This window comes from Sus scrofa, chromosome X, assembly GCF_054392235.1.
Source record: "Sus scrofa isolate SSC_HxYL_T2T_F1_AM1 chromosome X, Sscrofa_HxYL_maternal_Yorkshire_Landrace_v2.0, whole genome shotgun sequence".
Classification (NCBI taxonomy): Eukaryota; Metazoa; Chordata; class Mammalia; order Artiodactyla; family Suidae; genus Sus; species Sus scrofa.
The window spans coordinates 67,057,160-67,129,248 of NC_139401.1; the positions used below are offsets into that span (position 1 = coordinate 67,057,160).

General features: G+C 40.5%; 1 protein-coding gene, 1 long non-coding RNA gene and 1 pseudogene across 2 annotated transcripts; all 3 read right to left on the bottom strand.

The window, feature by feature from the left end:
• Positions 1-12,072: 12,072 nt before the first annotated feature.
• On the bottom strand, positions 12,073-35,841 carry LOC100156665 (mpv17-like protein pseudogene; annotated as a pseudogene).
• Positions 35,842-38,078: 2,237 nt separating this feature from the next.
• LOC146394640 (uncharacterized) lies at positions 38,079-42,818 on the bottom strand. Its single transcript, XR_014835163.1, has 2 exons — positions 40,077-42,818; positions 38,079-39,767 (listed from the first exon to the last, which is right to left on the bottom strand). It is a non-coding gene; the product is annotated as an uncharacterized LOC146394640 (long non-coding RNA).
• An 8,560-nt stretch (positions 42,819-51,378) lies between these two features.
• Positions 51,379-60,397, bottom strand: SNX12 (sorting nexin 12). Its single transcript, XM_001928070.6, has 4 exons — positions 60,203-60,397; positions 54,622-54,717; positions 53,928-54,052; positions 51,379-53,254 (listed from the first exon to the last, which is right to left on the bottom strand). The coding sequence occupies exons 1-4, from the start codon at positions 60,365-60,367 to the stop codon at positions 53,152-53,154; spliced, it is 489 nt and encodes a 162-aa protein (XP_001928105.1). The 5' UTR covers positions 60,368-60,397; the 3' UTR covers positions 51,379-53,151.
• Between the last annotated feature and the right edge of the window lie 11,692 nt (positions 60,398-72,089).

A 72,089-nucleotide genomic window follows, 5' to 3' on the forward strand; every position in this document is an offset into this window, starting at 1 on the left:
CAATATCCCAGGTCACAAATGATGAAGACTGTACAGGCAATCACTTTTCTGTGGTATTTTTTCTGATGGCTGCTAGAATGACAAAAAAAAAGAAATATAGGGAGTTCCCGTCGTGGCGCAGTGGTTAACGAATCCGACTAGGAACCATGAGGTTGCGGGTTCGGTCCCTGCACTTGCTCAGTGGGTTAACGATCCGGTGTTGCCATGAGCTGTGGTGTAGGTTGCAGATGCGGCTCGGATCTTGCATTGCTGTGACTCTGGCGTAGGCCGGAGACTACAGCTCCGATTGGACCCCTAGCCTGGGAACCTCCATATGTCGCGGGAGAGGCCCAAGAATTAGCAAAAAGACAAAAAAAAAAAAAAAGAAATATAGCATCTATAAGAGTTACCATTAAACTCTTTCACCTTATTACAGAGTAGAAATCAGTATAATAAGTCTGCAGCATAATCATAAATAATTTTTCTGATGTTATAAACCAATACCAAATAGCCAGTATTAATATAAAAAGAGCTATAAGGCTTTTTTGCCAGCTAAACAACTCCCCTCCTCCACCCCATTGCCAGCAATTATGTATCTCGGTATCCAATTATTTCAATGTTCTCTCAGTTCATAACAAATGATAGCTAGAATTGAAAATGTGCCAGATTACCATCACAGCAGTTAATCTTCTTAAGGTTTTCATAACTGGAGCTCTACATCTGCAATTCAGTCTCATTTTTGCTTTACATCTTCTCTTCTCCTAGACACCTATGTTTTTTACTTAGACATAGTCATATCAAATAGAGTTGGTCAGAGCAATTGAGGTCAAAACCTTCACACTAAATCATATCCTTCACAGTCCTCTATAAATAGTGGGTTGCCGATGGTTCTGGAAAAGAATAGGAGGTTATTTCAAAAAGTCAATATATGTTTAAAACTCCAAATTTCTAATTATAGAAAGACCAAAACTCATCAGTCTACTGGATACAGTCATATAAAAATTATGATTTATAGTCACTTTCAATTCCCGTGGTGGTATTAATAACTTATCAAACATACACCAATTTCACATGTGTCACAAAGTATTCCAAAGCTGTCAATTTGCTTCCCAGCTACCAGTATCAGTTCCAAAATGCTCCAAAGTTCTAAAGAAAATAATTTCAAAATGTTTCCTTAGTGTACTATCTTACTACTAATAATAGCAATAATAACTCTAGTTATATTCTATATTAAAACCAATCACATAGATTCCAATATTATCTTCTAATATATTCCTAATTACACCTTATGCTTAAGCAAAAAAAGAACTATCCACCGTTTCCTAAAAACTCCTTGCTTTTGGTCTTGCTCATCCATTCAGGCTCTTTCTCCTCTCCTTAACTCTGGGTGACCCAAATTCTGTTTCCCTTGCAAAGCTCTTAATTGGAGGCTACTCATTTTCCTTCACTCATCTCTCCTCATAAGTCAAGATCAAGTTAGCATCTTCTCATGTCTTATTCACTGGATCCCCAAAGTATTATTTTACTCTCTTCCCTCAAAAGCCCTTCTTTTTTTCAAAGTTTATACTACTCAGAGTTCCCGTTGTGGCTCAGTGGTTAACGAATCCGACTAGGAACCATGAGGTTGCAGGTTCGATCCCTGGCCTCACTCAGTGGGTTAAGGATCTGGCGTTGCCGTGAACTGTGGTGTAGGTCGCAGACGCGGCTCAGATCCTGTGTTGCTGTGGCTCTGGCATAGGCTGGTGGCTTCGGCTCTGATTCGACCCCTAGCCTGGGAAGCTCCATATGCTGCGGGAGCGGCCCTAGAAAAAGCAAAAAGACGAAAAAAAAAAAGTTTATACTACTCAATTTTATCACCCTGTTAATGTTAAATATCAACTTCTAGGTCTCTCCCTGATGTTCACTGAGAACTGTGGTACCAACTGTTTTCCTTTCCTCTTTTCATCCTGGAAGCCTTCAGTATCCCCCTTGATGATCCAAACTTCACAGCCCCTTGACATATCCTATTCTAATTCCTTATGCTCAACTTCATGTCAGTCATACATTTCTGTGGTGACACCTGGAATGGCTCTACCTCCAAAACCAAAGAGTCCACTTCCAGAACCACTTGTTTTTCTACCTCTCCTACACCTTACACTCCTTGAATTTACCCTTCAACTTCCTTAAGGCCCTTGATTCATCAACCCTCTTACCTAGTCTACAAGGCCTCAATGTCCCTCTGGACTTCACTTCCTTCTCTACCTAGGAAAGATTTCATGGACAGTGAGACTTCAATTGAGGTGGCACTCTCAATTCTTCGATGCCCTTGATTTTCCACCATACCTATCCTGCCAATCCTCACCCACAAATCAACCCAACAATTTATATTTTCCAATCCTGTTTATGGATTACAAAGTACTGCTGAATAAAATCTTAAACTCCTGACCACTAGTTTCCCATCCCACCTAATTGATCTTCCACTGCTATCAGAATGATCTTTTTTTCAGCCATGTCTACAACATGCAAAAGTTCTGGGGCCAGGGATCAAACCCACGCCACAGCAGTGACAAAGCTGGATCCCACTGCACCACCAGGGAATTCCAGAATGATCTTTTTTTTCTTTTAAAACATGAATTAAGCAAGACTTCAGGAATGGCAGAGTGAGGGGCTTGGTTAATTGCCACCCTCAAAAAAAATGATATATGTATACACATTTGCCAAAAACAACCATTTCAGGATTCTGGACATAGACCTAAATTAAATAATAAATTAAAAAGTATTTGAGAAAACTTATTGAACCTTGGGTAAGAACAGTGGAAATCTATGGTGTTTTAGCCTGAGGCTGTTCACATTCCCACCTCTCTCCCCAGCTCTGTTGGAGCTGATTTTACAAGGGCAGGGCAAGTCAAGCCATAAAAAACAACTTGGCTGCTGGAGGGGAATTACTTGTTTAGGAATGAACACAGAAAAAGTTCTATGCCCAGGGGTGTTGAAAATAATAGATCAGGAAAATGAACATCATTTACCTGAGATTACATTATTGGTTGGGGTAAGCAACAGAACAGCAGGCCTGCCAAAAGCTTAGCAGAGATATCCAGAAAACACGATAGCTCTAGTAGGACTGAATAAACTCGCTCATATCCCTGGTGGTCTAGAAGGCTATATACAAGGCTGCACTCAAGCTCAAGGTACTGGAGAAGGTCCTAGTTATCTACATTTCCCTAACTGAATGTGAAGTCTTACACAGGCACAGAGGAGATATGAGAAGTTATAACAGAAAGTAAAAATCAGGAAAGACTTGTAAACTCCTTGAATTTTGACTATACTTCCCAATCTACACCCAATTCCATCAACAAACGGTGGAAGACAATACTGGCCCAAGGTGTTTAGGGACAATCTCTATCATATCATTGGCTGAATATTAAGCTCTCCTGACCCAGGTATGACACCTAGGAAGCCAGGCTTATAAATAAAATGAGTAGAAACATCAATAGGCTACACACTGAGGAGGATACAGAATCTACAGAATTAGTCCAGGCAAGTCACCACAACAACTTCTGGGTAGAGATCAGAAACTGAAATTAACCTTTCGAGGAACTGCCAACTGTTTTCCAAAATAGTTACACCCACTAGGATGGCTATGATCAAAAAGATGGACAACAAACAAGTGTTGGCAAAGATGTGGAAAAAACTAGAACTCTCATATACTGTTGCTGGAAATGTAAAATGGTGCAACTGCTTTGGAAAATAGTGTGACAGTTCCTCAAAAGGTTAGCAACCAACCCAAAATATCCATCGATTGGGAGTTCCCGTTGTGGCACAGAGGAAAAAGATCTGACTAGAATCCATGAGGATGCAGGTTTGATCCCTGCCCTTGCTCAGTGGGTCAGGGATCTGGCATTGCCATGAGCTGTGGTGTAGGTTGCAGATGCGGCTTGGATCCCCTGTTGCTGTGGCTGTGGTGTAGGCCAGCAGCTGTAGCTCAAATTCCACCCCTATCCTGGGAACCTCCATATGTCACAGGTGCAGCCCTGAAAAAAGAAAAAAAAGAAAAAAAATCCAAAATATCCATTGATTGATGAATGGATAAAAATAATATGATATATTCATACAGTGGAATATTAATCAGACATAAAAAGAATGAAGTAAGTACTGATATATGCTATAACATGGGTGAACATTGAAAACTCCATGCTAGGCAAAAGAAGCCAGACCAAAAGGCCACATATTGTACAATACCATTTATATGAAATATTCAGAATGGGCAAATCCAAAGAGACAGAAAGTAGATTATTGGTGGCCCGGGGCTAGTGGGAGGGGGAAAATGGGAAGTGACTGCTAAATGGTAGAGTTTCTTTTTGGCATGATGAAAATATTCTGGAACTAGATGGTAGTGATGGTTGCACAACCTTGTAAATATACTAAAAACCACTGAGTTATATACTTTAAAATGGTGTATTTTACAGTATGTGAATCATATCTCAATTTAAAAAGACTAATGCTAGGTGAAAGCAGCCAGATGCAAAAGGTTATACAGTGATGATTCCATATATATAAAATCTCTAGAAAGGGCAAATCTATAGAGACAGAAAGTAGATTAGTGGTTACCTAGGGCTAGGAATGGGGAAGGGGATTGACAGAAAAAGGGTACAAAAGATGCTGTAGTCTAATGGAAATGCTCCAAAGCTGGATTGTGGTCATAGTTACACAACTATATAACTTACTAAAAATCCCTGAATTGTATACTTCAAATAGGTGAATTTTATTGCATGTAAATCATACCTCCATAAAGCCATTATTTTAAAAAATATAGGAGTTCCCATTGTGGCTCAGCAAATAAAGAACGCAACTAGTATCCATGAGGATTCGGGTTTGATCCCTGGCCTCGTTCAGTGGGTTAAGGATCTGGCATTGCTGTGAACAACGAGGTTGAAGACGAGACTTGGATCCTGTGTTGCTGTGGCTGTGGGGTAGGCCAGCAGCTATAGCTCCAATTGGACCCCTAGCCTGGGAGCTTCCATATGCCATGGGTGTGGCTGTAAAAACAAAAGGCAAAAATAGATAGATGGATAGATAGATAGATAGATAGATAGATAGATAGATAGATAGATAGATAGACAGACAGACAGATAGACAGATAGATAGACTAAGGTTCTTTAGAGAAAAGGCAGGTCTGGGGCAGGAAATATACAAGACAAGCTTTGTGCCAAAAATCAAGCAAGTTATGAAAACTTAATGAGTAGTGTTGGAAGAATATAGGAGGTAACACTTAGGCAAAATATGAGACAATTTGAGCATTAACAACAATAATGAATGTAATCAATTGAAACCTGTTGAATACATTTTTTAAAATACATGTTCATAAGGATAGAGAACAGACACATACAATTCATTGGATATTATTGAAAGTAAGCAACCAGGGCACCAACTAGTACCCATGAGGACACAGGTTCGATCCCTGGCCCCGCTCAGTGGGTTAAGGATCTGGTGTTGCTGTGAGCCGTGGTGTGGGTTGCAGACGTGGCTTGGATCCCTTGTTGCTGTGGCTGTGGCATAGGCCAGCAGCTACAGCTCCTATTCTACCCCTAGCCCTGGAACCTCCACATGCCATGGGTGCCACCCTAAAAAAAAAAAGGAAAAAAAAGGGAATTAAGCATCTCTCCTGTCCTCTATACAGGTAACCCAATAGCTATAGTTGATGAGGGAAAGTTTACTTTCAGAAGAATTCCAGCTAATTAACATAGAAGATAAAATTAGGAAATCACAATTTTGAAATGTGTAGTGAAATAATTACTTCTGCCAATAATTATCAAAGGATTAAAACATTATATGAAAGGTTAATGGGAAATATCATAAAGAAGGAATCAAGTATAAGCTATACCTGTTCATAAAAAGTGGAATAGACATGTACTTCCAGATGTGATTCAAACTGCATTACACAGCAACCTCTGTGAAGTATTCTTAACAAGAAAAAAAAAATAGTCAAAACTGAATATCATCAAGCCTCTGAAGCTAACTTCCATTATAGAAAAGTATGAGGTGCATAGAAAAATACATGACAGCCTAAGAAAGAAAACAGACAAATCCAAAGTGTGGGATTTTCTATAGGACAGCTGACCCACTTTCTGTAACAAGTCAATGGCTTGAAGAAGAAAAAATGAGGTGCAGACTGCTCTAGATTAAGAGAGATTGAAGAAATAATAACCATCTTGCATAAGTGAAACTTTGTACCCCTTGACCATCATTTCTCCCTTTTTAACCCCTACTGCCCTTGGTCATGGTAAATATTTCACAGTGTATACCTATATCCTATAAATCATCAAGTTGAACACCTTAAATATATGCAATTTTTTAGTTGTCAATTACACCTTATCTTCATCTGTTCATCCAGGCTGCTATAACAAAATACCATATAGATGGTAGCTTATAAGCAACAGAAATTTAATTTTCACAGTTCTAGAGGTAGGGAAATCCAAGATCAAAGCACTGGCAGATTGAGTGTCTGGTAAGAGCCCACCCCCTGGTTCATAGACAACCCTTTTTACTGTGTCCTCACATGGTGGAAGGGGCTAGAGAGCTCTCTGGAATGTTTTTTATAAGGGCACTATTCCCTTAAATGAGGGCTCAGTCCTCATGACCTAATTACCTCCCGAAGGCCCTACTTCCTAACATCATCACACTTGGGGTTGGTTTTCAACATATGAATTTGAAGGTGGGGGACACAAACATTTAATCTATAGCAAACTCAATAAGCTGGTTTAAAAAAAAAAGTGAAAGAGAGAGAGCAATAATAATCAAATGTAAGAACACTGGATCCTTAAATGAACAAACCAAAATATCAGACAACCTTTTGAGACAATCCGAGAAATTTTATAATGGACTGGATATTAGATGTTATTAAGGAATTACTAATTTTTAAGACAGCATAATGAAAGCATGATTTCATAAGAAAACATCTGTACTTTTTAGACATGCCTATTGAATAAACAGGGGTGAAATAACGTCTGGGATTCAGCAAATTTTAAAAAAAGAAAGCGAAGGGGAAAAAAAGATGAAACGAGATCAGCGAAATCTTAATTGAATGTGGTTAATGGGTATAAGAAGGTTCATTACATGATTCTCTTTACTTATGAGTACATTTGAAAATATTTAATTATTTTTTTTAAAGGAGTTCCCGTCGTGGCACAGTGGTTAACGAATCCGACTAGGAACCATGGGGTTGCAGGTTCGATCCCTGGCCTCGCTCAGTGGGTTCAGGATCTGGCATTGCCTTGAACTGTGGTGCAGGTCACAGACGCAGCTCAGATCTGGCATTGCTGTGGCTGTGGCATAGGCTGGTGGCTACAGCTCCGATTAGACCCCTAGCCTGGGAACTTCCATATACCACAAGTGCGGCTCTAAAAAGCAAAATAATAATAATAAAATTTTAAAAATTAAAAAATAAACTCCTGTACCTAGTCCTTCCATGGCTCTTACTGCTCTGTTTCCCACTGACAGAGCTCAGAGTCATTATCCTATAGCAACAACATTTAAGGAGGCACTCACTCCCAGGGTCAAGTGAGTGTAGGACTGGCAGGACAGGCCCTTCATTTGCCTCACCCAAGTCCTGGCCCTGGTCCCTCCTCAGAGCTAATTCCTAGCATTAAAGTCCTTCCCTTTATCTTTCACCACTCTGGCCTCAGTTGCCCTCACTCATATTCGCCTAACTCCCTTTCTAATACTTGGCATATGGAAAATGTGCCTCTCTCCATTTGTAAGCTGAAAATTTGCCCTGATTGTGGGCCCTGGTTGCTCAGTAGAAGAGAAGTGTTGGTATTACACCAGTCAGACATGGAAATAGCTTAAATCCTAAGCAAAATTAATCATAAGAACTGGTGCCATCAAATTCTAAAAGCTCTTGAAAGTACTCAGCAGATCCCTTCAAATCACCATAAGCATCCATCCATGTCTTCTTCCTCTAAGTAAAACTGCCTTTCTCTCAAGAACTAGCACTCAAGCTAAACTTTTAAAACTCGTTCAATTTTCGTTTGTTTAACACCTAATACTACAAAAATATTTTCTACTTTTCATTGCTTATTGGTAATTTTTCATTTACCCTGTGCATTAAACAGGCTTTTACCTGCTATTCTGGAAACATAACCACTACTCATAAATGGTTTCCTCTGATAAAATTGTCCAAAACTTCAAATAACTAATTTAAATAGACATTTAGTGGGGGCTCTTCCCCCCACTCCCAGCTGCCCTGGGAGCTATTTGCTTTCCTGTAATAAAGACATTGCTTGCTAAAAAAATAAAATAGACATTTAAAAATCGCTGGAGTTCCCGTTGTGGCGCAGTGGTTAACGAATCCGACTAGGAGCAAAAAGACAAATATATATATATATATATATAATCGCAAAAGAATTAAACATTTACCTTGCCAATCATGTACAAAGTATATTTTAGTATACCAAGTAGACCTAATTGGAAAGGGAAAAATTTTTTTTGTCTTTTTGCCATTTCTTGGGCCGCTCCTATGGCACGTGGAGGTTCCCAGGCTAGGGGTCTAATCGGAGCTGTAGCCGCCGGCCTACGCCACAGCCACAGCTACTCAGGATCCGAGCCGCATCTGTAACCTACACCACAGCTCACGGCAACACCGGATCCTTAACCCACTGAGCAAGGCCAGAGATCAAACCCACAACCTTATGGTTCCTAGTCGGATTCATTAACCACTGAGCCATGATGGGAACTCCGGAAAGGAAAATTCTTTACAAAAGAATTCTGGCAACTAGATTGTAGGAAGAAGACAGACTAGAAGAATCACCAGTCTGAAATTCCTTATGAAATAACTGATTCAGATAATGGATCACTGAATGCTAAAACCAATAGAAGACAAATAGGGAAGTTTACAATGGAAGGATCAAGCTGTTACCAATCTGCATTCATTGTTTAATCATTGCATCACTAAAAGTGAAACAGCCAGACATTGGCATAGCATGTGTGAAGGTTTGGATTCAAGAGGAAGAGAACACAGCATTCTCTAAGAATGGAAAATAGAGTTTAGAATGATTGAGATACAGCATTAGATGGGGCATTTTGATAAATGAAGCTGATGCAGGAGCAAGATGTAAAGCCTTGGAAGCTACTCAAAAAATTGTGGACTTTCTCTTAACAAGACTAGGAAGCCACTGAAAGGCTGTATTTTAGAAAGTGTTCTCTGGCAAGAGTGTGAAGAATGATTTGGGGGTAGGAAAAGGTGGAGGCAGGTAGATGAATTAGGAGACAGTTACAATAGTTCCGGTGAGAGGTGATGGTGGCCTGGACCAGAATGCTGGCAGTATGAATAGAGAGAAGTATATGGATTTAACAGATGTTTAGCAAATAGACCTGAAAGATTTGGTGGTAGAATAACTCGAGGAAGGATGGTATGAAGGATTCGGGCTTGGGTAACTGAGGTGATAGTGGTGCCATTCCCTGAGGTAAGGAATGCAAGAGGAGGAACAGGTTTAGACAGAGGGGAAAAACAAGCTTGGTATGGGAAATGGTGAATTTGACATGCCTATCCATATACGCACGAATACACAGGGTCTGAAGCTGGAGAAAAAGGTTTGGGTTGGACGTACATTTTTTTGAAGTGAGTGTAAAGTAAGCAGTTGAAACCATGGAAATGGATAAGATAAGCCTAAATAAAAAAAAGAAAAACATGAGTTCTCTGGTGGCTCAGAGGGTTAAGGATCCAATACTGTCACTGCTGTGGCTCTGGTTACGGCTGTGGCACAGGTTCAATCCCTGGCCCAGGAACTTCTGAATGCTGTGGGCCTGACCAAAAAAACAAAACAAAAAACCAGCAAAACATAACACATTCCCTGTAGCTCCACATCTTTTTTTTTTTTTTCTTTTTAGGGCTGCACATGTGTCGTATGGAAATTCCCAGGCTAGGGGTTGAATCCAAGCTGCAGCTGCCGGCCTGCAGCACAGCCACACCCTGATCATTAACCCACTAAGCATGGCCAAGGATCAAACCCGCATCCTCCTGGATACTAGTCAGGTTGGTAACCCACTGAGCCGCAATAGGAACTCCCTCCATATCTTTAATCTCTAGCAATTCCAGGCCAATGGTAGAAGAGACGCCAGATCTGTGAACTGAAGATCAGGAGGTGAGGAAATAAAAGGTGAATGAAGGTAAAGAAGAAGAGATGACAGGAACTGAAAGAGAATATGAATTTGTATAGCACTCATCCATGATGCCCAATTAACCCTTTATTATATATTGTCCTATGTTATAAATACCTAGTATTATTTTCTTCAAGAAATGCCTTACAAGCATGTCTAGTCTTTCCAGTCAAACTATAAGCTCTTCACGGAGATTTTTTATTTTTTAAATTTATTTGCATCCTCTACTATACGTACAGAAGTCAAAGAACTGTTTAAAAGTTCCCGTCGTGGAGATTGCGGGTTCGATCCCTGGCCTTGCTCAGTGGGTTAAGGACCGGCGTTGCCGTGAGCTGTGGTGTGGGTTGCAGATGTGGCTCAGATCCTGCCTTGCTGTGGCTGTGGCTGTGGCTGGCAGCTACAGCTCCCATTAGACCTCTAGCCTGGGAACCTCCATATGCTGCAGGTGCAGTCCTAGAAAAGGCAAAAAGACAAAAAAAAAAAAAAAAAAAAAAAAAAAAAAGTTCTCGTTGTGGTGCAGCAGAAATGAATCCGACTAGGAACCATGAGGTTGTGGGTTCGATCCCTGGCCTCGCTCAGTGGGTTAGGACACAGCATCGTCATCAGCTGTGGTATAGGTTGCAGACACGGCTCGGATCTGGCGTTGCTGTGGCTATGGTGTAGGCTGGCAGCTACAGCTCCGATTAGACCCCTAGCCTGGCAACCTCCATATGCCGCGGGTTCGGCCCTATAAAGACAAAAAAGACAAAAAAAAAAAAAAAAAAAAGAGCTGTTTAAGTAATCAGGAGGCTTTGTTGCTGACTACAGAAGAATGAACTCTTAGGTAGGAAATATCTTTGTGACATTTCAGTGGTCCAAGGTATGGTGCTTAGCAAGCCAAACTAGTCAATCCCACAACTAGCTGAATTATATGCCAAAGTATTAATTTACAAAGGGAGGTAGATTTACCTCAAGAACCAGCACCAGGTCATCTGTAGAGGGCAGTCCCTCCAGGGGAGCAGGCATATTCAGCAGTCCAGAACTATAGTAAAAGGTGGATTTGGGAAATTCCCATTGTGGCTCGTGGTAACAAGCCCAACTAGAATCCATGAGGATGTGGGTTCGATCCCTGGCCTCCCTCAGTGGGTTAAGGATCTGGCACTGCCCTGAGCTGTGGTGTAGGTCGAAGACGTGGCTTGGATCCCACATTGCTGTGCTTATGGTGTAGGCCAGCAGCTGTAGCTCTGATTCAACCTCTAGCCTGGGAACTTCCATATGCCTCAGATGCAGCCCTAAATAAAAGCAATAAATAAATAAATAAATAAATAAATAAATAAATAAATAAAAGGTAGATTTGTGAGCATAATTTTAAAACGAAAGGTATCTATATCCAGAAAGAATATATACCCATAAAAACTATAAGAGGCTGATAAACTATCTTTCTCTCCTCAAGATATTTCTCTAAAAAGCCTACCTAACCAGAACTGGAGGCAAGACAACTGGTGAAAGGAAATTTATTCTTACCTATAATGTTTTAATATTATTTACAAGGAGAAGAATTCACATATTATCTATGTATTTAAAAACAGAGAGAACCCTCAGAAAAGGCTAAAGAAACAAAATATCATTCTTCCCCTTTCCAAGCTCCTAGCTGACAACCACCCTTCTGGATCACCATCTCAGCTGGCCAAGTTATAAGGCAGTTGAAGTAAGTTAGAATTTCTTTGCATTATTATGTTTCATTCTCTTCTTCCTAAGACTACCCTACACACATATATTTAGATTCAGTTATACATAACATATTGTATACAATTATATAAACTTTAAAACAAACAAAAAAAGGGAAAAAACCCAATTGAGTCTATGGAATAGTTATTCTTCAAAATGGAGCACATAACTGGTAAGTATATTTCATTTGCAGGCAATCCACTGCATTAAGGGAAAAGAAAATTAGTCTTTTTCAGGGGAGTTCTTGACTTGTTATTTCTCTGGGGGCCTTTAAACTTCATTTGTCCCCTTTAGATGAAGGAAAGTGAAAGCTGATTTCAATATGCCATCATGACTCTGTTGCCAAAAGCAGAGAAAGGTGGCCCACAAAAAAACAGAGTCCAGGGTAAGTCATTCTCCAGTGAACAGGAAAGAGGCTGAAATTGGTCAGCTGTACAAAAGTCCAATACATCAGACCTCCCTTACATGTATTCCAGAATTTCTGTCTCAGGTCCTGAAACATGTCATCCTTTCCCTGGAGAATACTCATACTAGCATAAAAGGCAGAGATGGCCAACCAGCCCTCTGAGTGCCATGTCGCACAGCACCTTGGCCTGGACGGCGCACAGTGCACAGCTAGGAAGCGGACACTCCAGCAGTCACAACTGTATGTAGTTGAAGTTCTCCTGGAAGGCCACGGCCACACCGGCCACGTGCTGCCTATGCCACCAGTCTGAGGGGTTGCCCTGCAGCTGCCACTGCAGTGCATCGCCAGCCAAGAAGAGCTGGGTGTAGAGCAGCACGTTCATGGGCCAAGGGTAGCGCCAGGTGCCGTTGAGTGAGGGCCCTGGGTGCCCATCAGCGGCTGCCAGCTCCAGGGCCACATCCTCTGCACCCTGCCTGTACCCACGGGTCTTTGATGGAAACTTGAAAGATGGGTTAGTCTCATTTAAAAAAAAAAAAAAAAAACCTGGAGTTCCCATCGTGACTCAGCGGAAATGAATCCGACTAGGAACCATGAGGTAGCGGGTTCGATCCCTGGCCTCACCAGCGTTGCAGTGAGCTGTGGTGTAGGTCATAGATGCAGCTTGGATCTAGTGTTGCTGTGGCTCTGGTGTAGACTGGCAGCAACAGCTCCAATTCGACCCCTAGCCTGGGAACCTCCATATGCCACAAGTGCGGCCCTAAAAGACCAAAAAATTAAAATAAAAAATAAAACCTAGAAACTCTCACTTAAGGTAAATTAATTCTGTATATGTACATTCTCAGCTACTTTTATCCATTATATTTACTTTTAAGACAATGACCTTTCCCCATCCTTATTTGCAATTCTGAGAGCACCTTTTTATAAGTCATCTTTCCTCCTTTTTAATAAGGTGTTGACTGATTTACTAGATTGGAAGAGAAGCATACATTAACAGGAGGTTCTGTCAATAAAATTTTTGAAGCTTGAACCAGGTGAACCCCTAAAGTTCCTGAGATTCATGAAGATTCTATGATTAATACAGAATGGGCTTGGCTCCCTGAAACATTTCTCTTTGCCCCTGTCACCAAGGAGGACACAGATTGAACCAGGCCAGGTCGATTTCCACTTAAGAATAATTTGAACTGGAGTTCCCATTGTGGCTCAGTGTAAATGAACCTGACTAGTATCCACGAGGATGAGTTTCCATCCCTGGCCACTCTTAGTGGGTTAAGGATCCTGCATTGCTGTGGCTGTGGCTGGCAGCTGCAGCTCTGATTGGACCCCTAGCCTAGAACTTCTACATGCCACAGGTGTGGCCTTAAAAAGAAAAGAAAAAGAAAGAATAAACTTGAACTATGTGAAAAGCTCCTCATTTTATAAGACAAGCCTTCCTATGACCTTGAAACACTGACACTATGAAAAAACTTTAAAATTGGATCTATTTTGTTCACTGTGACAGGTCTGTTAGCTCAGATTCTATATACATCAGTAGCTGAAGGTAGGTAAACAGAAGTAACCCTTATTTGGTGGATTGATTTCAACATGGGAGAAAGTCTCTAGTCAGACCAAAAAGATTTGAGCTCCACCCTGCCCCCACCCCCACCCCTTTTCCTTCTTTCTTTCCTTCTCTTTCTTTCTTTCTTTCTTTCTTTCTTTCTTTCTTTCTTTCTTTCTTTCTTTCTTTCTTTCTTTCTTTCTTTCTTTCTTTCTTTCCTTCCTTCCTTCCTTCCTTCCTTCCTTCTTCCTTCCTTCCTTCCTTCCTTTCTGGCCAGCAGCATGCAGCTGCTTGATGTGGGATCTCAGTTCCCAGACCAGGGGTTGAACCTTAGCTGCAGCAGTAAAAGCAGAGTCCTAACCTCTAGGCCACCAAGGAACCCCCTCCACCCTGCCCTTTGATACTTTTAAATAGTTACTTGTATGAACACACTAATGGCACACCCATCCAGTTTGCAGATGATAAGCTGGAAAGAAAGGTAGTACAATTGGATGACATTTAGGATTCAAAATAAGCTGGACAGGAATTCCCTGTGGCTCAGAGGGTTAAGAATCTAAATAATATCCATGAGGATGCTGGTTCTATCCCTGGCCTTGCTCAGTGGGTTAAAGGATCTGTCATTGCCAAAACTGCAGTGTAGGTCACAGACGCAGCTCGGATCTGGCATTGCTGTGGCGTAGGCTGGCAGCTGCAGCTCTGATTTGACCCCTAGCCTGGAAACTTCCATACGCTGCAGGTGCAGCCCTAAAAAAGACAAAAAAAGGAGGGGCTGGGCACGCAGGAATAATAGGCTAAATTTAACAAGTTGAAAAGAAGGAGATCAACTTAAAAACTTGTACTGGCTCCTAAAACACAACTGTACAAGTAACAAAGGGATGAACACAGCAGCAGAGTTAGGGATTTCAACTAGGCTCAACATAAGTGAATAGGGATATTGATGTGATTGTCAAAAAAGAAAAAAAAAAGAAAAGAAAAAAGCTAAATTAATCTTGGTCTGTGTGAGTTGTAGAATAGGATCTAGAACAAAAAATCTGACATATTCCCCTGAAGCGATCAGAAAACTACTTGAAATAGTACATTTCATTCTAGGTGCCAATCTTTAAAGAGAGATTTTTTTTTTTTTTTGTCTTTTACTTTTGTGTTTTTCCAGGGCCGCACCCACGGCATATGGAGGTTCCCAGGCTAGCAGTCCAATCGGAGCTACAGCTGCCGGCCTATGCCACAGCCACAGCAACACCAGATCCGAGCCACATCTGTGACCTACACCACAGCTCACGGCAATGCTGGATCCTTAATCCACTGAGCAAGGCCAGGGATCAAACCCGCAACCTCATGGTTCCTAGTCGGATTCGTTAACCACTGAGCCACGATGGGAACTCCTAAAGAGAGATATTAATGAACTGAAGTATGAACAGAACAGAATAAACAGAAAGATGAACAGATGTTAAAACCCTGCCATGAGAATAATGGCAGTAAAGGAACTGCAGGGGGTTAGCACTAAGAAGACAAGACATAGTAGAGGAAATCAGTGACTACTGTTTTCAAATATAAAGGGTTGTCAATTATCAGAGCTGCCCAACAATGGAAGAGACTATCTCTAGACGAATAAATATCCTCAAATAATGGCAGGTTTAAGCACAAACTTGGACAATCATTTGGTGTGGATAGAGAAATTCAAAAGCTGGGAAAATCCCTAGATCTCTCTGCTAAAAAAACCCAAAAGCCATGACACTCCAGTAGCAACAGGGATACCTAGCACCCCGATCTTGATTTCTGAATATCATTCCTCATTTAAGAGAGCCAAAGCTCCTTGGAGAAGTAGCTGATTCCAGGGCTACATCAGGGAGAAATATAAGCCTGGAATATTCTTGTTGTCCAAGAAAGTAAGGAAGTGCTAAAGAAATGGTGAGGAAATGTAAATGGACACAGAAATCAGCTTGAAAGGGCTCCCACTGGCCAAATCTGGACCAATTTAGGCATTGAACTGAAAGAGAGTAAAACATTATAACCTGTGCAAGAAATAAGTATCCGGAGCTCCCGTCTTGGCTCAGCAGAAATGAAACTGACTAGCATCCATGAGGACACAGGTTCAGTCCCTGGCCTTGCTCAGTGGGTTAAGGATCTGATATTGCCATCAGTTGTGGTGCAGGTCGCAGACATGGCTCAGATCTGGGGTTGCTGTGGCTGTGGCTGGCAGCTGTAGCCCCAATTAGACCCCAATTAGCTTGGGAACTTCTATGTGCCACAGGTGCAGACCTACAAAGCAAAAAAAAAAAAATCATAGTAATAACAGATTCAGGCACATATAATCAATGAATGTTAAAAACTACTGGATGAAAGTTTGATGAGAAACAAAACATTTTTACACTCTCAAATTATATCCCCACAAATTGTATATTAATTACAAAGGGTAAAATAGCAAATTTACAATGGAAAAACCTGACAGATTTCACTTTAACCAAATAGCCAAACTTAACATCAGCGATCGTGGGACAAACTGACATCATGTACCTCCTGTTGTAATGCACTAAGAATATACCACTTCTGCAATATTCCTTAAAAATGCATGACCTGAAGTTAATCATTAAGAAGCATCAGACTGAAGTTCCTGTTGTGGCTCAGTGGTTAACGAATCTGACTTGGAACCATGAGGTTGCAGGTTCGATCTCTGGCCTCGCTCAGTGGGTTAAGGCTCCAGCGTTGCCATGAGTTGTGGTGTAGGTCACAGATGCAGCTCATATCCCGCACTGCTGTGGCCCTAGTGTAGGCCGGTGGCTACAGCTCTGATTGGACCCCTAGCCTGGGAACCTCCATATGCCACAGGATGTGGCCCTAGAAAAGGCAAAAAGACAAAAAAAAAAAAAAAAGTATCAGACTAAGGAGAAAACAGGAGCATTATACAAAGTAACTGTCCTAAACTTTCCAAAAATGACAACATAATGAAAGAAAAGAAGACTGAGGAAACATTTCAGATTAAAGGAGAATGAAGTGACATGACAAATGAATTCAATAAATAATACTGGATTATAATCTGGACTGGGGGAATATTGCTATAAAGGACATTACTGAGACAAGTAAAATCTGAATATGGACAGTAATAATATTGTATCAATGTTAATTTTTCAGATTTTGATCATTATTAACCCGTGGTTTTGTAAGAGAATGTCTCTGTTCTTAGGAAAGAAATCCTTAGGATGTAGGAGCACAGGAAATTTGACTGCAAATTACTCAAAGTGATTCAAAAAATAGAGATGGAGCTAAAATATGAAAGCAAATGTGTTTGTGATGATTGTTGTACACCTATAAATGTAGTAAAATTCATTAAGTAATAAAAAAAGCCAATGTGGCAACATGTTAAAAATTTATGAATCTGGGAGTTCCCGTCATGGCTCAGTGGTTAACAGATCTGACTAGCATCCATAGGGTACAGGTTCAATCCCTGGCCTCGCTCAGTGGGTTAAGGATCTGACGTTGCCATGAGCTGTGGTGTAGGTTGCAGACATGGCTTGGATCCTATGTCGTTGTGGCTATGGCACAGGCCATAGGCTGCAGCTCCGATTCTACCCCTAGCCTGGAAATCTCCTAGCCTCGGGTATGGCTCTAAAAGGGAAAACAAATAAACAAATAAATAATTTAAAAAGTTTACGAATCTGGGTAAAGAGTATATGGAAGTTCTTGGTACTATTCTTCCAACTTTAAGTTTGAAATTATTTTAAACGATACTATTTAAAAGCTTTGAATGATTTTTTAAAAGAGAAAACCATTCTACATGTTCTCTAAAGTTCTATAAAGACTAACAGCAGGAGCCAAATTCTAAAACCAAATATTTTAGCAAAAGATACAATAACTTTTTTTTAAGAAAAATTGTAGTTGATTTACAACATTATATTTGCTTCAGGTATACAACATAGTGACTCAAAAATTATATAGATTATACTCCATTTATAGTTATTATAAAATTGGCTATATTCCCTGTGCTGTACAATACAACATTGTAGCTTTCCCTCTTCCTACAGGTAACCACTAATTTGTTCTCTATATCTGTGAGTCTATTTGTTTCATTATATTCATTTGTTTAAGAGCAAACATAAAAGTGATAACATACAGTATTTGTCTTTCTATCTCTGACTTATTTTCACTAAACATAATACCATCCAGGTCCATCCACGTTGTTGCAAATAGCAAAATTTCATTCTTTTTTATGGCTAAGTAGTATTCCATTATATATGTATATAATGTGGCTGCACCAATTGACATTTCCATCAAGAGTGTAGTAAGATATCTTTTCTCCACATCCTTGCCAACATTTATTATTTGTGGCCTTTTTGATGATAGCCATTCTAAAAGGTATGAGATGATATCTCATTGTGGTTTTGATTTGCATTTCTCTGATAATTAGCAATGTTGAGCCTCATGTGCTTGTTGGCCATCTGAAGGTCTTTGGAAAAATGTCTATCTAAGCCTTCTGCCTATTTTTTAAATCATTTTTTATATCGAGTTACATGAGCTGTTTAGATATTTTGGATTTTTAACTCTTTATTGGTCATATTATATGCAAATACTTTATCCCACTTGGTTGTCTTCATTTTGTCAATGGTTTCCCTTGCTGTGCAAAAGCTTTTAAGCTTAATTAGGTCCCATTTGTTTATTTTTGCTTGTTTCCTTTGCCTTAGGAGACATATCCATAAGAATATTGCTACTATTTCTCTCAAAGAGTGTTCTGCCTATGTTTTCTTTCTTTCTTTCTTTCTTTCTTTCTTTCTTTCTTTCTTTCTTTATTTATTTATTTATTTATTTATTGTCTGTTTAGGGCCACATGTGCAGCATATGGAAATTCCCAGGCTAGGGGTAGAATCGGAGCTGTAGCTGCCAATCTATGCCACAGCCACAGCAACATGGAATCCAAGCTGCATCTGCAACCTACCGCAGCTCACCACAATGTGGGATCCTCAACCTACTGAGCGAGGCCAGGGATTGAACCTGTGTCCTCATGGATACTAGTTGGGTTGTTTCCACTGAACCATGATGGGAACTTCCTGCTTGTGTTTTCTTCTAGAAATGTTATGGTTCTGGCCTTACATTTAGGTCATTAATCCATTTTGAGTTTATTTTTGTGTGTGGTATGAGAAAATGTTCTAATTTCATTCTTTTACATGTAGAAAATCTCCAGTTTTCCCAGCATCACTTACTGAAGAAATTGCCTTTTCCATCATTATATATTCTTGCCTACCTTGTCATAGATTAATTAACTGTAAGTGCATAAGTTTATTTCCGGGCTCTCTATTCTGTTCTATTGATCTACGTGTCTGTTTTTGTACCAAGAAATCAGTGAGCATGATACATCCAGCTTTGTTCTTTTTCTCGAGGTTGCTTTGACTATTTGGGGTCTTTTCAAACTTCCATATAAATTTTAGGCTTATTTGTTCTAGTTCTGTGCAAAATGTCATGAGTATTTCCAAAGGGATTGATGATTTTAGGTAGATTATTTTAGGTAGTATGGCCATTTAAACAATATTAATACTTCCAATCCATGAAGATGGGCTATCTTTCCATTCTTTGTATCATTTTCGGTTCCCTTCATCAGTGTTTCATAGTTTCCAGAATATAGATTTTTAACTTCCTTGGTTAAGTTTACTCTTAGTTATTTTATTCTTTTTGATGTGATTTTAAACAGGATTATTTTCTTGCATTCATTATAAGTGTATAGAAAAGCAACAGATTTCTGTATATTAATTTTGTATCCTGCAACTTTAATGAATTCATTTATTAGTTCTAATAGTTTTCTGATGGAGACTTTAGGGTCTTGTATATATAGTATCATGCCATTTGTAAATAGCGAGAATTTTACCTCTTCCCTTCCAGTTTTTTTTATTATAGTTGATTTACAATGTTTCATCAAGTTCTGTTGTACAGCAAAGTGACCCAATCACACACATTTCCCTGTGCTGTATAATAGGGCCCCATTGCCCATTCATTCCAAATATAAGAGTTTGCATCCAAAAAACACCCAAAATGCCCATCCATGCCACTCCCTCCTCTTACCCCTGGAGAACCCCAAGTCTCCTCTTCTTGGCCATGATCTCTTTGTTTGTTTTAGATAGGATCATCTGTTCCATATTTAGATTCCACAATAAGTGATATCATATGGTATTTGTCTTTCTCTTTCTAACTTAACTTCATTTAATATGAGAATCTCTAGTTACATCCATGTTGTTGCAAATGGCATTAGTTTGTCTTTTTTATGGCTAACATTCCATTGTGTATATGTACCACATCTTCTTAATCCATTCATCTGTCAATGAACATTTAGGTTGTTTCCATGTCTTGTCTATTGTGAACAGTGCTGCTATGAACATGGGGGTGCATGTATCTTTTTCTTTTTCTTTCTTTTTTCTTTTTTTTTTGCTTTTTAGGGCCGCACTCATGGCATATGGAAGTTCCCAGGCTAGGGGTCGAATAGGAACTGTAGCAGCCAGCCTATATCACAGCCACAGCAACCTGGGATCCGAGCTGCATCTGTGACCTACACCACAGCTCATGACACCAGATCCCCAACCCACTGAGCAAGGCCAGGGATCGAACCTACATCCTCATGGATACTAGTCAGATTCGTTTCTATTGTGCCATAGCAGGAACTCCACATGTATCTTTTTCAATGAAAGTTTTGTCCGGATATATGCCCAGCAGTGGAATTGATAGATTATACAGTAGTTCTATATTTAGTTTTCTGAGGTACCTCCATACTGTTTTCCATAGTGGTTGTACCAATTACATTCCCACCAACAGTGCAGGAGGGAACTTTTTCTTCACGCCCTCTCCAGCATTTGTTATTTGCTGACTTGTTAATGATGGCCATTCTGACTGGTGTGAGGTGGTACCTCATTGTAGTTTTGATTTGCATTTCTCTAATAATGAGCGATGTTGAGCATTTATTCATTCATATGCCCGTTGGCTATTTGTATGTCTTCTTTGGAAAAATGTCTATTTAGGTCTTCTGCCCATTTTTCAATTGGGTTTGTGTTTTTTTGTTGTTGAGTTGCATGAGTTGTTTGTATATTTTGGAAATTAGGCCCTTGTTTGGTGCATCATTGGCAAAGATTTTCTCCCATTCTGTGGGCCATCTTTTCATATTTTTGTCTTTTTGTCTTTTTTTTGGGGGGGGCACACCTTCAGCATATGGAGGTTCCCAGGCTAGGGGTCGAATCAGACCTGTTAGCCACTGGCCTAAACCATAGCTACAGCAATACTGGATCTGAGCCACGTCTGAGACCAACACTACAGCTCATGCAACACCAGATCCTTAACCCACTGAGCAAGGTCAGGGATCGAACTTGCATCTTCATGGATACTAGTCAGATTTGTTACCACTGAGCCATGACAAGAACTCCATCTTTTCATATTTTTAGTGGTTTCCTTTGCTGTGCAAAAGCTTTTGAGTTCGATTAGGTCCCACTGGTTTATCTGTGTCTTTATTGTCATTATTCTAGGAGGTGGATCAAACAAGATGTTGCTGTGATTTACGTCAAAGAGCATTTGACCTAAGTTTTCCTCTAGGAGTTTTACAGCATCTGGCCTTATGTTTAGGTCTTTAATCCATTTTGAGTTTATTTTTGTATACGGTGTTAGATAGTATTCAACTTTCATTCCTTTACATGTAGCTTTCTAGTTTTCCCAGCACCATTCATTGAAGAGACTATCTTTCTTCCACTGTATGTCCTGTCCTCCTTTGTCATAGATTAGTTGCCCATAGGTGTTTGGGTTTATTTCTGGGTTTTTTATCCCAGTTCCATTTGTCTATATTTCTATTTTTGGAGCAGTACCATATTCTTTTGATGACTGTAGCTTTGTAGTATTGTCTAAAGTCAGGAAGCTTGATTCCTCCATTTTCATTATTCTTTTTCAATATTGCTTTGGCTTTTTGGGGTCTCTTGAGTTTCCATACAAATTTTAAAATATTCTGTTCTAGTTCTCTGAAGAATGTCTTTGATAATTTGATAGGGATTGCGTTGAATCTGAGGTTGCCTTGGGTAGTATAGTTATTTTGACAATATTGACTCTTTCAATCAAAGAGTGTGGTATATCTTTCCATCTGTTTGTGTCATCTTTGATTTCTTTCATCAATGTTTTATAGGTTTCAGAGCACAGGTCTTTTGTCTCTGTAGGTAGGTTTATTCCTAGGTATTTCATTTTTTTGATGCAGTTGTAAATGGGATGGTTTCTCTGGTTTCTCTTTCTGATCTTTCATTATTAGTATAAAGAAATGCAATTGATTTCTGTGATTAATTTTGTAGCCTACAACTTTGCCTGATGGGTTCTAATGGTTTTCTGGTTCTGTCTTCCCTTCCAATTTAGATGCCTCTTATTTCTTTGTCTTGTCCGATTGCTGTGGCTAGGATTTCCAATACTGTGTTAAATAGACATGGTAAGAGTGGGCATCTTTGTCTTGTTCCTAATTTAAAAGGAAAAGCTTTCAGCTTTTCATCATCAAGTATGACCTAGCTGTGGGTATTTCATATATGGCCTTTATCATGTTGAGATTTGTTCCCTCTATATCTACTTTGATGAGAGTTTTTATTATGAATAGATGTTAAATTTTTTCAAATGCTTTTTCTGCATCTGTTGAGATGATCTTGTGATTTTTATCCTTCCTTTTACTTATTTATTTATTTATTTATTTTTATTATTTTCCCACTGTACAGCAGGGGGATCAGGTTATCCTTACATGTATACATTACAATTACATTTTTCCCCCACCCTTTCTTCTGTTGCCACATGAGTATCTAGACAAAGTTCTCAATGCTACTCAGCAGGATCTCCTTGTAAATCTATTCTAAGTTGTGTGTGATAAGCCCAAGCTCCCGATCCCTCCCACTCCCTCCCCCTCCCATCAGGCAGCCACAAGTCTTTTCTCCAAGTCCATGATTTTCTTTTCCGAGGAGATGTTCATTTGTGCTGGATATTAGATAACAGTTATAAGTGATATCATATGGTATTTGTCTTTGTCTTTCTGGCTCATTTCACTCAGTATGAGAGTCTCTAGTTCCATCCATGTTGCTGCAAATGGCATGATGTCATTCTTTTTTATGGCTGAGTAGTATTCCATTGTGTATATATACCACCTCTTCTGAATCCAATCCTCTGTCGATGGACATTTGGGTTGTTTCCATGTCTTGGCTATTGTGACTAGTGCTGCAATGAACATGCGGGTGCATGTGTCTCTTTATCCTTCCTTTTATTAATGCAGTGTGTCACATTGACTGATTTGCAAATGTGGAACCATCCTTGCATCCCTGAAATAGATCCCACTTGTTCATGGTGTATGACCCTTCTTATATACTGTTGAATTCAGTTTGCTATTGTTGAGGATTTTTACATCTATATTCATCAGAGATACCGGACTGTAATTTCTTCTTTTGTAGTATCTTTGTCTGGTTTTAGTATCAGGATAATGGTGGCCTTGTAGAATGAATCTGGGAGTGTTCCATCCTCTTCAATTTTTTGGGAAGTATGAAAAGGATAGAATTCTTTGTATGTTTGTTAGCACTCCCCTGTGAAGTCATCTGGCTCTGGACTTTTGTTTACTGGGAGTTTTTTTTTTAATTACAAACTCAATTTCACTACTAGTGATTGGTCTGTTCAGTGTCTATTTCTTCCTGATTCAGTCTTGGAAGATTGTATGTTTCTAGAAATTTATCTATTTCTTCTAGATTGTCCATTTCATTGGCATATTAATTGTAGTGTTTTCTTAGGATTTTTGTATCTCTTCTCAGATGTAGTGCAGGGTCCTAGCCATCTCCAATCCCACAACTGCACACTCTCCTCAGCAACAGCAGCCCTCACTCTAGTGGAGAGCTACAGTGGGGCAAGAGGGGCCATAGTGGATGCTTGGCATGGGCCAGAGCACCAATTGAGGTGGTTGCGGGATACTGGCCAGAGTCCCAGGCAGATTCAACCTGCTTCCTCTGCCTTGTTTTGGTAGTAAGCAAGTGGTGTATGCATGCTTTTCAGGGCCACAATCTAGTTTTCTTAGAGCTCTCCTGTTAGTCCCACTAGTTTTTAAACCAGATGAGAGGACTTGTCTTCTGAGTGTTGGACCCCAGGACCATGGTGCCCAATATAAACCATTCACTCAGAATTCCCATCGTGGCTCAGCAGTTAGTGAACCCAGCTAGCATCCATGAGGATATGGGTTTGATCCCTGGCCTCACTCAGTGGGTTAAGGATCCAGCATTGCCGTGATCTGTGGTGTGGGTCACAGACATGGCTCAGATCCTGTGTTGCTGTGGCTGTGGTATAGGCTGGGGGCTGGAGCTCCAATTGCTCTAAAACGACAAAGAGACCAAAAAAATTTTAAAAGTAAAAATGAATAAACCACTCACTCCCCAGGGAAGATCTCTAAGCCCATGTAATCCCTCTCCTCTTCTATATCCCCTCCTAGGTATGCAGGTTCAACTAGATCACTTCTCCCTTTCTATCCAACTTTGTTTGGATCTTTCTTTGCAGCCTTGGTTGTAGAATAGGCTTTCTGCCTTTCTCCGGTTTGTTTACAGTTACAATTTCTCCAAATGTAGATGTGTTTTTTAACATGTTTGTGGGGATAGGTGAGTTTAGCATCCTCCTACTCCACCATTTTGATCTCCTCCCCAAAGAGACTATAATCTTATTAAGAATTTTTTACAAGACTTAAAAAACTTAGTAAAAGACTAGAAATAGTCTTTATTTAAGAGAAATAACATAGTATTTTGTGTCACATAGGCCAGGATTCAAATCTGTGCTCTGCCACTTATTATTTGCATGATTTTGGGAAAATTGCTTCCCTTTGCTCAGCCTCAATTTCCTCATGATATAAAGACAATACCACTTACTTTTATAGTTACACATGTGCAAACACACACACACACACACACACACACGCCCCTAACATATAAAGAGCTTTTATAAATCATTACAAATCAATATGAAAATGATGAAATTACCCCCCCAATAGAAAAATGGGCAAAGGATAAGAACAGGCAATTCATGAAAAATTGTATAAGATAAATCAATAAATACAGTTTGTGAAAATGTGTTTAACTGCACCACAAGTCAAAGACATGCCAATAAAACTGAAATATATTTTTTAACCTATAAGGCTTGCAAGGAATAAAAACACTGATGAAAATATGAGAAAATGTACTACTGGTGATAATGCAAACTGGTACAAAATTTCTAGAAGGCATTTGATAACATTCATTAAAACTGATCTAGAAACTTCTACACTGAACGTTGCAAAACTATCTTAAGAGAAATTTTAAAGGTCTAAATAAACGGATATACCATGTTCCTAGAATGGAAGACTCACTATTGGTTTTTTTTTTTTTTTTTTTTTGTCTTTTTGTCTTTGTTGTTGTTGTTGTTGTTGTTGTTATTGTTGCTATTTCTTGGGCCGCTCCCGCGGCACATGGAGGTTCCCAGGCTAGGGGTTGAATCGGAGCTGTAGCCACCGGCCTACGCCAGAGCCATAGCAACGCGGGATCCGAGCCGCGTCTGCGACCTACACCACAGCTCACGGCAACGCCGGATCGTTAACCCACTGAGCAAGGGCAGGGACCGAACCCGCAACCTCATGGTTCCTAGTCGGATTCGTTAACCACTGCGCCACGACGGGAACTCCAAGACTCACTATTGTTAAGGTGTCAAATCTTCCCAAATTCATCTATAGATTTAATAAAATTGTAATTATAATCTTGCCAGATTTTAAAATAGAAATTGACAAGCTAATTTTATTTTTATTTATTTATTTTATGGCCGCATCCATGGCATATGGAAGTTCCCAGGCCAGGGCTTGAATCTGAGCTGCAGCTGCAACCCTATACCGCAACTGGGGCAACTCTGGATCCTTATCCCACTGAGCTGGGCCAGGGATGGAAAATGCCGCCACAGCAAGCAGCACTGCGATAGCCAGATTCTTAAAACACTGCACCACAGTGAGAACTCTGACAAGCTGATTTTACAATGTATGCAGAGGAGTTCCCTTAGCGGTGCTGCAGGTTAAAGATTCGGCATTGTCACTGCTGTGGCTTGCGTCACAGCTGTAGTGAAGGTTTGATCCCTGGCCCTGTGACATCATTAGTCATTAGGGAAATGCACATGAAAACTACAATGAGATATTACTATATATGAAAATAGCCAAAATTTAAGGCTGACCATATTAAGTGTTGGAGAGGATGAAGAGGTAGTGGAATTCTTATACACTATCAATGTGAATTTAAAATGGTACAACCAGAGTTCCCATCATGGCTTAGCAGGAACGAATCTGACTAGGATCCACGAGTACACAGTTTCGATCCCTGGCCTCTTGTGGGGGGTTAAGGATCTGGCTGTGGTGTAGGCTGGTGGCTAGAGCTCCAATTTGAACCCTAACCTGGGAACTTCCATATACCTTGGATGCAGCCCTAAAAAGCAAAAAATAAAAAAATAATAAAAAAATAAAATGGCACAACCACTTAAGAGAATTATTTTGAAATTTTATAAATTTTTTATTCAAGTGTAGTTGATTTACAATGTTTCTTCAATTTCTATTGTACTATTTAAATCTACATCAGCCCTATAGTCTATAAATGCTACTTCCAGATACCAAAAAACCCCCCAAAAACCAAGAAAACAAAGGCATACATTTACAAAAAGATTTGTACTAGAGTGTCTACTGCAGCTTCAGTCATAACTGCTAAAAAATGTAAACAATTCAAATGCACATCAATAATAGAAAGGACAAACTGTGGTAAATTCATGCAATGGAACACCACTCAATAATGAAAAGGAGAAAACTTGATATGCACAATTAACATGGGAAAATTTCAGAAATGTGCTGAGCAAAATAAGCATTACACAAAAATTGTTCCTTAGACGCTACAGATTTTGAAGTAAATGTTGGTTAATAAATGCATTAACAAGTAATATAGTTACTTTAAGGAGAGAACCAAACAAATACACAAAGATGCATAGGTAAGAATGTTCATCTCAGAAGCTTACAATAGCAAAGAAAAAAAAAACCCTGAAAACAATCTAAATGTCTATTAAGAGAAAAATTAAATAAAATTGTTACATCCATACAATGGAATGCTTCATGGCCATTTTTAAAAATTTTATTGGAGTATAGCTGACTTACAATGTTGTATTAGTTTCAGATGTACAGCAAAGTAAGTTATACATTTATGTATATCCATTCTTTTTTCCCACATAGGATTTTACAGAACATTGAGTAGACCTCCTTGTGCTATCAGTAGGTCCTTGTTAGTTTTCTATTTTATGTATAGTGGTGTGTATATGTTAATCCTATCCTCCCTGTTTATCCCCCCCCCCACCTGGTTTCCCCTTTGGTAACTATAAGTTTGATTTTGAAATCTTTGAGTTTGTCTTATGAATAAGTTCTTTTGTATCATTTTTATTAGATTCCACATATAAGTGATATCACATGATATTTGTCTTTCTTTGACTCACTTCTCCTAGTATGATAATTTCTAAGTCTATCCATGTTCCTGCAAATGGCATTATATCATTCTTTTTGATGGTTGAGTAATATTCCATTGTATATATGAGGAGTTCCCTTCATGGCTCAGCAGTTAATGAACCTGACTAGGATCCATGAGGACACAGGTTTGATCCCTGGCCTCGTTCAAGGGGTTAAGGATCCAGCATTGCCGTGAGCTGTGGTGTAGGTTGCAGATGTGGCTCAAATCCCGTGTTGCTGTGGCTATGGCATAGGCTGACAGTTGTAGCTCCAATTCGACCCCTAGCCTGGGAACTTCCACGTGCCATGAATGCGGCCCTAAAAAGCAAGAAAAAAAATTCCATTGTATACATGTACCACATCTTTATCCATTCATCTGTTGATGGACATTTAGATTTTTTTCCATGTCTTGGCTATTGTAAATAGTGCTGCTATGAACACAGGGATACATGTATCTTTTTGAATTATGGTTTTTTCCAGATAGATGCTCAGGAGTGGGATTGCTGGATCAAATGGTAACTGTATCCTTAGTTTTATAAGGAACTTCCATATTGTTTTTCATAGCGGCTGTACCAACTTATCATGTTGGCAAGGATAAAAATGATTGATAATTCCCAATACTGACAAGTATGTGGGGAAAACATCCTGAAAGGTACTCATACCCTATTAGTAAAGAGTATAAAATCATAGAATCTAGAAGACTATATGACTGTAATTAAAATTCTAAATGTGCACATCATTTCACACAGCAATACATTTCTAAAACTTTATCCTACAGAAATACTCACAATAGGCACACAGATATGTGTACAAAGAATGTAGCACTACTTGTAAGAGTCAAACATTAGAAGAACTCAAATATCTATCAGTGGATTTGACTAAATAAAATGATGGTTCATGTATACAATGGAACACTATGTGGTTATTAAAATTAATTAGTTGCATAGAATCAGAAAGTAGGATGGTGGTTACTAGCAGCTGAGGTGTGGGGAAAGAAGATATATCTTCTTTTGTATAAAGGGGTACAAACTTTCAGTTAGATAAATAAGTTCATGGTTGGGAGTTCCCGTCGTGGCAGAGTGGTTAACAAATCCGACTAGGAACCATGAGGTTGAGGGTTCGGTCCCTGCCCTTGCTCAGTGGGTTAACGATCCAGCGTTGCCGTGAACTGTGGTATAGGTCGCAGACGCAGCTCGGATACTGTGTTGCTGTGGCTCTGGCACAGGCCGGGGGCTACAGCTCCAATTCGACCCCTAGCCTGGGAACCTCCATATGCCACGAGAGCAGCCCAAAGAAATAGCAAAAAGACAAAAAAAAAACAAAAAACAAAAAAAATTAATAAAAAAAAATAAGTTCATGGCGACTGTAGTTAATAACAATGTAGTATATTGCTAAGAGAGTAGATCTCCTCAAGTATTCTCACCACACACACAAAAAGGTAACTATGGGATGTATGTTAATTAGTTTTGTTGTGGTAATCATATCACAATGTATACACATATATCAAAACATCACATTTTAGGAGTTCCCGTTGTGGCTCAGCAATAACAAACTCGACTAGTATCCATGAGGATGTGAATTTGATCCCTGGTCCTGCTCAGTGGGTTAAGGATCCGGCATTGCCATGAGCTGTGGTGTAGGTCACAGATGTGGCTTGGATCCAGCAGTGCTGTGGCTGTGCCTTAGGCCAGCAGCTACAGCTCTGATTCAACCACTAGCCTGGGAACTTTCATATGCTGCAAGAGCAGCCCTAAAAAGCAAAAAAAAAAAAAAAAAAGTCACATTTTATACCTTAAATATATACAATTTTACTCATCTAAATAAATAAAAATATTTTAAATGAATGAGTTAAGACCCTGAAGAGCCAAAGCAGTCTTGAGAGAGTGCTGAATCCTAACCATCAGACTCCAAGGGAGTGTCAAAGCAGTCTTGAGGAGTTCCTGTCATGGCGCAGAGGTTAACGAATCTGACTAGGAACCATGAGGTTGCGGGTTCGGTCCCTGCCCTTGCTCAGTGGGTTAGCGATCCGGCGTTGCCGTGAGCTGTGGTGTAGGTTGCAGACGTGGCTCGGATCCCGCGTTGCTGTGGCTCTGTATTAGGCCAGTGGCTACAGCTCTGATTCGACCCCTAGCCTGGGAACCTCCATATGCCGCGGGAGCGGCCCAAAGAAATAGCAGAAAGACAAAAAAAAAAAAAAAAAAAAAAAAGCAGTCTTGAGAAAGAAGACTAAAGGTATCACATTCCCTAATTTCAAGTGATATTACAAAGCTACGGTGCTCAAACAAGTATGGTACTGGCATAAAAACAGACACATAGGATCGATGGAACAGAACAGAAAGCCCAGACATTAAACTCATGCATATATGGTCAATTAATCTATGACAAAAGGGTCAAGAATCTATACTTGAGGAAGGGCAGTCTCTTTAATAAATGGGGCTGGGGAAACTGGACACCTACATGTAAAAGAGTGAAATTACAGAACATTCTCCAATACCATATACAAAAATAAACTCAAAATCGATTAAAGAGCTAAATATAAGACCAGATACTATAAAACTCCTAGAGGAAGACATAGGTGATAAGCTCTTTGACATGGATCTTGGTAATGATTTTTTGGATTTGACAACAAAAGCAAAGACGACAAAAGCAAAAATAAACATGTGGGACTACATCAATCTAAAAAGCTTCTGCACAGCAAAGGAAACTATCAACAAAACGAAAAGGTAACCTAATGAATGGAAGAAAATATGTGTAACTCATATATCTACTAAGAGATTAATATACAAAATAAAGAACTCGTACACTCAATAGTAAAAAAAAAAAAAAAATCTGGTTAAAAAAGGGGCAGAGGAGTTCCCGTCGTGGCGCAGTGGTTAACGAATTCGACTAGGAACCATGAGGTTGCGGGTTTGGTCCCTGCCCTTGCTCAGTGGGTTAACGATCTGGCATTGCCGTGAGCTGTGGTGTAGGTTGCAGATGCGGCTCGGATCCCGCATTGCTGTGGCTCTGGCGTAGGCCGGTGGCTACAGCTCTGATTCGACCCCTAGCCTGGGAACCTCCATATGCCGCGGGAGCGGCCCAAGAAATAGCAACAACAACAACAACAAAAGACAAAAGACAAAAAAAAAAGGGGGGGGCATAGGATCTGAATAGACATTTTTTCAAAGAAGACATCCAAATGGCCAACAGGTACATGAAAAGGTGCTCAACATCACTAATCATCAGGGAAATGAAAATCAAATCCACAATAAAATATTACCTCACATCTGTTAGAATGATTATTACAAAAAACACAAGAAAGAGCAAGGGTTGGCAAGGACGTGGAGAAAAGGGAAGCCTTGTGTGCCATTGGTGAGAATGTAAATTGGTGCAGCCACTATGGAAAACAATATGTAGGTTCCTCAAAAATTAAAAATATAACTACTATATGGTCCAGCAATTTCACTTTTTTTTTATGGCTGTACCCATGGCATATGGAAGTTCCCGGGCCAGAGACTGAATCCAAGCTGCAGTTGTGGCAATGCCAGATGATTAATCCACTGTCCCAGGCCAGGGATCGAACCCACGCCACCCCAGAGACAATGCCAGTCCTTAACCCACTGCGCCACAGCAAGAACTCCAGCAATATCACTTTTGGGTATTAATCTGAAGAAAATGAACACACTAACTCGAAAAGGTATATGTACCCCCATGTTCAGTGCAGCTTTATTTACAATAGTCAAGATATAGAAACACATAAATGCCCACAATGGACAAATGGATAAAGATGATGTGGGAAATACATACAATGGAATATTATTCAGGCAAAAAAAGAATGAAATCTTGCCATCTGTGACAGCATGAATGGACACTGAAGGCATTATACTAAGGGAAATGTCAGACAGAAAAAGACAAATACCATTTGATCACACTTCCATATGGAGTCTAAAAATAAACAAACAAAAAAACAACATGAAACAAAACAAGCTCATTAGATATGAGAGAACAAATTGGTGGTTGCCAGAGGTAGGGGGTGAAATGGGTGGAGGAAGTGAAAAGGTACAAACATCCAGTTATAAAAGAAATAAATCGGAGTTCCCGTCGTGGCGCAGTGGTTAACGAATCCGACTAGGAACCATGAGGTTGCGGGTTCGATCCCTGCCCTTGCTCAGTGGGTTAACGATCCGGCGTTGCCGTGAGCTGTGGTGTAGGTCGCAGACGCGGCTCGGATCCCGCGTTGCTGTGGCTCTGGCGTAGGCCGGTGGCTACAGCTCCGATTCAACCCCTAGCCTGGGAACCTCCATATGCCTCGGGAGCGGCCCAAGAAATAGCAACAACAACAACAACAAAAAGACAAAAGGACAAAAAGACAAAAAAAAAAAAAAAAAGAAATAAATCAAGCAAATGTAATATATAGCATGGCAACTATAATTAATAATACTGTATTGCATATTCAAAAGTTTCTAAGAAAGTAAATCTTAAAAGTTCTCATCACAAGAAAAAATATTTGTTGGAGTTCCCATTATGGCTCAGCAGAAACAAATCTGACTGGGATCCATGAGGATGCAGGTTCGATCCCTGGCCTCACTCAGTGGGTTAAGGATCTGACGTTGCCATGAGCTGTGGTGTAGGTCACAGATGTGGCTTGGATCTGGCGTTGCTGTGGCTATGGTGTAGGCCAGAGCCTACAGCTCCGATTCAACCCCTAGCCGGGAAACCTCCATGTATTTGGGGTGCAGCCCTAAAAAGACAAAAAAAAAGAAAAAGAAAAAATATTTGTAACTATGTACAGTGATGGATGTTAACTAGATTTATTGTGGTGATCATTTCACAGTATATACAGATATGGAATCATTATGTTGCATACCTGAAACTATTACAATCTTAAATGTCCATATATACCTCAATCAAAAATTAAATTTAAATTTAAAAAACATGAGTACATTGATGCTGCATGTATAAAACAACAAAAATGTCTAAAATATATTATGCAGGAGTTCCCGTCGTGGCTTGTGGTTAAGGAATCTGACTAAGAACCATGAGGTTGTGGGTTCGATCCCTGGCCTCACTCAGTGCGTTAAGGATCCAGCATTGCCGTGAGCTGTGGTGTAGGTCACGGACGTGGCTTGGATCCCACATTGCTGTGGCCCTGGCCTAGGCCAGCGACTACAGTTCCAATTAGACCCCTAGCCTGGAAACCTCCATATGCCGTGGGGTGGCCCTAGAAAAGACAAAATAAATAAATAAATAAAATAAAACATATTATGCAAAAAGGAAGTTGCATAAAGGTGTATAAAATATAGTTTGTACTCAGAAAGTAAAACTTCCTTTACTATTTAAAAAAAAAAAAAAACTAGGAGTTCCCGTCATGGCAGAGTGGTTGACGAATCCGACTAGGAACCATGAGGTTGCAGGTTCGATCCCTGCCCTTGCTCGGTGGGTTAACGATCCGGCGTTGCCGTGAGCTGTGGTGTAGGTTGCAGACGCGGCTCGGATCCCACTTGCTGTGGCTCTGGCATAGGCTGGTGGCTACAGCTCCGATTCGACCCCTAGCCTGGGAACCTCCATATGCCGCAGGAGCAGCCCAAGAAATAGCAACAACAACAACAACAACAAAAGACAAAAGACAAAAAACAAAAAAACAAAAAACTATATATATATATATAGTTTGTAGAGTTCCCTGGTGGCCTAGTGGTAAGGATCCAGCCTTGAAAATGCCATGGCTCAGGTTGCTATGGCTCAGGTTCCATCCCTGGCCTGGGAACTTCCAAATGCCATGGGCATGGCCAAATCAATCAATCAATTAATTAATATAATAAAATAAAATATAGTTTTGCCTATTATAAAAATTATATAAAATATATGTATAGATGGAATTCTAGATGACTTAAACTAAGTTATTAACAGTGGTTATCTGAAAGTGATAAGATTACCAGAAACTTATACTCTTTAGGTTGTAGGTTTATGTTATTAAGCAAATCTTTTTAATACATATCACTTTTAAAATAATAAGAACACATTTTGAAAAATAAAATGGAGGGGTTATGGATCTAAAGGACAATTACAAAAGGATTAAGGAAATGAGAAAGCTGGAACATGCCAAAGTCAAGGAAAGAGAATGAGATAATGTAATTTTACATTTTTAGTGGAGTAATTCGGGGAAATGACCAAACCCAGGAGCAAGCAGAGGGATTTTTGATGCAGAAGTAGAGTGGGAAAGAAGAGCACTAGCGATAGCCAGGGAACTGGGAAGTTAGGGTGTTGCTTGGTCAGTCCAATCACAGAGCACTGTGACCAGCTAGCAAGTAAAACAGTAAAGATAGTCCAGAAACAGACTCATGTGTATAAGGGAATTTAGTATATGATAAAAGTGGCATTTCCAATCACTGGTGAAAGTTAATAAGTAGTGTTGCAACAATTAACTACCTGTTTGGAAAAAAAATTGTTACAGCAATATCTCATACCATTCACAAAAATAAATTCTAGACACTTTAAATAATAAAACTTAAAACAACAAACTCAGAAACAACCTGTATTGGACAAAGACTCCTTAGATATGAAACCAAAAGCATGAGTCATAAAAGAAAAAATTGATATACTGAACTTCATCAAAATTATGACCTTCTACTCTTCAAAAGACACTAGTAAGAAAATGAAAAGACAAGCTACAAACTGAGAGAAAATGTTCGTGAAGGACCCAGAATATATAAGAACTCTCAAAACTTAATAAGAAAACAAGTAATCCAACTGTTTTTAATGGGCAAAAGATTTGAACAGACCTTATACCAAAGATGCTCAACATCATTAAGTCATCAGGAAAATACAAATTAAAACCACAATGAAAAACAATTACATACCTATTAGGATATCTTAAAAAAAACTGACACTACCAAGTGCTGGGGAACTAGATGTAACTGGAATTCTCATGCATTACTGAAAAGAATACAAGCATGTATAACCAATTTGGAAAACAGTTTGGCAGCTTCTTATACAGTTAAGCCTACATTGACTATACGACCTCACAATCCTACTCCTAGGCATTTACCTAAGTGAAATAAAAACTTGTGTTCAGACAAAAACCTGATGCTGGAGTTCTCACTGTGGCGCAGTGGGCTAAGGATTTGGCATTGTCTCTGTAGCGTCATGGGACATGTGCATTATCTTGATTGTGATGATAGTTTAATGGGCATGTACATATGTACATATGTCAAAACTCATCGAATTATATCCTTTAACCACAAACAGTTAAACAGTTTATTGTACATCAATCATACCTCAATAAAGCTGTTTGAAAAAGGAGGAAGGAAGTTCCCGTCGTGGCTCAGTGGTTAACGAATCCGACTAGGAACCATGAGGTTGCGGGTTCAATCCCTGGCCTCAATCAGTGGGTTAAGGATCCGGCATTGCCATGAGTTGTGGTGTAAGTTGCAGATGCGGCTCGGATCCCACATTGCTGTGGCTCTGGGGTAGGCCAGTGGCTATAGCTCCAATTGGACCCCTAGCCTGGTAACCTCCATATGCCATGGGAAGTGGCCCTAGAAAAGGCAAAAAGACAAATAAATAAATAAAAATAAAAAGGAGGAAGAAATATATGAGAAAAAAAATAAGTGTTTAAAAACTTGCAGTAGGGACAGCCTTCTTAAACAAGACAAAGAAAAGAAAAGCCACAACAGAAAAGAATGCTATGTTGGACTATATCAAAATTTAAAGTTTCTAAAGATATAAAAAAAAATACAAAAGAAAGTAGATTAGGAAATGTTTGCAACATATATAAACAACAGATAATTAATGTCCAAAAAATAAAGAAGTCCTATAAATCAATAAGAAAAAACATCCTGATAGAAACATGAAACATGAGCAAAAGATGTAATAAGCAAATAATGAGAGAATTGCAAATATCAACAAATGTATGAAAGGAAGATATATATATATAGATATAGATATAGATATAGATACACACACACACACACACACACTAATAGAGAACTATAAATCAAAATATCACTTTTTGCCTTACAGTCTTTAAAAAGTTTAAGAAGATTGATTTAAAGTATTGGCAGGGTTATAGGGAAATAGTTACTCTCATATACTGCTGTTGGAAATATTCAGCCTTTTGGTAAGCAATTTTGTACTAAATCCAATAATTCTATTCTGCATTACCTACCTTAGAGAAACACTTGCATATGTCCACAAAAAGAGTTAATGGGGAAAAAAAAACCAGAAAATTAGAAATTATTAGTGATTCTCAGATTATATGTGGTAAAGAACAAGGTATTTTTTTTTCTTTTTTTAACAGCCAAATCTGTGGCATATGGAAGTTCCCAGGACAGGGGTCAAGTCTGAGCTGCAGCTGCGGCCCACGCCACAGCCACAGCATCAGCATCACCAGATCCAAGTTGAAGCTTGTGTCAACACCAGATCCCTAACCCACTGAGCAAGGCCAGGGATCAAACCTACATCCTTCCAGAGACAACATGAGGTCCTTAACCTGCTGACCACAATGGGAACTCTGAGAACAAGTTATTTAAAATAAATTTCCCATCTGTTATGGACTCATACCTTTGTAAAGCAGAGAAAAAAGGAATTACTAGAAAAGTCATCATGCAACGTCATGGCGACATCAAACTGGTACAAAAGTTTTAAAATCCTTACTCTCAACTTCTGTACTTATCTCATTGTGGACAAGTGATAGCACCAGTCTGTGGAATACAGTTTGAGCAGCACTGATCTAAATGTCTATCAAGGAGTTCCCACTGTGGTACAGTATGCTAAGGATCTGGCATTGTCTCTGCAGTGGCTCAGGTCGCTGCTGAGGTGTAGGTTCAATTCCCATTCCCTGACCCAGCACAGTGGGTTAAACGATCTGGCATTGCCACAGCTGTGGTGTAGGTAACAGCTGGAGCTCAGATTCATTCCATTCCTGGCCTGGGAACTTCCATATGCCACAGGCGTGGCCAATAAATAAATAAATAACTGTCCATCAAAAGGGAAATGGGAATTGTCGAATGATCTAGGAATTCCACTTCTAGGTATATATCCAAAAGAATTAGCAGCAAGGACTTGAACAGATATTGGTATATCCATGTTCACAGCAGCATTGTTCACAATAGCCAAAATGTGGCGGCAATGCAAGTGCTCATTGATGGAGATATGGATAAACAAAATGTGGTATATACATACAATGGAATATTGTTCATCCCTAAAAAGCAAGGAAATTTTGACATATGCTGCAACATGAATCGAACTCGAAGATATGCTATGTGAAATAAGCCGGCCACAGAAAAAACAAATTGTGTATGATTTCACCAATATGAGGTACCTAGAACAGTCAAATTTACAGAGATATAAAATAGAATGGTGGTTGCCAGGGGCTGGGAGGAGGGGAGAATGGGGGGTTATTGTTTAATGGGGATGGAATTTTGGAGTTCTTGTCGTAGTGCAGTGGAAACGAATCCAACTAGGAAACATGAGGTTGCAGGTTCGATCCCTGGCCTCGCTCAGTGGGTTAAGGATCCAGTGTTGCCGTGAGCTGTGTTGTAGGTTGCAGATTCGGCTTGGATCTGGCGTTGCTGTGGCTGTGGTGTAGGCCGGCAGCTGTAGCTCCAATTAGACTCCTAGCCTGGGACTCTCCATATGCCAAGGGTGTGGCTCTAAAAAGAAAGAAAAAAATGAGGATGGAATTTTAGTTTGAGAAGTCCTGCAGAGGGATGGTGGTGATGGCTGTACAATAATATGAATGCATGTAATGACAATGAACTTAAAATTGTTAAATACAACAAAAAAGAAACAGACACAGGTATAGAGAGAAAACTAGTGGCACCGGTGAGGAGAGGGAAGAGGGGAGAGGCGAAATAGGGATAGGGGATTAAGAGGTACAATCTATTATGTATAAAATAATCTACAAGGAGGTATTGTGTAGCACAGGGAATACATAACTACAGATGGAATATAGCCTTTAAAATTGTGAATCACTATGTTATACACTTGTAACTTATTTAATATTGCACATAAACTATACTTCAATTAAAATGAAAAAATCTGTTAAATGGTAAATTTTGTTATGTTCAATTTTACCACAGTTTTATTTTTTTACGCCACATACTTTTACTTTTTTTTTTTTTGTCTTTTTGCTATTTCTTGGGCCGCTCCCGCAGCATATGGAGGTTCCCAGGCTAGGGGTCCAGTTGGAGCTGTAGCCATTGGCCTACACCAGAGCCACAGCAACGCGGGATCCGAGCCGCGTCTGCAACCTACACCACAGCTCACGGCAACGCCGGATCGCTAACCCACTGAGCAAGGGCAGGGACCGAACCCGCAACCTCATGGTTCCTAGTCAGATTCGTTAACCACTGCGCCACGATGGGAACTCCTACTTTTTTAATTTTTAAAATTATAGTCAATTTACAATGTTGTGCCAATTCTGCTATATAGCAAAGTAACCCAGTCTCTCATATATGTACATTCTTTTTCTCATATATTCCATCATATTCTATACCAAGAGATTAGATATAGTTCCCTGTTTTATACAGTAATTTTTATCACAATTTTAAAAAAGAACATGAGGAGTTCCCTTTGTGGCTCAGCAGTTAATGAACCTGACCAAGATCCATGAGGATGCTGGTTTGATCCCTGGCCTCACTCAGTGGGTTAAGGATCCAGCATTGCCATGAGCTATGGTGTAGGTTACAGACGCAGCTCGGATCCGTCATTGCTGTGGCTGTGGTGTAGGCCAGCAGCTACAGCTCTGATTTGACCCCTAGCCTGGGAACTTCCATATGCCGCAGGTACAGCCCTAAAATAGCAAAAAAAAAAAAAAAAAAAAAAAAAAAACAACACTATGCAGCCTATCCTATGTCAGAACCACTGATTTACTTCATTCTCTTAGTGATATTGTCAAGTGAAAAAGCAAACTGTGGAACAATGTATAATATCCCTTATATAGGGAAAAATAAACAAAAAATATATTTCTAAATACATTAGATCTGGAAGAACAAATAGCAACCCGATCACTTTGGTTTCCTCTGGGACAGGGACCGGTATTAGAGTGCTGGAAAGAAGTATATATAATATTCGATTTAAACAACAAAAATATATTCATCTATTATCTTAATAATCAAAATACCTTTTATATAAAATTAAAAGAATGATGGAGTTCTCTTGTGGCACAGTGGGTTAAGGATCCAGCATTGTCACTGCAGTGGCTGGGGTCCTTGTTGTGGAATGGGTTGGAACACTAGTCCAGGAACTTCCACATGCCATAGGCACAGCCAAAAAGAAAAAGAAAATGAGTCAACTACAGAAAATATGATATATAAAAAAGGAACAGGTGCTATGGGGATATAGAGGCATACCAGAAAGCACAGATGCTATGAACATACAGATACCCAATCCCAGCCTGAGAAAAACAAGAAAGGTCTTCAAAAGGAAGCTGAAAGGAAAACCTAAAATGAGCCTTGAAAGATGAGTGGAAACTAGTGAAGAAAAATGTGAATGGGAACAAAAAGATGGAGAGGGAACTGTATGTATGAAGGCATGGAAGCATAAAAGAACATAACTTTCTCTGGGAACTAGAAAGTTCATCAGACTTGAAGCATAGAATCTTTGTAGATGAGTATAGGATTTGGCTTTTACACTGAAAGCAATGTGAAATTTTTAAAGCTAATTTGAGTCACATCCATTTTAGAAAGATCACTCTAGCAGCTGCTGTGCAGAAAATAGATTGGACAGTAGTAGACACAAAAAGCCCACTTTGAAAGCTACTTCAGTAATCCAGAGGAGTTCCCTGGTGGCAAACAGGTTAAGGATCTAGTATTGTCACTGCTGTGGCTCAGGTTTGATCCCTGGACCAGGAACCCTCTTCACATGCCACAGACACAGGCAAAATAATAATAATAATAATCCAGAAGAGAAAAGCTAAAAGGGAAGGGTGGGGGTTGATGAAAGAGGGCAGGCAAGGAACAACAAAATGTTACTTAATATTGGACATTTAAAGTTTGAGAAGGATTTCCAAATAGATGTATTCAGTAGAAAGTTGGACAGGTCTGGAACTTGGGAGAGAGGTCTGATTAGAATCATACATTTGGGGAGTTTCTGTCGTGGCGCAGCAGAAATGAATCTGACTAGTAAACATGAGGTTGCAGGTTCGATCCCTGACCTTGCTTTATGGGTTAAGGATCTGGCGTTGCCATGAGCTGTGGTGCAGGTTGCAGACGTGGCTTGGATCCGGCATTGCTGTGGCTGTGGTGTAGGCTGGCAGCTGTAGCTCCAATTTTACCCCTAGCCTGGGAACCTCCATATACCATGGGTACAGCCCTAAAAAACTAAATAAATAAAGTATTTTTTTAAAAAAATAATCACACATTTGGGAATCAAGTTACTGAAACCATGAGGATTCATTCTCTTCTGTATTATAAACCTTACCTTCTCAGCTGGGTCCTTTCCAATATCATTTTATAAGCAGACTGAAGTCTCTCAACTTTAAGGGACGGGGGATTCTTTTCTCAACTCCATCTTGCCATCCTCTACTTCTTCATAGAAAACTTTTGAAGGAGTTCCCGTCGTGGCGAAGTGGTTAACGAATCCGACTGGGAACCATGAGGTTGCGGGTTCGGTCCCTGCCCTTGCTCAGTGGGTTAACGATCCGGCGTTGCCGTGAGCTGTGGTGTAGGTTGCAGACGCGGCTCGGATCCCGCGTTGCTGTGGCTCTGGCGTAGGCCGGTGGTACAGCTCCGATTAGACCCCTAGCCTGGGAACCTCCATATGCCACGGGAGCGGCCCAAGAAATAGCAACAACAACAACAACAAAAAAGACAAAAGACAAAAAAAAAAAAAAAAGAAAAAAAGAAAACTTTTGAAAACACACACACACACACACACACACACACGGAAGTTCCCAGGCCTGGGATTGAATCTGAGCCACTGCGACCACGAATTTAATCCACTGCACTGGGCTGGGTATCAAACCCAGCCTCTGCAGCAACCCCAGTCTCTGCAGCAACCCCAGCCATTGCAGTCAGATTCTTAACCTGCTGCACCACAGTGGGAACTCCAAAATTTTGAAAAGTCTTCGACGCTCTTCCCAATTCCCATCACTCCATGGAAATAGCTATTGTAAAGGCCACCAAATCCAACAGATGCCTTTCATTCCTCATTCTTATTTTGGTCTTTAGCAACATTTAATACAGTATTAAATGTACCTCTTCCTTCCTTCCTTCCTACTTCAATTCCTTTGGTCTTCATGATACCTCATCCTCCTGGTTTTCCTCCTACATCTCTTCCCATTCCTCAGCTTCCTTTGTGAGCTTCTCCCTTCTACCTCTTACTTCCTCTATAATCCAACCAAGGAAGATGGAATATTATTGGAAAATTATTATGGAAGGGTTACAAATTCTATTGCAGATAATCATGAAAGCCTAAAAGGTACTTCTCCCATTATGAATCAATATCAAATGAACAAGCACAGCCTTCTGCTGAAATCACCCACTGTGGTAGGCTAAAGACCCAAAGATGTCCATGTCCTAATCCCCAGAATCTGTGAATATTTTACCTTAAAGGGCAAAAGAGATTTTGCAGAAGAAAAAAACACTTTGATGATGTAATTAAAGATTTAAGTGATTTAAATTAAAGTTAGGGAGATTATCCTGGTAGCTTCCACATAAACACAAAGTCTTTACAAGTGAAAGAGGGATGTAGGAAAGTCAGATGAGATGTAAGGACAGAAGTAGAAGTTTAAGTGGAGATTGCCAGCTTTGAAAATGGAAGAGGATCATGAGCCAAGGACTGCAGAAAGCCTCTAGAAGCTGGAAAAGACAAGGAACAGATTCTCCCCTAAAGCCTCCAGAAGGAACACAGCTCTGCCAACACCATTTTAGCCTGCAAGACCTACTCAGACTTTTGACCTCTAGAGCTGTAACACAATAAATCTATGTTGTTTTACACCACTGAGTTTGTGGTAATGTGTCACAACAGCAATAGGAAACTAACACATCCACTTTAAAAGGGAAAAAAAAAATGGAGGAACAAACTGAATCCTAAGGAAAAGATGGCTGGCCCAAAGAAAGCTCTGAGAACATTTTATCATGACAAGAAAAGACTCAAGGAACCTCTTCTCCAGAGTAAGTCTAGAGAGACCACATGGTGGTTTTTCTTCTATTGTGACTTAAGAGCTATTTGTCTGTATGGGCTCGGTGACTCTCCTGCTCCCACTCTTCAGAAGGTACCTGACACTAGGTTGCTTCTTCCCTTCCCTTTGGTTAACTCACATGAGGATTTCTCTAGGAAGACGTTAAGCTCACCTATAGGCTACCTCTTTGCAGCATGACGGCAGAGACCTAGAAAGAGCCAGTGCCGTATAGGGACTTCCCACTGGGAGTTCCCATCGTGGCTCAGTGGAAACAAATCTGACTAGTATCCATGAGAATGCAGGTTCAGTCCCTGTCCTCGAGCAGTGGGATATGGATCCGGCGTTGCCGTGAGCTGTGGTTTAGGTCAAGCAGACAAGGCTCGGATCTGGCATTGCTGTAGCTGCGGTGTAGGCCAACAGCTACAGCTCTGATGTGCCATGGGTGCGGCACTAAAAAAGAGAAAAAAAAAAAGAAGTTCCCACTGATTAGTGGATGAGAGCTGGGTGTGGGGATGCTGGGCTCTGAATGGCATCCTTCTTTACAGGAAATGACCCCCCTCATCAGGTGTCCCACTGAATACAGCCAACTACTGAGATCACAAAACATCATGGACAAGACTTCAATTGAGGACTCTGGAGTTTCACAATCCTAAGGTCCCTTTATTCTTTGCTGTGTTCCAAGACAGACAGTCCTTTGAAAACAAAGAACAAAAAAATATAGGTCACTCACACCATCTACGAAAATAAATTCTAACTGTATCAAAGATGTAACCAAACATATGGAAACCCTTATACAAGTATTAGAAAACACAGAGGAATGTTTATGACCTTGGCATATGAAAGACCTTATTAAACAAAACAGAAAAATCAAAAGCCAAAAAAGGAAAGACAAATCTGATCTCGGAATTTAAAATTTCTACTTAATAAAAGATACCATAAAGTTAAAAGGCAAGACATTGGGAGAAAATATTTGCTGTATAAAACAAAGAACTAATATTTTTCTTTATTTAACCGGGATAAGAAAAAGAAAAACAATATAGAAAAACAGGTAAATAATATGAGCAGACATATCATAGAAAAACACAAATGGCCAATAAACATATGAATGCATGTTAAACTTCTCTCTTAATCAGAGTACTAAAAATAAACAATAAAATTCTATTTTTTACCTATACTGGCAAAACTTAAAGTTTGATAACATTCAAGAGTTCCCGTCATGGCTCAGTGGTAATGAACCTGATTAGGATCCATGAGGACGCAGGTTCAATCCCTGACTTCGCTCAGTGGGGTAAGGATCTGGCATTGCCATGAGCTGTGGTTGTAGGTCACAAACGCGGCTTGGATCCTGCATTGCTGTGGCTGTGGCATAGGCCAACAGCTCCAGCTCCAATTCCACCTCTAGCCCTGGAACTTCCATATGCCACAGGGGCGGCCCTAAAAAGCAAAAAAAAAAAAAAAAAAAAAAAAAGTTTGAGAATATTCTATGTTGGGAAGAGTAAGAAGAAATGAGACCCCTATACCCTGCTGGGGGGAGCATAAACTAGTACAGCCTGTTGGAGAAACATTTGGCAATATCTACTAAGATTACAAATGCATGCAATTTCCGATACCACTCCTAGGTATATGCCCTAAAGCAAATGTTCAGATGTTCTCAAAAGGTGGGAGATCCCTGGGAGTTACCAAGACACTTTCAGGAGGTCTAAAAGATTCAAAACTATTTCCATAGTAGTATTAAGATGTATTTGCCTTGTTTACTGTGTTGACATTTGTACTGATGGTACAAAAGCAAAGGAGGGAGAAAAAGAAAAAGCAAAGATGGGTAAAACTGCTGATGCCTCAGCACTTTCATCAAGGCAGTGGCACCAAACTGTACTAGTATTCACTGTATTTTTTTCACCACCACACACCTAAGAATGTCCTTGATGAAGCAGTAAAAATTATTAAATCTCCATTGCTGAGTACACAACTTTCTAATATTCTGTGTAATAAAACAGGAAGTACAGATAAAGCATTTCTGTTGCATGCTCAAGTTGGGTTGTGCCAAGGAAAAGCACTTGTGGAACTGAGTTGTGAGCTGAGGTAGTTACTTTTTTAAAACAACTGACAGATAAACCATGGCTATTCAGACGGGTATTTGGCAGGCATTTTCTCAAAATGGTTACAAAGTGAGCCTGTAACTTCAAGAAAAACAATTGATAGTGTCTGGTACTGATAAAATTCGAGATTTCAAGCAAAAATTAAAATTTTGGAAAACTCGCACCTCCACCATAGGTTTGGCAGCTTTCCAATACATAAAGACTTTTCTGATGAGAGCAGTGGTGCTCTCATCATGTGACTTTTTGACACTGCCTAATGAACTGTGCTAATATTTGAAAGACCTGCATAACTCACTGACACCAACATTTTCCAAATTGTCAATGTATGATGTTATAAAATCATGCACAGTAAGAGATATATTAAAGTATAGGGTAGACCAATGGATTTCAATGTAACAAAACATAAAAAGTTGATTGATATGGTTTCAAAAATCCACATTAGGAGTTCCCGTCGTGGCACAGTGGTTAACGAATCCGACTAGGAACCATGAGGTTGCGGGTTTGGTCCCTGCCCTTGATCAGTGGGTTAAGGATCCGGCGTTGCCGCGAGCTGTGGTGTAGGTCGCAGACGCGGCTCGGATCCCGCGTTGCTGTGGCTCTGGCATAGGCCGGTGGCTACAGCTCCGATTAGACCCCTAGCCTGGGAACCTCCATATGCCGCGGGAGCGGCCCAAGAAATAGCAACAACAACAACAACAAAAGACAAAAAGACAAAAAAAAAAAAAAAAAAAAAAAAATCCACATTAAAAGTAATCTTTAGGAGTTCCCGTCGTGGCGCAGTGGTTAATGAATCCGACTAGGAACCATGACGTTGCGGGTTCGGTCCCTGCCCTTGCTCAGTGGGTTAACAATCCGGCGTTGCCGTGAGCTGTGGTGTAGGTTGCAGACGTGGCTCGGATCCCGCGTTGCTGTGCCTCTGGCGTAGGCCGGTGGCTACAGCTCCAATTCAACCCCTGGCCTGGGAACTTCCATATGCCGCAGGAGTGGCCCAAGAAATAGCAACAACAACAACAACAAAAGACAAAAAAGACAAAAAAAAAAAAAAGAAAAAAAAGTAATCTTTAAAAAAAATAATCTTTAAAAAACTATCACTTGTTGAGAATTGATATAGTATTAAAGAATATCCACAATTATCTGAAAAGGCTATTAAAATACTCCTCATTTTTCTAATTACATCTGTGTAATATACTTCAACCAAAACATCATAACAGATTAAGTACAGAGCAGATATGAGAATCCAGATGTTTCCTATTAACTCTATTAAAGACTTTAGACTTGCAAAAAACGTAGCACAGTTTTACTGATCCCACTAATTTTTTTTTTTTTTTTGCTTTGGAAAAGTTACTTTTCATCTAAAATATTATTTATGTTAACATAGGCTATTGCTGTTATTTTTATGAATATTTTAAAATTTCTAATACATTGAATAGTGGTAGATATAAACATACATAAACAAATTCTCTTAGGCATGTAAAGGGGTCCTGACATCAAAAAGCTTGAGGGCCACTGCCCTAGAGAAACTCTGACTAAAAGTATGTTCAGGAATGTTCATAGCAGGACTGCTTGTAGAAGCAAAAAAAAAAAAAAAAAAATTGATAAAATCTAGTAGTCTATCAATAAGCAATGGTTAAGTAAACTATGTAATAGCCATTCTATGGCATATTATGCCACTTTAAAAAAAAATGAAGTAAACCCAATTAAAATGTTTCCAAAACATTGAATGAAAAATAGTTTCAAGACATGTACATCGTACAACACAGGGAACTATATCCAATCTGTTGGGATAGAATGTAAAAGAAAAGGAATGTGTGTGTGTGTGTGTATACACACACACACATGTATGTATATATATAATTATATATGCATATATATATACCACTGGGTCACTTTGCTATATCCAATCCCTTGGGATAGAATGTATGAGAAAAAGAATGTGTATATATATATATATACACATATGTGTATATATATATATACACATTATATATACATACGTATGTGACTGGGTCACTTTGCCGTACAAAAGAAATTGGCACAAGATTGTAAGTCAACTCTACTTTAATTTTTAAAAATATATAATTTAAAATTTTTTAATTAAAAAGATATGTACAGCATGGTATACATTTTTTACAGAAATAAAAAAAAAAAAACATTGTCTTTAAAAAAACAAACAATGGCTACCTTTCAGAAGGGGGAGAGGACTAGGGTTGTGGGTAATGGCCAACGTGCACTTTAGCTCCATCTATGTGTAATGTTTTGAGGGTTCTTTTTTTTTTCAAGGAGAATGTACTAGTGTAATTAAAAATAATTAGGAGAAAGGAATAAAGTCGTTAACAGGTCAAGTCCACTGACGCTGAGGAAGAAAAGGGAAGGCTCTGAATCCAGGCTCAGAGGAACAATGTATTTGCTGCAGTGGTTCTGGACCTAATGAGTCTAGGAAGGAGCGACGAGGGGTGAAATGACGCAATGAAGGGGATGGATGGCTCAAATGGTGGTGGCCATCCGGGTGGCGGAACTTTCTGGATCAGGCACCTCCCTTACTGGGACTTAATACAAAGAAGCCCTTCACGGCTGCAGAGCCCAGCCTCTCCCGCTTCCGCCATCATGAACCCCCTCCTTGTTGCCAACAAACTCTTGCCCCACTCCGGGTCCCTGATCCCCCACTCCCCAGGCCACATCAGAGGAAAAGCTCGGAGCTGCTGAATGGAGCCCTGCAGGGTCCGGGTCCCTGATCCCCCACTCCCCAGGCCACATCAGAGGAAAAGCTCGGAGCTGCTGAATGGAGCCCTGCAGGGTAAGGCATGGCCCCGCTAAGCGCCAGACAAGGAGACTACAGCCAGAGTCGCGGTGGCACACCCGGAGACACCCTTGAGACGCCTAAGCGTGAAGGGGCTTGGGGTGATGGAGGGAGGGGGTAAGAGGATAGCTAGATTGCGGAGGTGCCGACAGTTACCAAATAAACTGAAGGAGCTCGGAGGAAACCCCGCCGGCTCTTCCAGGTACCCTGAGAGAGGCTTTGCTTTCTAAAGCAGCGCCACAGGTCCCTACTGGCCTTCCCTTCCAGCCAACCAGCAGGTCCTCCTGTGGCCCACCCCCTCGACTAAGAAGCCAATCAGAGGAGAGTATGTGCTTTCCATTGCATAGGACCAGTCAGACTTTCCAGTACTTCTGACTGACATGTAGATAGCCAACCAGAAGAGCGGAGGCCTGGTAAGTCCGCCTTCCAGCTCAATCGCCATCTCGTACTACTACTACGTCACTGTCCTCGTCTCTGTCCCTGTATGTAATCTTAAGGTTTGGAATCCGAGATAAACAATCAAGAAGGAGATCCAAGCTAGAGGAATCGTGGCCCAAGAGGCAAAATAATATTTCCCTGAGTTTCCAAGGAGGTTGGCCCTAAGGGCAGATGAGTCTTCTGTATTGAGCTGTCAGTGCGGCTCTGGGGTTGGCCTCAAGTAGTACCAACCTTAAAAAAAAATATTGGTAGTGACAGCGCTTCAGACAAGTGACAGCGCTTCAGATAATGTTACTTTACCACTAGACTAATTGCTTCGTTTCCCCCAAAGCCAGGTGGAATGAAAGCTAGGAACACCCTGGCCCTTTAATTGAGATTTTTGGTTTTTCTATAGTGAAGATGCTCAATAAGCAATAAATACTGCTTCTAGGACAACTCAAATGAAATCTGGGGGAAAAATTAAAAAACCTGATAGTGGTATCGTTACAACTAATTATGCAAATTAAAACTAAGAAATACAACTTTTATCAAATAGTTTGGATAATTAATTGTTTAATATTTTTCCACTTTTAGCAAAGAAAACTTTTTTAGGGAAACAGGGAATTCTCCACTTTTGTGAAGAAACAAATTCTCATTTGCTGTAAGTGGGAATCTAAACTACATTCTATAAGAAAGTAGCTTAGTAGTACCTATCAAAATGTAAAATGCACACATCCTTTGACCCAGGGATTCTTTCTCTCAAAATCTACCCTACAGAAATACTTACAACACATGAGCAAGGTTATATGCAGCATTACTTATAATAGTGGACCACTGGAGACAAATTTCCACCAGTAAGTGAATCATTCAGTGATGATACAACTATACTATGAAACATGATGCCATCCTTTTTTAAAATGAGTTAAATTTCCATGTACTAATGTGAGAGGAAGTTCATACCATATTACAAAGTGAAAAAGTTGCAAAATAGTACATATAATATTCAATTTTGTTTTTTAAAAAAACTATATTGTTTTTTGTGTATACAAGTGTGTGGGTATTTACTGATGTATATGTATGAATATATGTATATCTTTCATATACATATATTTGTATAGAGAAATGTCTAGGAAGACACATACCAAATTAAGTTATTCTTGAGGAATGGGGGTAGGGAGAGGGACTAAGTAGAATCTCACTTTTTACACATTTTTGTTTTGTTTGAATTTTGTTAACTAGCATTACTTTTGAACTTTTATCACCACAATAAAACATTTCAACAAAATGGGCACTTTTGTAATCAGGTCAACAGTTATAATTTATATATTTTAAATAGTTCTATATAGTTATGAGGTGACTATTTCATTTAAAAATTTCATGTGGAAAGCTCTAAAATAAAATTAGGGCAACTATAAATCAAATCAACACTTCAATGCTGAGATTCAGTGGAGTACCCATGACGTGACACAACAAGATGTGGGCAAACAAAATCTAATCAGGGTAAGTGAAGAGTCATTCATTTCTAGGAGAGAACACTAACTGCACAATAGCAAACTCCATCACAGGGGGAAAACTGTGCTTTCACCTTTTTGGTGGCATCACCTCCAGGGTTTCTCAACTCCTTGGCAAGGGTTAGAAATCATAAACATTAGAGATTTGGGAGTTCCCTTGTGGCACAGTGGGTTAAGGATCCTGTGTTGTCACTGCTGCAGCGAGGGTCGCTGCTGTGGCACAGATTTGATCCCTGGCCCAGAAACTTACATATGTGGTGAGTGCAGCCAAAAAAATAAAAATAAAAAATAAACATTATAGATTTAAGATACCTAATGTATTTAGTCAAATCCCTCATTTTATAGCTGAAAAAATAGGCCCAATGTGGTGAAGCAATTCGCCTAAGGTACTAGAGCCAGCCAATAGCACAGCAAACTCCAGAACCCAGGTTTCTATTCCAAGCCTAGTACTCTTTCTACTACTTTTCAGATCTTCCTGAGTCTTCATTCTGACTACATATGAGGAAATATTTTTTAAGCCTTATGAATATTAGACATGCCTATATTTAAATTTTAGAACAAAAATGCGTAACAAAATAAAAATGTTTATCCCTCCACTAGCACAAATGATCAAAAAAGTTGACTTATATGGACAGAAAAAAATATATTGGTATAATAAATAACAGTTTCTTAAAAAGTACACATAACTTTCTGTGAATGTTTTTTATTGTTCATTTAAGAATTACTGTTTTATCCAATTCCTGAGTGACCTCCAATTGGCAGTGCCTCTTAATCCTTTACCTTCAGTTTCTCTTTATCAAGTAGTTGGATGATCTATATACAAACACTTAAAACCACCATAGGAAGCACCTATTTAAAGAAAGCTTGCCATGACTTAAAAATTCCTTTATTCTGTATAATGTTAATGATTACCCCAGTTTGTCCATTTTGTAAGGAATGAGTTTTCTGTTCTCAAAAGCATAGAGAGAGGGAGAGAGAGAGAAGGGAGAAAATAAAATAGGGAACAATTTTTTTTGTACAAGCCAAAAATAAAAAAGATAAGAAGAATGAGGGGTGGTGGGTGGTTGGGAAGGGAGTGGCAGAGAACCACAAGCTAAATTAGTCACAAAGTGTTTATATTTTAAAAGTAAACTTGAATACTGCAATGTATAAATGGACTAACAACCACCTAAACGTCAGGCTATAATTGAAGTGGTGTCCAGTTTTAGACTCTATGACTTAGGGACACATAAGGACCTTGGAAAGATTTCAGAGTAATAAAGATAAAAGGGTTAAAAATGAGCCAAGTGAGGAAAAATTAGACCTGTTATGTGTTTAAGAAGAGAAGACCAAGGGTGACTCAATAGTCCTCAAGGATAGCAAGAAATATCCATTTCAGTGAGCAACTGGTCTGCATTTCCACAGCAAAAAAAAAAAAAAAAAAATTTACTTAAATTATTACAGCATGTATTTGAAGACAGAAGTGTCTTACCTAGGATACCTCATCAAACACAAGCTCCACAGAAGCCTGAAGTGTGCACCTCTCTCACTCTATACTAGCTCAACTCACCTCAAAGAAGGGTTCAAAGGGTCATTAAGGCACCTTTGGAATGTGAAGATTTAGACTTCTTTTGGATCTAGCTACTATGTTCAAAAATTTGTTTAGCCTCCATCCCCCAAGTTCCAGTGTTAAGGTTGAGCTATGAATAAAGGGTGTTAATTAGTAGTAAATACCTACATGCATGCATAAACTTGAATTCCTTATAAAAGTATGCTTCCCTTTCTCCTTGGTGTTGATGGGCTTGGATTTGGGGTTCTTTTCGGGACCCAGTTACATTTGACTCCAAAGAAAACCTGATCTGATTATTTTTTTTTAAAGCTGGACAAATAACTAGATGTGCCTGGACCTTTTATTTTATCTCTGGCATGTTTTTGTCTTCTATAAATATCTCCTAAACCAAAGTATAAGAAATAATAAGGTCTATGAGGAAAAAGAATATAATCATTTTATTTGTACCACAAGCACTCCGCTCCATCACAGCCCAGCTTTTAGCATAAGGCTAGACATACAGGCAGCTACTAATTAATACCTGTCAAACGATGTTATCTGTCCAAAGTTTTGTTACTATTTTATTCTATAGCTGCCTTTTCTAATTATTCTCTAATTCATTTTCCAACCCTGCTGCCTGTGAAGGTTGCATTTCTATCATTACTCTTCCTTTCTCCTATCTCACAGAAATAGCTATTCTTCCCTGTCCCCTCAGATATCTTTAGTCATCTAACTCCTGAACTACCAAAATCTCTTAACTTCTTCAATTCCGCTCCCACTCTTCTACACAGACCCAAATATCATTATGTCACCTTAATTCATAATGTTTTGACATCACTTTCTATACCTTCTTTCCATGCTCAACTACATGATTAAAACTAGCTTTGGGAGTTCCCATGGTGGGTCAGCAGAAATGAATCTGACTGGCATCCATGAGAACATGGGTTTGATCCCTGGCCCGGCTCAGTGGGTTAAGGATCCAGCATTGCCGCGAGCTGTGGTGTAGGTCGCAGATGCGGCTCGGATCTGGCATTGCTGTGGCTGTGGCTGTGGCTGTGGCCGGAGGCAACAGCTCCGATTAGACCCCTAGCCTGGGAACCTCCATATGCCATGGGAGCGGCCCTCAAAAAGACCAAAACAAAAACAAAAACAGTTCTCAGAGTTCATTCACCTTTCTGCCTGCATCAAATCTATTTGAAAGGAAAAGTCTCCATTAAGGTTAAAAAGACTATGAAAGGAATAGTGTTTGTAGGGGTTGTGTGGGGGGGAGTGTTATAGGATGAACACACACACATGTGTTTATGTACACACAGAGCATATGCATATACATATATATACACATACACATACTATAAATATATTCTGCCCAAATTAGCACAAACCCACAAGCTTAAAAACCAAATCTGCTAAATCTGACCTAAACCACAGTTACTGAGCCCTATGGCTACTTCCTGCAAACAGTTGCATTACCTCTGTGACAAAGTCAATTGCAAGCTGCAAGAAGGACAGGTAAATATTGCTACAGGCAACTTAGGATTCTGTTTTTTAAAAAATTTAAATGTAAAACTTACTTATGACCTAAGGACACTGACCATGTTGTATGATTTCTACACAATACCCAGAATATCCTAGAAACTAAAAAAATACTAAATTTACAACTTAGGCAGGAAAACAGAGGCTTGCTTCACAGTGGTTTAATATGAACAGAGTTGAATATGACATTGTCTGACAGAAGAATGAACATTTTGCTGAATAAAAGCCCCAAGTCAGGATATATACACAGCAGAAATGGGGCCTCAGGCTCTCAGCACTTGTGCACAATGAAAGAAGGAATCTTTAAAAAAAAAAAAAAGTAACAGGATACAAATGAAAAAGGCAGCAACAACACCAACATTGGGGAGGTGGGAAAGGGAGCAGAGCCTTTCTCAAGGGGCTGTTCAGCCCCTGGCACAGGCCCAGCAGCTAGAAAGCTGACCTGCCTCAGGGAACTTCAACATTTAGATGGCCTCTGAATCCCATGTCAAAATTCAATCCTAATCTCTCCGATCAGGGTCTTGTCAGAATCAGTAATCCTTTTCCCCCAAGACCCTATATAAAGAACTCCAATCCTTCCATGATAGGGATTCTAAGGAAAGAGCCCCCACTTTTGACCTGACACCAGAGTTAACCTACTCCCGTGCCACCATTTGGGATAGATATTGGGCCCCAGCAAACAAACCACTACCTCCCAGACAGAAGCCCAGGAAAGTCGTCAGCCCTGATAAATTGCTTCAGACTCTAAGATTTAGAAATCTATACCCAGCTTGCAAACCCTAGCTCAACTTCTGGGAAGAATGCTGGAGTTCCGTGGGAAACAAGTGCAGGCAGTTCAATAACCCTGTGACCAAGCTGGGGAGGGCAGTGACAACTCTTGCCCCTAAGCCCCATTCAACAGCTCAAAGTGCTTAGGAGAAATCAGACTGTGTGGTTTGTTCATGTGTTTCTGCCCTGTGGCAGCACTAAATGGAATGGGGGAAAGGGAGAATGGAAGGAAGAGAGTGATGATGCCCTTCCCTACCACCAGGAGGTACCTGGAAAATGATCCACTCCAACCCCTCAGGGAGTTACCTGGCAGTGGTGAGTTTCCCCCAGCCCTAAAGCCACCAAACCTGCAAAGCTAACCCATAAAGTAGCAAGGGCTTGGGGAGGGAGAACTGCTGACTCAGCCTATGGTAATGACTCGCCTACTGGTGAGCAAGAACAGGCAGCCAGAGTGGGGAGCCACAAAGGAGAGGGGCTAGGCAACAGGAGCTCCCCTACTGCCCTATGGCTTTCTTCTGACTCTGAAGCAGCCATGATGGGCCCAGAAAACCCAAACACATTGCGCCACACAAATGACTGCTTTGACTCTACCACTACTACCATGAAAAGCAACAGGGAGAGAGAAAATAACAAAGGAAACTGTTGCGATAACTGGGATCAGGCCTGGAGAAAACAAGGAGAGCTTTTGAGTCTCTGCCACCTTCCCCAAAAGGAAAAAGTTCATGCAGGTAGGAAAGGCAGGATGTTTCCCTGCTCGGCGTTCCTGGTTAAACCTAAGAGTAAGAAAAATCCCCTGGACTTGCAGCATCAGTATGTATCCAAGTGCCTCACCAGCACAAGACACGCCCCCCACAAGGTCAGCCTTCTGGCATGGGTAAATGCCCAAGAAATTGCCTTCCAGTCCAATCCCCCCACCCACCCCCCAACCCCAAGCAAAGGGCATCTGCCTGTGTGGTTTCCCACCTCTCCTCAGAGAAGAGGATCCTAGCAGAGTGCCCATGGTATGGTAGGTACCAAGGAACACAATGCCAGACAGTCTTATCAGGCCAGGGGACGGGCAGCCAACTTCAGATCAAAGAGAGAGAGAGGCTTAGTGTAAAAACCAATGTCATTTCAGCAGGAAAGTAGAGGGCAAGTGGTGAGAGGGGCTCCTACTGGCGCACCTTCCCGGGGACGTAGTTCCTATCAATTGCCTCCTCCTGCAGGAACATGTGTAGGCAGCGTTCGTTCTGAGCCAGTGGGTGCCCAGCAATTCTGTAAAGAGACCAAGATGGTTATCAGTAGTATTTGGGATCAGAGAGAATTCACAGAGGAATGGGGTACTGATGTGGACAGGGGAAGAAGGGCAAAGTCGGCCCTGAGGTTCAAGTAAGTAGAAGACAGCAGCAGGGCACCACTTCAACCCTAATATTGCAGAGGGGAAGAGGAGAGAGGGGAAAGAGAGGAGGAAATCCCTAGACACATCCAACATGCAGTGCTTTCACAGACCCCAAGGTACAGAATCAAAATTCTGTTCAAAGGAATGGCGTTTTACTGTCCAGTTAGCCCAGCACACAACCGGCACCATATCATATTACCCACTACAAAAGAGGAGAGAGGAGTTCCTATCATAGCTCAATGGAAACGAATCTGGCTAGTAACCAAAGGATGCAGGTTTGACCCCTGGCCTGACTCAGTGGGTTAAGGATCTGGCGTTGCTGTGAGCTGTGTTGTAGGTCGCAAACACGGCTTGGATCTGGCATAGCTGTGGCTATGGCGTAGGCCAGTGGCTACAACTCCAATTCAACCTCTAGTCTGGGAACCTCCATATGTCGGAGGTGTGGCCCTAAAAAAAAAAAAAAAAAAAAAAAAAAGGGAGAGAGATGAAACATACAGAAAGACCAAGATGGCAAAAGAAGCAAGAGGAAGCCTCAGGAACTTGACTTACTTGTTAATAAACTGTTCGAGGCCCTGCCTCCTTTCTTCAATAAAGGACTCCTCAAAGATCCCTTCGTCTCCTCGAAAAGGGAGCTGCCGCTTTAAGGCTTTCCCAGGTAGTGGTGGTACTACAATCTGAAAGTAGACACAAAATATCAGTCACACAAGAGAGGACAGAGAGGGAATGAGATGGCAAAGCACTGTGTACTTCATTTCTATCAGGCAGAGGGTCCATCCTATGCATGGCCGGCATCATGCAGGAACTGAGACCATAAAAACAGTCAGGATGGCTCAGGTCATAAATTAATTCAACTCTGTTTTTGTGGGAAGACGGGTTTGCCATCTCAAAAGAAAGGAAATAAAAGTCCAAACATTCCTCATGTTCTTTAACAGTCCACCACCATCCAAGAATTTAGCTCTACTTTCCATTTTTAACATTTTTAACATAGGAATTAAGCTGTATGACTTTACTAGCGACTAAGTCAAGCAATACTGTTTCTTCATAATTTCTCGTGAACACAGCACTTTCAAGTTTCAAAGAGTATCACCCAAATCCAATATATTGGGATTTGGTAGATAGAGTGTGTTCACCCTCTCTACTGCCTTCAAGATTTTATAGATAGATCATAGATCATAATCTTATGCCTTCTAAGCCTATGCAGATCTCCTCCCCTAAGGGTGCCACACAAGGAAAAAGGCCATACCTTACTATCTCGCTCCAGCTCATTTTTTAGCCACTCAAAGTCACTGTAGCGCCGCCGTACACAGGACTCCTTCAGCTTGAAGATAGGTAGATTTGTCTACAGGGAAGAAAGAGAAGAGAGATGCTAAGTAACATTCAGCCCCTGACAGCCATCTGCCGGAACCACTTGAACAGGACATAAGAAACAGCTCCTATGGACCATGCTCTTATAACCCTTTCAAAACACCACGGTGTGAATACCAATCCTTACCACATCCATCCTTCACATGTGGTGATTAGAAGTCTCTTGCTGCGGGAGTTCCCATTGTGGCTCAGTGGTTAACGAACCCGACTAACATCCATGAGGACACAGGTTCAATCCTTGGCCTCGCTCAGTGGGTTAAGGATCCGGTGCTGCCATGAACTGTGGTGTAGATGGCAGACACAGCTCAGATCCTGCGTTGCTGTGGCTACAGCGTAGGCTGGCAGCTGCAGCTCAAATTCGATCTCTAGTCCAGGAACTTCCATATGGCGCAAGTGCAACCCTAAAAAAAAAGTCCCTTGCTATTTAGAATTTATAGAATTTATCCTACAAACAGACTTGAAGTTATGCATAAACATGTGTGTACAAAGGTTTTCACTGAATTTTCTCATTTGTAACAATAATATATGTCCATCAAAAGGTAACTGCTTAAATAAATTATGGTACACATGTACAGTGGAATACAACTATGAAAATAATGTGAAAGGTATCTATGCCCCAATATGAAAAGATATTAAAATCAAGGTATAGAACAGTATATATAGCCTACCTCTGTGTTTTTAAAAGGGATATACATATATATAAACTAAATATTTATTCTGAAAAGATACTGGTAAAAGTGACTGACTTTGGAGAATAAGACTAGACAACTGGAATGGATAGGTCACATTTTCATGGTACAATCTGAACTTATCATGTGCATGTATTACATTTTTTTTGTCTTTTTAGGACCACATGCACAGTACACGGAGGTTCCCAGGCTAGGGGTCGAATTGGAGCTACAGCTGCTGGCCTATACCACAGTCACAGCAATGCCAGATCCAAGCCATGTCTGCGACCTACACCACAGCTCATGCAACACTGGATCTTTAACCCACTGAGTGAGGCCAGGGATTGAACCTGCGTCCTCATGGATGCTAGTCAGATATGTTTCCTCTGAGCCACGACAAGAACTCCATACATTTTCAAATGAAAAGTGAATTTAAGTTTTCTGTAAAGAACGAGATAAGCACCTCCTAGGTATGCCTTCCTCTGCTTTGCCTGTTCAAATCCTCTCCATTCTACAAGTCCCAGCTCAAGTCCCATTTCATCCAGAAAATCTGTCCTGACCACACCAGCTTTGCTTCTCTCCTCTGAACTCCTATGACACTTACACTTTAGCACTGCCTGACACACCATTGTTTTATGCATTATGTTAGTCTTGCTACATAACTAAATTATAATTTCATTGAAATCAGGATCCATGACTACTTCTACATCTCCCTAAAAGCAGACTATGCAAGTTACTCAATGAATATTCAGTTGATTAACAGAGACCCTATGTATCTGTTTACCCTCTCCTTATCCAGAAAGTGCTGCAGAAATTACATTAAGGTGGCTTACCACAGTTTGATCCATGATATAAATCAGCTTATTCTCACATCTTAATCATTAAGAATTTTCCATAAAAAACTTCAAAAAAGAATTTTCCAAAGGCTCCAATCCCCAACAATCCCAAAGCCCTGATCTTCACTCTTATCCACAAGTTCTAAATAGGAATGGCCAAACAAATGCATTAATACTGACTATATTTCCCACCAGCCAATTTGAATTGGCAGATGGAAATAAAAAGAACTACTTTCTCTCCTTTCTCCACAACTAACTCAGAGTGGAAAAAAAAAAAGCATCTTGGAGCTATGCTATAGCTTCACACATTCCTACGTCATGCTTTATAGTCCTCAAGTCTGGAAATTGCCTTTTCAGGATCTAGTTCTAGGTATACGGCATCAAAAGGCAAATAACTGGCCAACTTACATTAGTTAACAACTCTACTCAGGATTGAGGTCCAAGGAATGTCAATGGATGAAAGTGGAGTGTGATACAGGTAACATAATATTTTATTATCGAAACTAGTCCTTAGAAGAATAAATAAGAAAATGAGAACAGTGGCTTCTTCGGAAAGGGGAATCTCTGGAGGGCAAAGGGGGAGAGGAAGACTTGGTTTTTACAGTACAGTTGACATTTGAACAATACAGGTTTGAACTGCGTGGGTCTACATACACAGAGATTTTTCTCCAATAAATATAGTTTATCTTTTTTGTACCTTTTGAATTTTGTACTACATGCATGTATTAACCATTCAAAATAAGCCAATATAGAGAACATTCTCAGAATCCTGCACCAAATATAGATGTATATCAAATCATCACATTGTATACCTTAAACCTAGACAATGTTACCTGTCAATTATATCCCAATAAAGCTAGGGGTAAAAATATATCATGCAAGAAAAAGGCCCTTCAGTATCATATAATTCTAAGTTTCCACCAGAGTTCATTACAAATACTGTGATCCCCAAACAGTAGAACCTTAAATAGTAGGCTTTTACAGAAGCCAACAGAAGGCCCTAAGGAAAAAAAAAATGCTGAGCAGATTCTTCCAAGACACAGTGAAACCACCCACTGCCATTTTGTGGACTTCCTCCTTTGACTTACAAAAATGCTATTCTTTCCCTACTCCCCCCACACGATGGTGACAATAATGTCCTTTCATCTCAGCACCTAGCCATCAAAGGAAGGGGCTACTATGTACTGGGATACTCTCCCAGCTCCAACCTACAAATTATATGAGGAAGACAGGATTGTATAGTACAAGATATAGAGTCCTTTGGCTCTGATCAACACAAAATCAAGGGAAAGGAGAAAAAGGAGCAAATTCAAGTCCACCAGATAACTGACATTTGAATTTTTTATTTGTTTGTTTGTTTTTCTTTTTTAGCCACTCTTGCGGCATAAGGAAGTTCCAGGGCCAGGGATCAAACCTGCACCATAGCAGTGGCCCAAGCCACTGCAGCGACAATGCCAGATCCTTAACCTGCTGAGCCAGAAGAGAACTCCCAAAACCGACAATTGAAAAGCTCCATATATATCATGCGAAGTCACTAGGACATCTCTCCAGACTCTTTATTTCTTTGGGGGGGGGGGGTCCTTCCCTGAGCTATTATACAAAGAAAAAATGTCAGTACCATTTTCTTCTACCATACACAATGCCTAACTCTCAAAGCCCATTCTCTGAGTCTCAGGCTCCCTATAGTGCCTACCAATTTAAAACTGGATGATTTTACCAACTTTCCTCTTTTTTGATAAAATATTAAAATAGAATAAAATATTAAATATTAAAAGCCTATATAGCCATACAAATTAACATAAATACAAATTAACTCAAACCCACAGAATTAGGAACTGCAATCAACCCTATCATCGCTATACAATTTGTAATTGTGGAAAGGACTGATGAAAAGCTTAGTGGGTAGAAAAAAATTTGTACACTAAAGTTTTGCAACTAAGCATTGCCAAAGAGACTAAAGTGTAGTGGAAAGAGTATGATGGGCTTTGGATCAGATCAACCTGCATTCAAATCCCAGCCCTGCCACTTATTAGTTATGTGTACTTGGGCAAGTTAAACTGCATTCTTCCTGAGCTTCCTATCTGTAAAAAGGGTGTTTTTGTAAGAATTTGAAAACTAAAACTTGGAGTTTCCATCGTGCCTCAGTGGAAACAAATCTAACTAGCATCCATGAGGACACAGATTCCCCGGCCTTGCTAAATGAGTTAAGGATCCAGCGTTGCTGTGAGCTGTGGTGTAGGTCACAGACGCGGTTTGGATCTGGCGTGGCTATGGCTGTGGCACAGGCCAGCAGCAACAGCTCCGATTAGACCCCAAGCCTGGGAACCTCCATATGCCTCGGGTGCAGCCCTAAAAAGATAGAAAAAAAAAAAAAAAAACTAAAACGTAATTCAGTGCCTGGCTCACAGTAGGCACCAGATGAACAGTCCCTGCAGTTATTACTAGTCTGAAGAAGAGAACAATTCCGTTCATAATCCCTATGGTTCTTGGGTTATACATCAAGACAATGTCTTCAAAACCCTACAGCAGAGTTCTTAAAATGAACAAGTTACGCCCAGGCTTCCTCAGGTAATTAGGTTCTCTACCACTAACAATTCCCAGCTTTTATCATATTTTGAGGGATCTACCTCCCATTCTTCCCCAGAGAGATGATTTCGAACAGTCCTGATATAGAGAAGTTTTTCTCATTTTTTGCTATCAGCGTTTCTTCAGTTTGGACTTCTCCAAACTTGAATTTGGAGATGATCATTTCTCAATTTGATTTCAAAAACCCAGATGGGAGAGCACACTCTCTCATTCAATTCATTCAATCAAAAATGAAAGCACATACACTCTTTTAGGTCTTCAAATGCTGTTTGAGCAGCATGCTGTCCATAGAGAATATTCTGGCCCTCTAGTCTGAGAAGAAAACATAAGGAAAATTAGAAAACGGCTCTCAAACTTTTTGCCTGTAACCACTTCAATGGGGCCAAAGAACCTGCAAACCATGTACTCTGCACATTCCACCCTAGCGTTGTGGACTAAGAACTAGAGAATAAAGTCCTCTGTAGTGCACACTGGAAGAAGCCATTCCTGGGGCAGTCTTGAAATGTCAGATGTTAAAGTTAAATACAGACCAGGGATTAATATAATGAATCCAAAAGGTTAACCTAGAGCAGAAAGGGCAAACGGCCATTTATATACAGAAAACCCAAATGAGAGCCAGTAAATATTGAAATAAACATTCTGGATACTTCAAATCTAAAGGGTCAGCACAGGATGAGGGCAGCAACTAACAAGCCACCAATCTGAGTGCAAGGTCAGGTTTTCCAGTGAGCATGTAGTACCTGAGAAAACTTAAGCATAAAACACTTCTCTCCTTCAGATGTTAATTCTACGCAAGTCTGGGAAGCACTCAGTCCAAGGGGACTCTCCTAGAAGAGTCTCTCCACCAAGCCCACTGTCTTCCTTTCCTGGTGTCTCTCTTCCCTTTAATCCAGGCTCTGCTTAACGCCATCATCCAGGGAGACCTCATTAGGAGGAAGCCAGGCCTTCCGGTTCCCCCTCTTCAGGTTGACTTCCCACAACCTAGTTTAGTAATGGGACCCCCGCCTTGGCTTGCCATCACCAGCTCTTTTCCACTCTTCCTTAACCCCTTGTGTTGCTACAGTTCTGATCCCTATTTCCTTGAATATATCACTCTAATCCTCTCCATCCTCCCTACCGCCTTCAGTCATGCTTCATTTCTTGCTCATGGCTACTTGCTTTCCCTCAAGCCAGTCTGATGTCCCCCTCAGGAGTTTTCTGTATCCTCGGGCCACAACCGAATGTGCAGACCTCTCTGCAAACCTGTAACACCCCAACCCCCAAATGACCCCTCAAGTGCCTTCTCCACCATTAGCCGTCCCTATGGCAGCCTCCTCCCCGCCCAGCCGCCCGGTCCTCCCTCAGCTGTCTCCCTCACCCCGTGACTCACCCGCATGCGAACCTCATAGGTGGTGAAGCGCGCCCGGCCCACGCCCACCGTCTGTGGATTAAAGATGTCGATCTCCAGGAAGTTACTTGGCGGCCCGTAAGCGTCGGTCAGGTCCTGCGGCTTCGAGTTAAGGCGCCGAGTGTCAGCTACTGCCGTGTCCGACATCTTTCCGAAGGAGAAACCGGGACCGGGGAAGGGGGGGTGGGGGACAGAAGCCGGAGGCAGGAGCGCGCACGGCCCCTCCCGCTTGCAAAATAACCAGCCAACCTACTGACGGCGGCACCGCGTACGCGCGCCCACGCACGCACGCACGCACGCGCACGCTGCCGCTGCCCGGGGCCGGGCACTCTGAATAGCGGCCATGAGGTCGTTTGGAAGTGCTGTCGGAGGAGGCCTCATTCAGACTTCCGGGCGGTGTTACTGGCCGCCCCGGAACCTGCATTTCCAATACGCACACCCCTAGTGTCCTGGGAAGCACTATAGGCGAGATCCGCCAATCGCTGCTCCTCAGCCCAAGAAATTGTCTTACACCATGCGTCAATCTGCAGTGGGCACTGCCCCGCAAGCTTGGATTCTGCAGTGATAGGCCGAAGCCCCGTGACCTGAATAAGTACCGGTTTTGCACGAAAGTAGAAGGGTGGTCTCCGGAGGGTGGGGTTCCGACAATAGTATTAAGAACCTAGAACGCAGCCCAGCCACTTGTGCTACTGATAGTTTCAATTCATTTCACACGCAATTGAGCCCTATTTATGGTGCCAAAAAAGCAGTGAGCATGAGGTCAAAAAAGACGATTTCTCATTCTCACTTCTTAGGAAAATTTGGGCATATCTTTATCCTCCACTTGTTGCCACATAAAAGCTAATTTCAAGTGTTCTCAGCAAACCAAGGGCATTTCTTTCAATACCTTCTATTTCTATTCTGCAAAACTCCACACTTGGCACTCTGAGGTTGCTTGCTTGCAGCCCGTAATGGAGATAGAATATGTGTCTTCATGAGAATATCTATAGAAATACTAGTATTTATATGACAAATTTACACATAGCCCATTTAAAGGGAGTAGCGCCCATATCAATAGTGCTAATTTTAGGTCATCCTTTCTCCTCTTTGCACCAGCACTCTTCTGCTCAAAAAAAAAAAAAAAAAATTCCCATGTCATTTATGCCTGAAATTCTTTCAACGGAGTACAAGGTCCTATAATTTCACAATTAAGTTATTTAATTCAATTTAACTGATATCTCCTAAGCAACTACTCATGTGTCAGGCACCGTGCTAAATACTAAAGACCTAGAGTTCAGTAAGAGTCCCTGCCCTCAAGGAGTTAACATTCTAGAAAGGGAGATAAGTGAATAAAACTATGATAATGTGACAAATACAAAATAAATGAATGTTCAAAGCAGTGCAGAGGACATGAATACTTGGAGGAGTTAGGGAAGGCTTCCTGGAGGAGGAACTATGTGAGTTTGACACACATGAAAAGATGTAAAAGACAACCAGGAGTAGAAATGGGGAAAGGTAATTTCTTGCAGAAGGAATAGCATATGCAAAGGCATCCAGCTAAGAAACAGCATGATATTTTAGGAAATTGTCATCAATTCAGGTTGTGTAATGGAAGTACTTAGAGAGGTAGGCTGGCTGGGGATGGGCAGAAGAGGATCCTTCTATTTAAAGCAAAGGATCTTTGACTTTATGATGAAGGCAATAGGGAGCCACAGAAAGATCTTCAACAGAAAAAAGACATGATCAGATTTGTGTTTTAGAAGGATTCTTTTGCAGGCAAGATGGAAAATGTAGTTGAGTTAAATGTGACCAATTATGAACGTACATATGGTAGCACATGGATCAGGTGGTGGGAATGGAGAAAAGGGAAAAGGCTGAGATCAAGGAAATAAAATAGGAGTTGTATTTGATTAGATATAGTGGTAATATAGTATAGAGCTTAAATATGTGGGCTATGGACTTAGGCTGCCTGAGTTTAAATCCTTGCTTAATAGCTGTATATCATTTTTTTAAGGGCCACACCCACGGCACGTGGAAGTCCCCTGGCTAGGGGTGTGGGATCCAAGCCACATCTGTGACATACACCACAGCTCAAGGCAACACTGAATCCTTAAATCACTGAGCAAGGCCAGGGATCGAACCCAAGTCCTCATGGATACTGGTTGGGTTCCTTACTGCTGAGCCACAACAGGAACTCCCTTAGCTGTATGACCTTGAACATGTTATCCAACAAGTTTTCCTCCTCTGTAAAATGGAAATAAGACTAAAAGCTACCTCTGGGGTTTTTGTGAGAATTAAATTAAATTAAATATGTGCTAACAGTAAGTGTTCAGTAACTATTAGCTATTACTGCTATTTGAGGGGAGAGGGAACAAATAGATACAATGACTCCTAGGCTTCTGATTTAGGTAACTAGGTGGATGCTGGTACTACCAATCAAAATTGGAATGACAGGGAGTTCCTATTGTGGTTCAGCAGAAACGAATCTGACTAGCATCCATGGGGACACAGGTTTGATCCCTGGCCTTGCTCAATGGGTTAAGGATCCGGCATTGCCATGAGCTGTGGTGTAGGTCGCAGAAGCTGCTAGGATCCTGTGTTGCTGTGACTGGCAGCTGCAGCTCAGATTCAACCCTAGCCTGGGAACCTTCACATGACGCAGGTGCGGCCCTAAAAAGACAAAAAAAAAAATGGAATTATAGAAAGAAGAGTAAGTTTGGGAAGGAAGACAATGAGTGCAGTTTAGATAAATCTGGAGTGTCTGTAGGACATCCAGATGTCCAGGAGGCAACTGGAAACACTGGCCTGGAGCTCGAGGGTGTGATCAAGGTTAGAGACTTGGGAATCATCAGCATACAGTGTACAAAGAAAAATGAGAAGAGACAAGTTCAGAATATTTAAAAGTTGGTGAAGGCATGTAGTATCGATGAGTGTGTATATCCATACAATCTTTCTGGAAGGCACCTGGCAGTATGTATTTTTTTTTTTTTAATCTTTGACCTCAATAAACTTGTAATACTGGTTGTCTCTGGAGAACAGGTGTCAGGGACAGCAAGAAGAGTTGTTTTTCATTTTTTTATTTATTTTATTTTTAGTTTTTTGTCTTCACCTTTTCTAGGGCCACACCTGAGGCATATGGAGGTTCCCTGGCTAGGGGTCTAATCAGAGCTGTAGCTGCTGGCCTATGCCACAGCCACAGCAATGTGGAATCCGAGCCACGTCTTCGACCTACACCACAGCTCACAGCAACACCGGATCCTTAACCCACTGAGCGAGGCCAGGGATCAAACCCACAACCTCATGGTTCCTAGACGGATTCGTTAACCACTGCACCACAATGGGAACTCCGAGTTGTTTTTCATTTTCACTTCATTTATGTTTAAGTACTTTTGTATTTTTTTAAGTGTTAAATGTTATCAAAACTTTGGGCTCAAAAATAAATTTTTTGGCTGTGCCCATAGCACATGGAAGCTCCCAGGGCAGGGATCGAAGAAGTGACCCAGGCCACAGTGGTAACAATGCTGGATAGACAATGCCGGATCCTTAATCTGCTCCACTGAAAGAGAACGCCAGAATTTTCACTTTGATCATAAAACTCTGTGTCTTGTGTAAATGACCAAAGTCAAGGTTCTCCTATGTATCCATTTAAAATAGAGTTCTACACTCATTGGTATGGAATAATACCCAAGAAAAAGTGGGGGGAAAAAGCTGGAAAGAATATTGTAATGTGATATTTGTGTTACTGTGTATGATATATATATAATAATTTTTAAAGACTAGAGGGATATAAATCAAAATGTTAGTGGTAGTTACCTCCATGTGGTGGTGGGGCTTTAGTTTTATGTTTTTATTTATAATTTTCTAAAGGACCTGATTTTTAACAATAAACATGTGTCATTTTTAATCAGAAAAAATAATTTTTTTCCATTTGGGAAAAAATTAAAGGACAGGCATAGGAAGAGAAGCTTGTGAAGGAATTGTCAGAGAGGTGGAAAGAGGACCAGAAAACAATAGTGATAGTGATCTGAAAGGGAGGGATAAAAAGTTGTTTCCAAAAGGAGCAAGTAGTTGGTTAACATGCTTAATACAGTAGAATGGTCAAATGAGATAGACCTGAGAGATGGCCACTCAATTTGACAATTACCTAAAGGTGAGAGGTTTCAGTAGAACACTGGAAGTAGAACCTAGATTGCAGTGGATTAAGAATTGAGTCAGATTTCTCCAAAGAAGATATACAGATGGCCAACAAACACATGAAAAAATGCTCAACATCGCTGATTATGAGAGAAATGCAAATCAAAACTACCATGAGATACCACCTCACACCAGTTAGAATGGCCATCATTAATAAATCCACAAATAACAAGTGCTGGAGGGGCTGTGGAGAAAAGGGAATCCTCCTGCACTGCTGGTGGGAATGTAAACTGGTACAGCCACTATGGAGAACAGTTTGGAGATACCTTAGAAAGCTATACATAGAACTTCCATATGACCCCACAATCCCACTCTTGGGCATATATCCAGACAAAACTCTACTTAAAAGAGACACATGCACCCGCATGTTCATTGCAGCAATATTCACAATAGCCAGGACATGGAAACAACCCAAATGTCCATCGACAGAGGATTGGATTCGGAAGAGGTGGTATATATACACAATGGAATACTACTCAGCCATAAAAAAGAATGACATCATGCCATTTGCAGCAACATGGATGGAACTAGAGACTCTCATACTGAGTGAAATGAGCCAGAAAGACAAAGACAAATACCGTATGATATCACTTATAACTGGAATCTAATATCCAGCACAAATGAACATCTCCTCAGAAAAGAAAATCATGGACTTGGAGAAGAGACTTGTGGCTGCCTGATGGGAGGGGGAGGGAGTGGGAGGAATCGGGAGCTTGGGCTTATCACACACAACTTAGAATAGATTTACAAGGAGATCCTGCTGAATAGCATTGAGAACTTTGTCTAGATACTCATGTTGCAACAGAAGAAAGGGTGGGGGGAAAAATGTAATTGTAATGTATACATGTAAAGATAACCTGACCCCCTTGCTGTACAGTGGGAAAATAAAAAAAAATTATTAAAAATAAAAAAACTATGTGTAAAATAGGTAAACAACAAAGTCCCACTGTACAGCACAGGGAATGATATTCAATATCCTGTGATAAACCATAATGGAAAAGAGTATGAAAAAGAACATATGTCTATATACATATATACATACATATGTATATATGTATAACTGAATCACTTTGCTATATTACTTTTGCTGAAACTAATACAACACTATAAACCACCTATACATCAATAAAAAAAATACAAAAAAAAAAAGAATTGAGTTAGAAGTGAAGTGGAACCTTTAGTGGAGGCTATTCTTTTGAGAAGCTTGCCCAAAATTCAAGGAATGTGGTAGCTAGAAGGCAGTACATCGTCAAAGAAGGATTTGTTTGTTTTAAAGAGAAAGGAAGAGTTCCTGTCGTGGCTCAGCAGTAACGAACCCGACTAGTATCCTTGAGGACGCAGGTTCCATCCCTGGCCTTGTTCAGTGGGTTAAGGATCTAGCGTTGCCATGACCTGTGGTGTGGGTCACAGACGGGGCTCAGATCCCACGTTGCTCTGGCTGTGGTGTAGGCTGGCAGTTGTAGCTCCAATTCGACCCCTAGCCTGGGAACCTCCATATGCCATGGGTGCAGCCCTACAAAGACAAAAAATAAAAATAAAAAAATAAAAAATAAAGAGAAAGGAGACAATATGTTTAAGAGCTGGGGGTGGGGAGAGTGGATTTCTTAGAGAGAAGTTGAATATACACATAAGTAAAAAGAAAAGGCTTAAAATCAAATAGCCTTAGGAGACTTGTGAAAGTTAAGTTCAAAATCAGATGTAAATACGTTTGTTTTTTGTTTTTGTTTTTTTGGCTGTGCCTGCAGCATTGTAAGTTCCCAGGCCAGAAATCATGCCCACACCACAGCTGTAACCAGAGTCACAGCAGTGACAACGCCAGATCCTTAACCCACTGAGCCATGAGGGAACTCCACCCAGTCTTTTTTTTAAGAGAAAGATTTGATAGTGTGGAGAGGAGAGTACTGCGCTAATTAAATCTTTTGCAGTGATAACACAATTACCAGTTGTTATCAGCTGCTCCCCACCACACATAGACACATGCACACCTTTTTACTTTGCACAGAGCTTCAGAGGCACAGAGCTTCACACTTACCAAGTGATTGATATTTGGCAAGGCAGTTATCCTCTGTACCCCAATTTGCTTTCTCTCCCCCGCCTCCCCCCACCGCACACACGAAGAATAGAATAGCCAAGTCAAATCTCTTGGCAAACAGGTGACATCAGAACATGATGTGAGAGCAATGCCCATTTTCCTCTCTATTGAGTTTCCTTGACTATGCTCATTCTTTGCCAAAAAGAGTCCAAAGTTGGGGAATGGGGAGGAATTAGAAAGAGATTTAGGATCCTCAAGTTGCAAAGAATCTCATTTGTTCATCCTCCTGCCCACAGGCAATACTGTTCCTTAATCAAACAGACATCTATTCATCTTTCTGCCCTCAAATTTTTCCCAAAGAAGATTGCACAATATCTGACTCAGTCATATGGCAACCATACTGACAACAACTTCGTTCTAATCTCTATTCAGACTGTTCCGAGGAATCGGCAAATCCAGAGCCCGCTTATGAGTTCCCTGGTGGCTCCGTGGGTTAAGGATCTGGCATTATCACTGCTGTGGCTTGGGTTGCTGCTATCGCGTGATTTTCATCCCTGGCCCAGGAACTTCCACACACCATGGGTGTGGCCAAAAAAAAGAGCCCCTATAACTTGAGGTGTTTGTGTTCTTGGCAGCAGGGGTCTGGAACTACAGGGAGAGAGTAAGGGGAGGGTCTGAGTGTAAAAGAGGTGGTGCAATGAGGAAATCCAGGAAGCAGGGCTCACGACATACAGTCTACTTACTCCAGGGAATGTTGATCCAGAGTCTACCTACCTTTCTATGGATTCCCACCTCTCTTTCCGCACATACCCATCCAGTGGCCTACTACCATTACTGACTTCTCCCCTTGAAATTTATTTAACCCTAATTTCACCTGGTGCCACCCTAGACATCTCTACTTTAAACTTAATCCCTTCTGAAAGTTGTCAGTTCCCTCCCAATGTTGATGAAATGTCCTTTAAATACTCAACTTATCTACTTAAGTTGGTGATTGTATTTATTTCACTAAAGTATCTCTGGCTTGCCTAGGGGTGAGGGCAATCTGGGGAAAAGTGATGTGGCCTGAGTTGTAAATATCTATGCGTGTTTATCGGCTGTTGCTGAATACCTAACCCTTTAGTTGAAAAGAGTTTAGCCTCCAGCCTCTATACAGGTGCTCGTTAATTATATAATGAATTTTCTGGAGTTCCTGTCTCATGGCACAGTGGAAACGAATCCGACTAGGAACCGTGAGGTTGCAGGTTCGATCCCTGGACTCACTTAGTGGGTTAAGGATCCGGCGTTGCCGTGAGCTGTGGTGTAGGTCACAGACGCGGCTCGGATCTGGGGTTGCTGTGGTTCTGGCGTAGGCCGGCAGCTGTAGCTCCGATTGGACCCCTAGCCTGGGAACCTCCGTATGCCATGGGCACAGCCCTAAACAAACAAAAGACCAAAAAAAAAAATTATATAAGGAATTTTATAGCAACAATAAGACCTGCAAAGATAAAATGTTGCTATTAGCCAGCCTTAAAAAAGCTAACATTTATTGAACACTTACTATTTGCCAGGCAATATTTAAGCACTTTATGTATTTTAATTCCGTTAATCCTCAAAACAATCCTATGACATAGGAGCTATTTCTATATCTGCATTTTACTAATGAGGTACAGACAGATTAAGCAACGTCCCAAAATCACACAACTAATAAGTGGTAGAGTCAGGATTGAACCAGACAGTCTAGCTTTGGAGCCCATGTTTTCGACCTGCCTCCCAAAGAAAATTCTATTAGCCCTGTATGTCACCATAAAGGGAGTAAGGTGGCAAAAATATTAGAAAAGGAAAAAAGGAGAGAAAGACCAAAAAAAAAAAGGAAAATTTGGGTATGGTAGAAAGGGGTAGAATGTCACTAACAACTGCTTAGTAACATTCTGGTATAAGTTGCCTACTCCTGCCTAGATGTTCTTCATCTGGCCTTTAACCTGAAACTTTCTGTTTCGAATTCTATCTTCTTAATACCTATGAGGATGTCAAGCCTATTTAAATTCTGTCCATCCTTCAAAGCCCAGTGTATGCCCCACCTCCTTCATAAAGGCTCCATATCCATCCAATCTATAGTAATCTGTACTTTGAAAATTTGTTACAGACTTACTGTCTGTAATGTTCATTTGGCTCTGACTCGCATTTTTAATTAGCCTTGTGTGCATTTATAACTCATCTTATCAACCATACTGTAAACTCCCTAAGGGAAGAGACTTCGACTTTTACTTCTCTTGCATCTTGCATCCCCCATAATGCCTAGCATGCTGTATTGCTAATAATAGGCACTCAGTAAATATTTGTTGGTTGACTGATTGATTGGAAAAGGTCAGAGACTACATCAAATCTTAGTTAACCCTCACATCATTTAGTGAAGAACTATGCACTCAATGTGTACTCAATAAACAGTAATGATGATTACAAAATCATTCAAAAAATCTTTATATAGTTTTCTACAGTGTGTAGAGAATGGTGCTGTGGGGATAGAAATGAAACAGAGGGCACAGCTTCTACCTTTGAACAGCTTAGCTTAATCTTCTCTTACTACTTTAATGCACATTGTCTCCTTTCTTTAAATTCCTGCTGCACTTGAAGTCAGGACTAGTTATTACTCAATTGCTGTCTCCTCCAATTCGATTGTGAGCTCCTTGAAGGAAATGGATAACGCTATGCTGGAAATATAATGGAATTACAGAACTAGAAAGGACTTTAGAGCTTTCCCTATTGTCAAACTTCTCTCCCAATGCAGGAATACTTTTGCAATAGCCCTGATCCAGCACTTATTTAATTATATACTTCCAGTATCAAGAATTAACCAAAAGAGGAAGCACAGGAAGAAGAGTAGGTTCATTGGCTAGATAATGAGTTGGATTTTGACTATGTGCAGTTTAATGTGGTTGTTAGACAATCAGGTGGAGACAAACAGCTGAAATTCAAGTCTCAATCTCAGGAGAGATGTCAGGACTAAAGATAGAAACTTGGAGTCTTGGGCATGGAAGTGGGAGCTGAAACACTAAGACTCCAAGGACAGGAGAAGAAAGGAGTCAAGGACAAAGTCTCTGAAAATTCCTCTACTTGGAAAATAGAGGAGAAATCAATGAGGTGAGGGAACTAGAAGACAGCCAAAAAAGAGGGTTTTAAGGAGAGGCTGGTCACCAGAGTCAGTGGAAGATGGATCAATAAAGTTAGACGGTTAAGACTGAGATAAGGGTATTTGATCTGGTGATTAAGAAGCCAGACCTTTTTTTAAAAGAAGGTTTAAGTACAATGCAATGACAATGCTGGATCCTTAACCTACTGCACCACAAGAGAAATCCAAGAAGCCAGACCTTCGATGACCCTAAAGAGAGTGGTCTCAGTGAAGTAGGGTCTATTTTACTTACACTTGTTACCTGTAATGCCTAGCACAATGCCTGGCTCCATATATAGCTGTTGAATAACTGAATGGAAGAATTGTAGTTTCTGCTAAAAAGAGGAAGAGATGGCAAAAAGTAAACAAGTTAGTCTTTTTTTTTTTCTCTGAAGCAAGAGGAGAATATTGGTGATAATATAGAGAAATGTTAAGGTGAAAAAGAAAGAAATTGAGGGCCATGATGTTTCCCCTAAAATGTTGTTATCTCAACTGAGAACCTCTCACACGTTTAATGGAATAAACTCCAATAGATAACAAGTATAAACTCTGAACAAAATACACACACACACTGGACAAAATACACACACACACTAAACAAAATACACACGCACGTGTGTATGCACCCATGCACACCCACCCACACCCACACACACATACCTGAAAGCTCCAGAGAGTAAACAAAAGCAGACAGATAGATATTGGACAGAGGTTGGAACTTGGAATAAGGGAACAGCAGGGGCCAAGTTTCCCATTTTTAATGGATTTAGCCTGAGGACAGACTACAGTTACCAGCCACATCACTAAAACTACATTAGGAAACCCTCATCTTTCTAGCCTGAATAACCAGAGGACAGGGTCAGGGAAACCTCATTCTCTAGAAAGTGAGGAGATATGTCAGAAAGAGATTCTAAAAGAAAGGAGTCCTAAATTATCTGTATGAATTCATCCAAGATTTATCCTAAACCATGCATTCACAGAGCAGAGCAAAAGCAACTTTCATCTAAGTCTAAAAGAATGGAACTGAGATTTGAACTGCCACCCACCACAGGCAAGGCAGAGTTTTTGGTTTGAATCTAACCAAGTTAATTGCCTGCTGAAACAAATACATACTCGCTCTTCAGAGAAATATAAAAGTATCCAGAGACTCCACAGCATAGCATTCACAATGTCCAGGAAACCCTCTAAAATTACTCAATACATGAACAATCAGGAAAATGTGACCCATTCTCAAAGGAAAGACAATTAATGTAGGCTAACCCTGAGATGATGATGCTCAATATGGAGAGGAAAATACTCTAGTAATGAATGAAAAGATAGGAAACTTCAGTAGAGAAATAGGAAATATACAAAGGAACTAAATGAAAATTCTAGAACTGAAAAACTCAACATCTGAAAATTTTTAAATTAAATAGATAGGGAGTTCCCGCCATGGCTCAGCGGTTAACAAGCCCGACTAGTATCTGTGAGGATCTGGGTTTGATCCCTGGCCTTGCTCAGTGGGTTAAGGATCCAGTGTTGCCATGAGCTGTGGTATGGGTTGCAGACGTGGCTCAGAACCAGCGTTGCTGTGGCTGTGGTGTAGGCCAGCGGCTAACAGCTCTGATTAGACCCCTAGCCTGGAAACCTCCATATGCCACAGGTGCAGCCCTAAAAGCAAAAAAAAAAAAAAAAAAAAAAAATCAACTAGTTGGACTTAATAGCAGAATGAAACAAAAGAGGAAGAGTATGTGAACTTGAAGATATAGCAATAAAAATTATCCAATCTGAAGAAGAGAGAGTGTTGAAGAAAATCAACAGAACTTTACAGACCTGTGAGAGAACATCAGAAGCATACAATATGGGAGTTCCCGTCGTGGCGCAGTGGTTAACAAATCCGACTAGGAACCATGAGGTTGCGGGTTCGGTCCCTGCCCTTGCTCAGTGGGTTAAGGATCCGGCATTGCTGTGAGCTGTGGTGTAGGTTGCAGACGCAGCTCCGATCCCGAGTTGCTGTGGCTCTGGTGTAGGCCAGTGGCTACAGCTCTGATTCGACCCCTAGCCTGGGAACCTCCATATGCCACGGGAGCGGCCCAAAGAAATAGCAAAAAGACAAAAAAAAAAAAAAGAAGTATACAATATGTATGATTAGCATCCCTGAGGGAGAGAAAAGAGTTAATGGGGTCAGAAATATTATTGGGAGAAGTAGTGACAGCTGAACACTCCCCAAATTTGGTAAAGAACATATATTTACAGATTTAAGGTCTGCAAAGGCCAAACAGGATAAACATGGAGAAAACTGCCCCTGTGTGTATCACAGTCAAACTGCTAAGAACTAAAACTCAAGAGAAAATCTTGAAAGTGGTCAAAGAAAAACAACATATAACATCTAATAATTTGAATAATAATGAATGGACTTCTCAGAATCTATGGATACTAGCAGACAATTTAAAAATCTTAAATTGGTGGGGGAAAAAATCACTGTTGACCCAGAATTCTGTGTTCAGTAAAAATATTCCTCAATAATAAAAGCAAAATAG

Coding starts and splice junctions, on each gene's coding strand:
- SNX12 (XM_001928070.6), bottom strand. CDS start 60,367: ATGTCGGACACGGCAGTAGCTGACACTCGGCGCCTTAACTCGAAGCCG. Junction 54,718..60,202: donor CCTATGAGGTTCGCATGCGG/GTGAGTCACGGG, acceptor TCTTCCCTGTAG/ACAAATCTACCTATCTTCAA. Junction 53,255..53,927: donor CTCGAACAGTTTATTAACAA/GTAAGTCAAGTT, acceptor GTCTCTTTACAG/AATTGCTGGGCACCCACTGG.